Raw genomic sequence first — 72089 nt, forward strand, 5'->3', positions numbered from 1 at the left:
GGTTGGTGGAGCATTCAGAACACATGCAACATTTATCAATTAATTTTGCCATCTTGTATGGGTGCGGCTCTTGATGTCCCAAACCAATTACAATAGTAACATCAAAAATCACTGATCATGGATCATTATAACAAATATAATGATAAGAAGAAAGTTTAAAGTCTACAGCCATGCCACCCTGAATAAACCCAATTCTGTCTGATATCTGAAGCTGAGCAGGGTCAAGCCTGGTTAGTGCTTACATGGAAGACCATCTAGGAAGACCAAGTGCTGTAGGTGTGAAAAATAAAAAATAAGAGATTGTAAGCTGACATGGTCTTTGCAGTCTATGAGGTTGACCAAAGGTTGCCTTATCTGAAAAAAAAAGAAAAAGAAAAAAGAAAAAAGAAAAGAAAAGAAAAAGAAAAAAGTTTGAAATACTGCGAGAATTACCAAAATGTGAGAGACACGAATGAGCACATCTGTTGGCAAAATCACCCTGATAGATTCACTTAATACAGTGTTGCCACTGACCTCCAGTTTGTAAAAAATGCAATATCTGTAAAGCTCAATAAAATGAGATATGCTTGTATTATTAAGATGATTCTCTTAGCAAGAAGTCTTATTGTGGAAACCCAGAATCAAGAAGGATATTATTTTACTTTTCACAATTGCAAGCACTCCCAAGTGAATTATTGTATTCCAGTGCAAGCTTTGGGCATTTTTGCCATATCTCTTCCTCATGTCATCATCCTCATTTACCAACAAGTTGCTGAACAGGATGACACTATTGTCAGTGTCTGTTGATAGCTAGACCTGCTTGTGTCAGTACTCATAACAGGTAAACTGTGGAAACTGTCTCCACTTTGCTTATCTGATCTTGTGCACTAGTGAGAATTCCAACCTTTCTCTCCATCGAATGTATAAACCACTGCTGAAACCAGTGAAATTACCCTTAGGCATTATGAAATATCCAAGGGCATGGGGAAGATCTGTGTGCATATTGGACAGGATTAAACTCAAGGTTTGGCTCAAAGCCAGTGGTCAAACTGTTATTACTTTTTCTTTTATAGGATTCTTTATGTGAAGGTGGTGTTTTCCTTTAAGATAATCTTTGTGGCAAATGATAGAGAAGAGAAATCCTGCCCAAGGGAATTTAGACTATGAGAGATTCACAAGAGAGTATGTAGCCTTGCATATGGTAATTATATAGGTTGTGCAGAGTGTAGGCAGATCATTTCATGAGAATATTGCCTTGTTTGTGAAGGGAGGAGCGGATGTTCACTGTGGTAACCTGGCAACCAATGAGATAAAGTGGGGGTAAAACATGGGCTAGTTATGGTAGCAGAGGGTGTTGTATTCTTAGCCACACTTGGAAGTTTTTCCAGGCTCTGTCACCTTCTTTGGAGGTGCCCCAAAGTCACTGCTAGAAGGATAGTTCTAGGTGGACATGTTCATATCAGATGACCCTTCTCCCCTGGCTAACATTAATTGGCCCAAAAAGGGCCTATGATCCAAGCTGAGCCACTAATTGTTATAATCAGAGAATACCAATAAAATGTGTATTATCAGGCCAGTTACCACTAGGGGTTAACTAGAACTTAATCTTGCTGGGAAACTCTGGGAATTAGTGTAAAATATGCACCACAGAGTTGTCCCAGCCAAGAAACAAAGAAGTTGGGGTATTTATATAGCAGCTCTTATAAGTCACTGGTCAAAGGCATTTTGTGGGGGCGTCAATTGTCTGGTGCTTCAATCACAGTGCTCTACAGTGGTAAGTTCCATAGTCTTGGAAGGCACATGACACCATCTAATATTCACTACTTTTAGTTATTGTGTACTTTAGTTCAAATTTGAGTGAGAATATGATTGGGTCAGCTTGGATCACTAATTGGTATTCTTAGAGCCTAGGTCAAAAGTGAACTAAAGATGCAAATGAAAACCCTCATGCCATGTGGAACTTTATATTGGGTATCTTTCCAAGCCCTGCTTTTCAGTTTCTGTAAGGGATGGGATTGTGCAGGTTTCTGAGTTTTATGTTTTTATTTTTGTTGTAAATAGGTGCTCATACTCTCAGCCTAATGAGAGGGGCACATTAAGAAGATGGAGATAGAGGATAGATTTGAGAAGGGCCAGCCACTGATTGTTTAGCTAGCCTGACACTGGAGAAATTGTGAGGGCTAAGTGGAAATCATCAATTCTATGAGTTCCCATGATTGTAAAGAAATAATTAGAGCCTCTAGATTATGGCTTTTTCAAGTTGAGTAGGGACACACTTGTCACAAGGGGATTCCCCTGAAGCTAAACAATACTTAAATTAAGAATCAAAAAACATTTGGGAAAGGAAAGAAAAAGGACAGGGATATGAAAATAGTAGAGAAAATTCAAAGATAGAGAACCTCCTTGGTAAAGTTCTCTGATAGAACGTTCCAAAACCCAGCTGATCATGACAGAGTTTTCTTTTCATCAACCCTTTACCTTATGCTTTTGCCTTATCCATCCCCCCTCCCTAACATCCCCATCATATTGGAATTAACTTCTTTTTTCAAAATTTTTCCAAGGACAACATTTTATAGTTTTTGTTTTGTTTTGTTTTGTTTTTTAGAATGCACAAATAAATTTAAAAACTTTTCAAAAGAAACTCAATTAAAGGGTCCTGGTAAATAGTCCAATCGATCTACTACTAAAGAAGAGAAGAGAGAAGAGAAGAAAAGAAAAGAGAGAACAAGGGTACTTTTTGGTATCTGACATCAGTTCACTAATGCCACAGCTAACCTTAAAATGTTTTAAGAGGAAGAGGGGAAAATAATACTCCTTTTTTTTATGTTTTAATTTTTAAATAAGTATACAGTTGACCCTTGAAAAACATGGATTTGAATTGTGCAGTTCCACTTATATGTGGATTTTTTTTTCAGTAAATACAGTACTATAAGTGTATTTTCTCATGATTATCTTAACGTTTTCTGTCTAGATAATTTTATTGTAAGAATACAATATATAACATATATAATGTATAAAATATGTTTTAATTGGCTGTTTATGTTGTCAGTAAGGCTTCTGGTCAACAGTAAGCCATTAGTTGTTGAGTTTTTGGAAGTAAAAGTTTATGCACAGGTTTTCAACTGTGCAGGGGATCGGCACCCCTGACCCCTTCATTGTTTAAGTGTCAATTACGTAGTCACAGGAAGTTGCAAGGAAGTTGCAAGAAATTTGACAGGAGGGGTCCTGTGCACTTTTGTCCAGCCTTTCCCAGTGTTAACATCTTGCATATATAATAAATATCAAAACCAGAAAACTGACATTTACCAGTTATACACACACTCATTTCTGTGTGTGTTCGCATGTAGTTCTATGCAGTTTTATCACTTGTATATCTTCTTGTGACCACCACCACAATCAAGATACACAAGTCTCCCTTGTTCTACCCTCATACCAAACCCCTGGCAAACACTAATCTGTTCTTTATTTCTATAATTTTGTTATTTCAAGAATGTTATATAAATGGAACTATATAGTAATTAATTTTTTTGCGATTGCTTTTTTCCACTCAGTTTAATTTCCTGAAATCCGTCCAAGCTGTCAATTGTATCAGTAATATGTGTTCCTTTTTTATTGCTAAGGAGTATTCAATGGGTCCACCACCATTTGTTTAACCATTCACCCATTGAAAGATAGCTAGGTGGTTTTCAGTTTTTAGCTGTTACGAATAAAATTTCTGCATGAACATAATTTTTCATTTTTTATAGAATAAATGCCCAAGATTTCAATTGTTTTGGTATATAGTGAGACCATTTTTAGTTTCATAAGAAACTGCCAAACCATTTAATATTCTTGTAAGGGAATATAAGTGATAGATCAATTGATTAAAATAATTAAAAATAATTTCCCCCATTTAGTGGTATTGCTATTTTTTATTTTAGCCATTATAATAGGTATTTATGGATATTCTAGTTTTAATTTGCATTTATCCAATGGCTAATGATGTTGAACATTGTTTTTATGTGCATATTTGCTATCTGTATATCTTTTTATATAAAGTATCTGTTCATGTCTTCTGTGTATTTTCCTATTTGATTGTTTGGTTTTGAATATTTTACATTTCAAAAGTATTTGTTATGATTTCACCATTCTTTGTGTCCATTTTCCCCCTTTATTCTAAGTCCAACTGCCTTGTTAAATGAGTAAGTATTTCTGTCCTCATTTTAAAAATAGAGAGATTGAGCTCCAGTTAACCTTTTTTATGTATCTGAGAATTGTGATACAATAAAAAGTTAAAAAGGAACTTGTGCTGCATATTAAATTCATTTGAATTCTAGTGTTTCACTAAATGGGGAGAGTCTGGAACTAACCAGATGTGCCAAATTGAAAAGTAAATAACTAAGAATAGCAGTAAGGTTGATGAAAATAGGCACTGCCTTTTGGCCTATCTCTTGTAAACACTTCATTGTAAAAAAAATATATTAGAAATATGTGTCATTTGATAGGGACATATAATTCAATTTTAATTTTATTGATTGTTGTTATATTTGGATTAACTTTATCAACTGATATTATATTTTCTCTTTACAATGAATATTTTTGTTATTTCTTGTTTTCTATCAGAATAACTGAGATTTTTTTTCATTTATTTTTAATCAGTTTCTTCATTTTATTTTCTTTAGTTGGATGTTATATATTATTTTTAAAATTTTGCTATGGTTACTCTTCTATTTTAAACATGTTTTATACATATGACAAATCTAGAGTTAATCAATATTTCAAACTCCTCCAAAACAATACAAGGACTAAAAATAATGCTGGTCAACTCATCACCATCCTTCATGACTTTGTCGATTAGTTTCTTCTTGATTTCAAGTGCCCTTAAGTTAGTAAGTATATAATTATAATTTTTTTGCATTAATGTATGTTTACCAATTGGTATCTTACTTTTTTAAAATAATTTTTTTAAAATTTTAATTAGTTTCAAGAATACATCCAGGACATTGGTTAGACATTTATGTAGTTTATAAAATGATCCCCCTAATTGCTTCTTCTCTCCTCTGGTTTTCCACCTAGCCAACATATAAATGCTAACTACATTCCCTATGCTGTGCCCCCATCTCTGTGACCATCTATCAACTACTGATTTGTAGTTCTTTAACCCTTCACCCCATTCGCCCAACTCCTCAATCCCCCTCTCTGTCCATCACCAAATTGTCCACTATATTTGTAAGTTTGTTTTGATTAGTTTCTTCTTTTTGTTCCTTAGATTCTGCGTATAAGTGAAATCATATGGTTTCACTCTGTCTGACTTATTTCACTCAGCATAATAACCCTCTAGGTCCATTCATGTTGTTGCAAATGGTAGGATTTCATTTTTTTAAATGGCTGAGTAATATTCCATTGTATATATGAACCATAACTGCTTTATCCAATCATCTATTGATGGGCATTTAGGTTGTTTCCATATCTTGATTATTGCAAATTATGCTGCCATGAACATAGGGATACATAGGCCTCTTACTTTTTATCTGAGTTTATCTTCCTTTTTATTTCTAGAATTTCCATTTAGTGCTTCTTAATGTATGTGTGTTCTTTATTCACAGATTCTCTTTTTTAAAATGTATTTTTTATTTCTACTTTTTGCTCTTTAAACATTTTAAACACACTTATTTTGTAGGCTTTTAGATTGTTTTATAATTTCTCATTTTTAGGATGCTAATCGCCTTGTTTATTAATTTCAAGGACTCTTCCAAATAATGGTGAATTTCCTTTTATGATTTGTAATTTTTGATAGTGAGCTCGTCTTTGAGAGAAACCATGAGATGTAAATGTGTTCTTATATTAATTTTTGATAGTGAGCTCATCTTTGAGAGAAACCATGAGATGTAAATGTGTTCTTATATTAGTCAGGGGTCCCCAACGTCTTGGTTTGGACCAATACCATGGACTGAGATTCTCTCAATTTGTCTGGAATATGAATTCAAATCTCACACTTACACATATCCTAAATGTGTGGTTCTAATATCCCTTTGAGACTTGATTTCCACCAAGAGCCCAGGATAGACCTAAACTTTTGTTATTATTTTTTCTAAGCCAGCATACAGATTTTTTCTACTGTTCTCTCTGTTTAAAAAGATGATTAATGAATGTTACTCATCATGGTGTGCTTTAGAGGACAGACATGAAAATAAGTGAAAGACCATTTCATTAATACTTTGTATTTATATAACATTTATTTTAGTAGGCTGTAAGCTCTCCAAGGTCAGAGACAAAAATCTTAAATTCTTTATGTAGAAATAATTAGTGCCAATTGAGGACCTATTTTGTTTCAGATATTATTCTGGGCACATTAAGCATACTGATGTTCACTTTTTTATCATGTACTCAAAATGACTATTATTCTCTCCATTTAACAGATAAAACTTTAAAACTCATAAGCATATAAACCATGCCTGTGTTCACGTATTTTGCTCACTTCTCACAGAAAAGGGACTGAGCAAGTTAATTAATAGAAATAATATATTACAGTATTTTAAGTAACAATCTCTCATATATTATTTTAGTTGGCATTATCAAACTAAATTTCTATAGCATAGGAATTCTGCAAAATGCTGCATAAAAAAAAAAAAGGATTCTGTTTTGCAAAAAAGTGCGGAAGGCCAAACTCCTATTATTTGTTTGATCTTCTGAACTCTGATCCCTCCTTTATAGATTTCAAATCTACTCCAGAATATAAAATGCACCAAACCAAAATTTCCCTTTTTTTTTTTTATGTAACATAACATTCTTGAAACTAGCACTCATTTTTGGAAATGCTATGTTTTCCCCGTTTTTTCCATTCTCAGAATTATCCTGTGATATTGATAGGGCAAGCTGGTTATTTGGTAGAAAATTATAAAAATAAGGGTGAGAGATGCAAGATTATACAGTGATAGTCCTTGAGTTAATATCCAGGACTCCAGATAGCTAACTCGATAGTTAACCTCAATAATTATAATAGTTAACTTCTACAACCTAATGCTCATCAACAATATTGATTGAGTATATAGCACAAAAATATTAGCTTATTTTTAAGTGTTCAACTGTGTTTTCTTTACATGTTGTGAGAATTTAGGTTAATAGTGGGGAATTAAAAATTAAAGTTTAAAGAGATTGTGATTGATTGTATTTCCAATATGATCACCATCATATCTCCCATCTCATGTGTTATTCTTATAATGCGATTTTGACATTCTTCCCATAGAGCAGTGCAGTCTGTTTCTTCCACTTGAATCTGAGCATGTGACTATGATCTGTGACTTCTCAGGCTAAAACATAAAAGGCGATAGTACTTAACCCTGGTTCCATTGATAAGCTGACACTTGGATCCCAATTGCCATGCTGTGAAGATGCCTGAAACACATGGAGAGACTTTGTGTAGATTTCTGGCCAATAATTCCCAGATGACAACTAGCATCAACTGCCAGACATATAAATTAGGGCTTTTCGTAGATAACCCCAGCCCTAGCTACCACCTGACTGCAACAGCATGAGAAACCCTGAGCAAGCACTGCCTACTGAGAACAGTGTACTCCCAGAAATGTGATAGAATAATAAAATTATTTTTGTTGTTTTCTGCTACTGTGTTTGGGATAGTTTCTTACACAGCAGTAGTTAACTGGTAGATAAAATTAACTGATAGCTATTTAACTGAAGATCAAAATCTTCAATATAGAAGGTCATACTGCAAAGCTACTCTAATATGACCATCGCATTATTTAGGACCTTGAGAAATAGGGAATAAATTATAGAATTAAGTAAAAAAAAAACATTTTGAAACTCTTCCCTCTTGATTCTAAACATGGTAACATATTCAGCATGGAAGACACAAAAACCTAAGGAATGTACGCAGGAAATATTTTAAAATTTAAATTTAGACAGTGTAGATATCGATTTATATAGTGATTTCCTCACTTATTATTTCTCTGGCCTTTAATAATCTACAGTATCATTTTTAATGACTATGTTTACTTAGGTCCTATAATTGCAATATCAAGCTTAATATTCTTGTTTTATGGATTTATTTTTTCAACATTTTCTGAACCCTTTCTATGGGGTAGGTGAAAGTATAGACATAAGGCACATTGTAGTGGATAAGGTCCTGGCCATTATGGAGATGTTAGCTTTTGGGAGGAACAGGGCAACAAACACTCAAACAAACCCATAAATATGCAATTACAATGGGCCAAATATTGTAAAGAAGTGCACTGCACTCCGAATTAGATAATTACTGGGGAAAGCAGAAGATGACATAAAGCCGAAACCTGAAGGATGAGAAGGATTAGGTATATGAAGTGATGAAGCAGAGCATTATGAGGAAGAGGTATTTGGAATTGTGAAGAGTCTATAATTGGCCAGTTTAGTGGATAGAAGTTAGAGAGAGCAAAGAATAACTATCTAAGATGAGGAAGGAGGAAGAGTCAGTAGGAACTTGTATTAATAGTTCAGTTAACAGTTTTTTTTGCTGAGGAGAAGCTTTTTAGTCTGATGTAGTCCCTTTCATTTATTTTTGCTTTTACTTCCTTTGTCTTTGAGGTCAAATTCATAAAATCTTCTTTAAGTCCAAGGTCCTTGAGTTTAGTTCTTATGTTTTCTTCTATGCATTTTATTGTTTCAGATCTTATATCCAGACCTGAATTCATTATAAGTTAATCCATTTTGAGTTAATTTTGGTGTGTAGTGATAAACAGCAGTCTAGATTCATTCTTTTGCAGGTAGCCTTCCAGTTTTCCCAGCACCATTTATTGAAGATGCTTTCCTCTCTCTACTGCATGCTCTACTCAGCAAAAGAAACCATCAAAAAGGTAAAGAGATAACCATTCAAATGGAAAAATATGTTTGGAAGCAATGGCTTCAATAAGGGCCTAATATCCAAAATGCACAAAGAACTCATATGACTCAATAACAACAAAAAAACCCACAAATGATCCAGTCAAAAAAAGGGCAGAGGACCTGAACAGAAACTTCTCCCTAGAGGACATACAAATGGCCAACAAATATTTGAAAAGATGCTCAACATCACTAGCTATTAGAGAAATGCAAATCAAAACCACAATGAGATACCATCTCACAGCTGTTAGAATAGCTATAATCAACAGGACAAGTAATAACAAATGTTGGAGAGGATGCAGAGAAATAGGAATCTTCAAACACTGCTGGTGGGACTGCACATTGTTACAGCCACTATAGAAGACAGTATGGAGGTTCCTCAAAAAACTAAGATTGATCTACCATATGATCCAGCAATCCTTCTATTGGGTTTTCAAAGACTTCAAAAGATATTTACACACTGATGCTCATAGCAGCATTATTCACAGAGGCCAGGACATGGAAGCAACTGAAGTGTCCTATGATAGATGATTGGCTAAAGAAGTGTGGTACATATATACAATAGAATATTACTCAGCCATAAGAAGAGATGAAATACTGCCACTTGCGACAATATCAATGGACCTCGAGATAATCACACTAAGTGAAATAAGCCAGACAGAAAAAGTTGAAAATCACATGATATCACTTATACATGGAATATAAACCTAAAAGCAACTAATGAACAAGACAAACAAACAGACTCAAGGACATGGACAATGAACTAGTGGTTACCAGATGATAGGGGGTAGTTGAGGAGGGGGTAGTTAGATGGGGTAAAGGAGGTCAAATATATGCGGGTAGGAGAAAGTTGAAGTGGGTAAAGGGGATCATATATAGGGTAGCTGAAGGAAACTGCACTTTGGGTAGTAAACACATAATAGAATATACAGATGTCAAATTATAATGTATACCTGAAAATTATATAATTGTATTAACCAATGTTATCCCAATACACTTAATAAAAAAAAACAGTTCAGTTAAGATACACCCTCTCTCTAGCTGGAAGTCTGGGTTGTTTCCAGTTAGTCATTATTATAAACAATTATGCAGGAAACATTGTCCATTTACTATGTATCTATTTTATACATTTTCTTATTTCTATAGAATAAATTACTGGAAATAAAACTAATGAGCCAAAGAGTTTGCCTTTTGTTTGGCTTTGATACGCAGGATTCTCCAGAACTTTTATCCAAATTTAACTTTAGCTCCCTTTTCTCTCTCCCTCTCTCCTGCTCCCCTTCCTTTAATCCTTCCTTTATACCTCTTTCTTCTCTTTTTCCTTCTTCTTCCTCTTCTTCTTCATTGTTTGTTGTTGTTGTTGTTGTTGGGGGTTAGTCTTCATTAATAGAAATAAAAATAAAAATATTACATTTTATAATAACTTTAACAGATAAATTTAATAGGAAGAAATGAGCTTTGATTTTGCCATGACAATATTGACGTCTTTTAACTGTCCTCCTTTAAAATACGAGCCCCATATTTAACAGATATAAAACTTATCTGCTGATGTTCTTGGTCCTTTCTCCTACTGTTTTTGGTCTTTGTCTTCAGTTTTGTTTCTCCTGATTTATTTCCTGTTGACAACGAAGTGTGGGTGCCTTTGAATAGAAGTATCTTGGGCACCTTGGAGGCATGTTCTCACTGCCACACACATGGGCTTGGTTTGTGCTTTTTCGACTGATGCATAGAAGTTAGTGGTTCTGTTGGCCACATACATATTTTTGGAGAAGTGCTGGGAAATCCTGCCTGTGTGCTAGATATATTCATGTATCTTAGACATCCCACAAGAATATTTGCTTAAATCCCCGATAGGAACATTTCAAGGAGGTTGGGAGTAAAGAATAGGAGACTTTGCATCACAATTAATCTAATTAAATGTTTGCAATTTGTCTGCTATCTAGCTAAGCTTCCACTCAAACAAATAATTGCTTCTCCACAATGAGAGGGATAAACATTTCCACTTTGGAAATGTTTGCAGGTGAAACAAACAATCCTTGGAAAGGAATAGACAAACTTAGGGACTGTTTGCCAAATATTTGGGAATCATTTGCCATTGTAGGCAAATGCTGTCTCTGACCTGTAGTGTTGATTCTTGTGAGCAAATAAGGGAGGAGCAGAGGTCACATAGTCTAAGAAACAAAAAGGGTAGATTTGTAGCCTATCGAGCATTGAACACATATAATAAATTCCTTCAAAATTAATTTTTAAATTCTGAACTTTTGTGTGTGTGTGTGTGTGTGTGTGTGTGTGTGTGTGTTTTAAAAATTCAGGAGTTGCATATCAACATGAAAACTTCTGATTTTTTTCCTATGATTTTATAGTGGGGTTTATTAATAGTGTTTTTATTTAACAAAAAAATAGACTTAATTCTTAATATAGGAATGAAAAATCCTAAAGTACATTATAAATTGTTCTTTGTTTAAAATTAAGTCCAGTGAGAAATCAATGGGTCATCACTGCTGCAGGCTAAATGCACTAATTAAATATTGGGGCCCTTTCCTCAAGACACATTTCTGCCATCTACCGGAAAATTTTCCTAGTAAAGGTACAAACCAATGATGACTATGCTATAGATGGCTCCCTCTATGGTTATTCAAAATGTAACTTGCACAACCATACACAGTGTCCCCATAGGGGATATTACTGGGATTAAGTAAATCATCTGGTAGAGGTCAACATTTAAGAAATAATCAGTGATGGTAATACTGTCTGTTGATATGGATTTCGAATTGAGAGGGTTAGATTTCTCCCCTGTTTCAAGCTGTAGGCCACTTCATTGCATTTTCTAGGGGGTGGTAATGAATTGAGATAAATTGCTTACAGTTTTTCCATATTTAAATATTGACATATAAAAATTACTGTGGGAAAGAAAAAAGGATTATTGGGGGTCAGGGAGGGGTCATCTTTGTCAACACCCCCGAAGAAGCCTTGGGTGTGCTGGCCGACATCTTTACTAATAGCATATAAACTATAGTGCTGGCAGCAGGATGGGAAGTTTCAAGGATGACAGCCTCTGCTAACCAGTTTTGCTTTTTTTTTTTTTTTTTTTTACCAAATGTGGGGCTGTAGGTAAATGTGTAGATCTGAAAATGGAGCCCGGTTTAATTGTGCAGAACTCTCAGGAAGCCACATAACAAATGACAACTTAATTAAATATAATTAAAACATTTTAGACTTTCTTGAGGCCTCTTTCAACAGGGCTATGGTTGCAGCATGGGGAAAGGCCAAAAGGAAAAGAGAGGCAAGGTGCTTTCATTTTCTTTTTTCTTACTTTTTGGTCTCAGCTATTTTTTCTCTTCACTATTAGAAATGCAGCTGGATCCTATTTATAATCCATTTTCACATTTGTTTGAATTAAAATCCCAGATTGTTGTGCTTTCAAGGTTGAATGTGCACGGCAGCCAACGTTTATCCAGCCATTTCAGGAGTTACTGGGTAACTGGGCTCCAGGAAGGGAAACTACGCCACGCGTTTGGTTTGAGCCACAGAGAGGAGAGAGAGAAAACAGACCCAAACCAAAAACCTCTGACATCACTGTCGTTTGGAGAGAGATTGTTCTGCTCAGAACATGTGCTGCCTACTTAAGACTCTAATTATTCTAAATTACTTAAATTGGCTCTAATACCTGCGTTTTATTATTTGATATTAAGGAACGAACCATTTTAAAAAAAGAAATTCATAACGCAATCAAAATATTGGCAACAAATTCTCTCAGCAGAAAGCTTGGGTTTGGAAATACCTATGCTCACTACTCTGCCACCTGAATTCTAATCTGAGGGCTGCCGTGTGCTCTCCCCAAGTCTTTTCCAGTATCCTGTTTATGTCTAAATCCAATAGGCCAGCCATGCCAGCTTGTTACCACATGGAAAACTCCATTGCTCAGAGAAAGTTATGAATCCTTATATTCTTTATGCTTTAAGATCCACCATGACATCGCAAAGTAATTGCCAGGTAAACCTACCAGATGGTTTTGAGGGATGAGGAATAGACAAATAATTTCCATTAGCATAATATTGTTATTATAAAGATTTAACGACATCACGATGTGGTGTCCTGTCATGGTGGAAAGTTTATGAGCCAGAAATAAAATAATACTTATGGGTACCCACGAAGCCATTTGAGAGAAGTACTAAAAAGGTTAATGAGATCTTAGGTCTCTTCAGCTCCTAATAGAAATGTTCTTATTTGAGCTGAGCTAAGTGATTTGGGAAGGGACATAGTAGAAGGGACAAAGAGGTGATTAGGTTTCACAAATGCCTACTGAATATGGAAAGGGAGTTCATTTCTAGTCCCAGCTCTGCTGCTACATTTTAAGTTAGAATCAGGTCTTTAATCTTGTTTCAGACTGCCTAGGCTTCAGTTTTGGCTCCATTCTTTGCCGTGTGGAGGACCCTTGGCCTGCTACCCAAGCTCTCTGGGCTCCAGTTTTTTCATTTGCAAAATGGATATAATAACAGTAACTCAAATCAGTGGTTGTCATGAGGGATGAGATAATTGTCATAAAAGTGCTTGGAACGATGTCACAGACAGAGTAAACACTCAGCAAATATTAATGATTTTTATTTTTATTATTAGGATTTGGGGGTTTTAACCAAGTCTTCTGATCTGTTGGACCTCAGTGTCCTTAACAGTCACATGAAAGAGGTTAGCCTAACTCTGGAATCCTGTGATTCTCTTAGCTAGGACCCTAATATAAAAAAAACAAAAACCAAAAAAAACCCCCAAAACCAAAACACACACAAGCACGCGCGCGCGCGCATACACACACACACACTTTATTTTGAAATTTGAGTGTGAATTTTGTTCTTCGAGACCTATCGCCCGACTTTGGGGACCGAGCGTAGTGTACAACAGGTGTTAACTATTAGAACAAGAGTCCAGAAGAAGGGTCATTGAGTAGAAGAGGTTTCTACATAGGGGGCAGAAAAGTGATGGGTTTCTTTACCTTGTACTGACCTTCTTGGGAGGTTGTTAGGGCTCTGTGACCTCTCTGAGGGTCATAGAAAGGAGAAGAGGTGATTAGGTTTCACAAAGGCTTAAAAATGGATTGTCTAGGTTGGTCATGTTTCTTTAAACATTTTTTTTTGTTATTTTTCAATTACAGTTGATATACAGTAGTCCATTAATTTTAGATGCACAACAGATTGATCAGACATTTACATAACTTACAAATTGATTACCCCAATAAGTCTAGTACTCATCTGACACCATATATAGGTATTACAGTATTATCAATTACATTCCTTATGGTATGCTTTACATCTCCATGACTATTTTTATAACTGGCAATTCGTATTTATTAATCCGTTCATCTTTTTCACCCATCCCCACAACCTGGCTCCCAGCTGGCATAAGTTGGTCATCTTTAGTCATTAGATGCAAGAACACATCCTTCCCATCTGACATGGAAGCAGCATCATCCATTTTGCTCTTTGTCTACAGACAAAAGCCTTTTGGAAATGAATCAGATGGCTCTACTCCTGGGCTGGATAACTCTTGTCTTGTAGTACAAGTAACATATGCCCCTTGTTTTTACAAGGATTATTTTGATTTCTAATTTTTTGGCCATAATCAATCAAGGTGGTTGATTATACTCTGGGGATACAATTGAGCAACCCATTAGGCCGTTGACTTCTCTGCCTTGTATCCACAGGGCAATTGTTCTTTTTACCCTTAAGGAAGAAAAAGTGCCCTTTTGCCTCCCATATGACGTCAATACACAGGTTCTTTGCCCTGTTATCTGTAGTTAACCCTGGTGAAGAATACAAATTATCTTGTGCTTTGTAGTAGCACATCCATTTAAGGAAAACTGTGAGCTTTGAACATTTATGCTGGTGAGATGGTTGGAGCCAAAGTCCCTTCACAAAACAGTCCCTTATTTTTGGGCAAAAACACAGTTGATATCACTGCTCTTTATCAAAAATACCCTCTTGCCTTATGGCCTGAGTTTGCAGAGGCATGGTATGTCCACAGCCAACAAAGAAAGAATTTTCATCTAAAACCCAAATTTCTAAGAAAGCAACACATTAATAAATGAAAGCTAGGGCCATTACAGTTTCTTTAAGTATATTGTCTGATTTCCTTAAAGGGTAATGTTGATTTTTTTTCTTATTTTATTTATAAACCATGTGTAGTTCACGTGGATAACTTACATATCTTTAAACCAGCTGACTTGGTATAAATAGCATATCTGTCTTTAGCTACAAGTGTAGGACTCAAGAATCTCCTGTTTTAGTATTTACAGTTAGTCCATGTGATTCTGTTCTGGTTAAACACTCAGCCCCATGAAATTGAAGCAATCCATTTCCTATTCAAACAAGCTAAATGAAAGAGACAAAATGAAGATAAATTCCTCAATGGACCAAGATAAGCTGGTTGGGTAAGGGGAAAGATAATTAGTCTTAAGCCAGTTCTGATTCTTTGAGGTTTATCTTTGTAGGTCTCAGCGCTGGACCCTCTGTCTCTGAAGCTGAGAGATTCTATCTTTTTCTCACATCTGGGGCATTTCAGTAACAAGGTGAATCTAGCTCTAAGTGCCCACCTAGTAATCTTTTTGTGCATGTGCCTAGGTATTGACAGGCAGGGCAAGATGTGTACAAACAATGGCTTTCAGAGAAGCAGGATGGCCGTTCTCTTTGTGAGAAAACACTAACAACATGGAGGGGTTCTTACTGAAATGTTTATTGGGAAGCAGACTTAAAACTGATACTCTCCAGTATGTTCCATATGAGGGGATTGTTAAGCAGACTTTGGATGCTAATAGTAGATCAGGTGTTTTCAAATGTGTAAATGTAAATCCGAAACCACTATGAAGTTTCTATATTTACTTATGTTCTTTCTAAGTATCCCACTCTATTAATCTCCTAGGTTTTTTCAATTCCATTTTCTCTTCTCAGCCCAAATACTCTTCTCATCCTGCATCCTGTTGCATAATGACCAGCAACATACTACTTACTCTTTTGGTCTACAGACATCCCTCAAAAGTCATCTCACTTCTTGTTAATCAAACTGTCTCTGTGGACTGGGAGCATCAGCATCATCTCCTGGGAGCTTGTTAGAAATGCATGATCTCAGGCTCCACCCCAGACCTCCTGAATCAGAATCCATATTTTACCAGATCTCCACATGATCTGTCTGCACATTAAAGTTTCATTTTTCTTGAATCATCATTGGCCAATGGTTGCAATATTTGACATTTGATAATGCTCAGACCCTTGGCGTAAAATTCCGACATTTGAAGAAACAGCAAACTATAATAAATAGCTGAGTATAATAAAAATACACTGATTATAGATTTGGGAAAGGCAATTTCTATTTCCTTCTTTGTCTCCAAACAGCTGGTGGCATTGGGGCAGTCACTTCACCTCTCTAGGTCTTAGGGTATTGGTGGTGATTACTTCTGATGATTCTAATCATAAATAAAATTTGATGGTGTGTGAACATAAGACTTGGTATTTATGGAGCAAGAAAAGTTCACTTAAGAATCTGTTGCATATTATGCACTTAGATCAATGATAAACCTGTAGGGCAAGGACTCTTCTTGTCAATAAATTTCAATTTCATGGCTTATTCATGTCGCACAAGCAAATCCTCAGGTGTGGAGAGGCCACACAGTTGACTTGCAGGGATGGTCCAAATGAGTGCAGAAATAGAAACTGCAGCCACGGAGTGTAGTTTTCTCAAAAAATGACTCAAAACCAGGAAATTAAAATGTTTTTGTTTCCAGAAGGGCTGTTGAAATGTGCAAGTAAACACAATAAAAACATGACCAGAATTTGAAATACTTAGGGCTCGATAATTGAGTGCTTTCCAGAACTGCAGGCCTGAGACTTCTAGCTGAATCTCTCATATATTTTGTATAATATAAGTTGTGATAAGGCATAAAGTCCTTTGTTTCCAGATATGGAAAGATAAACGAATTTTATATATTTATAGAGTTTTAGTTTTAAGTATGTATGTAAAATTACATTTTTCAAATTTTGAAACACTTTTATCATTTATTTGGATGATCTTCAGAAATATCCTTCTTTGCTTCTTAAAATGTGTGCTATTTTACAACCAAACAGAATGATATCTTGTCTATGAAAACTTTCCCAAACTGTTGAGAAGCGGTCTCTGTTTTGCCCCTAACAAAACATTCCTCATAATCTGATTACCATTATATTGAGTTACATTTCTCAGGTATCTTGTTCATTGAGTTGTAAATTCTTTAAGTGCAGGAAATCTCTTTTTCATCTTTCTATTACTAGTATCTGGTATAGTCCCTGATATATTGGGAATATATAGAGCCAAAAATTATATAGTCTCTGGTTCTTATTGTTGTTTTAATTTTTAATTGTTCCCATATTTTTATAGATGAAACTAAGACTAAACTACATTGTAGAATAATAGAAATGGGATAGGCACTAGAAGATTTGAGAGTAGTGCAAACCTCTGAAATTGATCTCCTGGATGCACAGAAAAAAATTTCAGGATATTTACATCCTCTATAGTATCTAAGAAGACATGCTTTCCATGAAACACAACTGTTATAAGAAAAGGGAGGTATGAAAAAGTAAGATTATACATCAAAACAAACAAAAATCCTTCAACATCAGAAGCAAATTTTAACGTGTACAATACAAGTGGTGCAAACAATATCTCTACATTAGTGAATAATAAATTTGAGAAATTCCTTCAGAAGTTAGGGGGAAAAGGCACGAAATGAAAATGATGAGAAAACAAATGATCAGGAGAATAGTGAATTGAGAGATGACTTCTGGAAAATATGAGCTCCCGAATGAGCCACTGTGGGAAATAAATCAGAAGCAATAATCAAATGGGTATGAGTTGAGGATGGGACTTGGCAAAATTATAGAAATTGCTATTTTCCTTCTCATTAGCAGCTGTCATGTTCTGGGCAAAATCAGACAAAGAGAGTCCATACCTAGTCTTATCCTGGCAAATGTGAGACGATAAGAATTATGCAGCCATCCTGACAGTGAAAATGTATAAAAGGAAACTAAAAAAAAAAAAAAAAAAAACCTCCACATGGTCTCAGGCATCTTAGTGATACACTAAAAGCCAGAAAATAATTGTGGGAAATGGATAGCTTATAAAAGAAGAAAGTCTAATTTTGAAAATAGAGCTATCATTACTTTATAATAATCTAAGAGCATAAAAATAAAATAAGCAGGTTCCCTATAACAGCAGTAAAAAAAGGAACACACTATATATATATATTGGATAATTCTCAAACACATTATGTTGAGCAAAATAAGCCAGACACAAAAAAGTATATACTGTTGGATTCCTTTTATAGAAACTCTAGAAAAGAGAAACTTAATCTAAGGTAATATAAAGCAAGACAGTGATAGCCTAGAGTAAGAGGAGGAGATTGATTGCAAAAGGCCAGTGGGGAACTGGATAGAAATGTTACATATCTTGATGGTGGTGGTAATATCAGTATATATATTCAGTGAAACTCATTAAACTGTACACTTAAAATAGGTGCATTTTATCATGTTATACCTCAATAAAATTAATTAAAACATTTAAAAATTAAAATAAGTAAATTATGGTACAGTCATATGAAAACTATCATATAGCATGAAAGAGAGGAAAATAATCTTCAGACTTTTTAAAAGCTTATTGCAGCATTAAAGCCATTTTTGTAAAAATTGAAAACATAAAATAATGCAAATATGGTTTTGAATTCATAAATGTGTGGTAAAAATAGAAAAACATGCATAAAATATACACTAATTTACAATGCTTGTTACCTGGAAAGGAAGGAGGGAGAAGAATGAGGAGGAAAATATAGAGAACTTCATTTTTGACTGCAATGTTTTATTTTAAAAATATCTAAAGCTCATATGATGCAATTTTGTTCATTTCAAATGCAGATAAATGGCATTTATAACCTTTTGTAATTTTCTATGCTTCTTAATTTTAAAAGGAAAAGCAATTATGACAAAATTGAGATATCAGTTACCACATTATAAGCTAACAGTATATATGTGTGTGTAAACATGTATAATGTGTATATGTACACACATACTATATATATGATGCTATATGTTACTGTTTATATTGTGTGTGTGTATATATATATATATATATACACACACACACAGCTGTATCCACATACACATACACACAAAGATGACATGACATCCATTATAAATAAGAGTTAGCTTAGGGAAGCTGTGGTCTCCTAAACTGGGAGAATCTATCTTGGCAGGGGAAATATTAAAAGTCTCAATTACTGTACCTTTAGGACTTTATCCTAAGGAAATAATAAATATTTAGTAGAAACAAAATTTATCATTATATTTATTTAATACTTCTTTTATCCATTTAGCAAATATTTATTGAGTATCCTGGAACTGTCCCACTACACAGAGTAGAAGGTATTATGTTTATAACAAGGAAAAATTTAAATAAATTATGAAACTACAGAACAATGGTTGGTTTATTACTTGTGTACTATATATAGAAAACAATTTCACCATTTAAAATAAAGTTATAAATATAAATTTTAAAGGATATTTATAATGACCTTTCTAGTCATTATAATAGATTCCATATTGTGGCCATTCTGATAAAATTAACATGTCTACTAACATGTTTACTAGTGTATTTGCTAAATATATGTTGTAAAATTTCTGGGCTTTATATTTTTCAATTTTATCAATAGTAAACATAAAAGTTATAATAATAAATACAATATTTTCAAAATTATATACAAAAATATTATAGCACATGACATTTAGATAGGAAAATATTTATAATTAATAATAGCCAAATTTCATATTTAAATAATAACTTTAAGCTTTTAGAATCAATTTCCAGAAGAATCCTCAATTTAATAGTTTCCATACAAATGATATATTTAATCCATTTATTTTATACTTGGGCACTAAGTGTAAAATTTTTGAATTGCACATATCCTTTGACCCAGCAATTACATCTTTAAGGACTGACCCAGCAGATGCACTTGCATAATCTTTATTTCAGCTTTTTTTCCAAGTTAGGCATTATTTTTATTGATATTAATTGTATAATGTTAAATAGGAGTTTTCTATTTCTAGATTTTTTAAGGGTAGACATGTAACTTTATTTTTAATTTTATTTTCTTTCATAAAAATTGTATATATTTAATTTCTACACCACAGTGATTTGATATAGATATAGATATATATAAGCAAGGTATATATCATATGTGGATAAGAGATGTAGATGTATATCAATCACAGTTTCTTTATCCATTCATCCAATGACTGACATTTAGATTGTTTCTATACTTAGCTATTGTGGCTAACATTGGTGACTAGCATTATTTGAAACAGTAAAAAAATAAGAATAATATAAATATCAATTGAATAAGGGATTAATTAAATACGGTTTACATACTGGAATATTTTGCAGCAGTAAATGAATAAAGCAGTTTAATATAAATAGGTTAAAAAAGCAAGATACAGAATATTTTCATGATGATATATTTTATTAATTCATTTGTGCTTATGTATATGTGCATGGAACAGTCATAAGAATCTATGGTGAGGGTGAGGTAAAGAGATTTTTATACTTTTCATTTTATTTAGTATGGTATTGTTAAATTTAGTGTTCATTTTTACAATTGATTATTAAAAGCTTTTAAAATAATCTGAAAAATATCTGAAATAAAAAGCACTGTTAGTCTTTCTCTTCCCATGTATCGATAACTTAAGATACAGATACATTTCATTTTTAATTATAAATAGTACTAAAACTCTCTTCAAAGTTTTTTTGCAATTAACCACTTTCATTTTGTATAATCAGTATTTTGAGACAGCAATGGGAGAAAAATCATAAAGGTAACTTATTTGTTTTCTTTCTGAAATACGAGGATAAGAACTATACACATAATCTGTAGACATCTTTATTCAATTTGCTCATCATACATATACATACCTTTTGCAAAAACAATTTCTTCAACAATTTACGGCAAAATTTATGAGAAAATTCTGTTAACATCACTCTTTAGCAAATTCTTGTGTATAGCACTGTGTAAAAACTAGACATCTTTGGGTCATATTTAGCTTACATATGGCTCGGGACAGTGCTTAAATTAAAACTAAAAAACAGTAATCAATTACCAATGAATTAACACTTTAACATTGGAAGATGTCTTATAAAAATCTGGTATTTTATCTCATCTTGAAAAATTAGAAGATCATATAATATTGGACTTACATTCCTACTGAAAAATAGTTGGCTGGAGCTGAAGAGCAGCTGTTTTCTTTAGTTTGGACATGAAGAAAATTCTCCTATTTTCCATAGTCTCCACCATTCTCTATTATTTAAACCCTGTCACCATCACTCATTTGTGCTGCCCTCTTGACCCTATATGTACCCCAAGTTTATAGTCCTTTGAGCAAAAGAAGAATCTGGACACAAAGACAAAGTAGCCCTACCAGGAGTTAAAAACCTTATAAAGCTTATAAAATTAAAATGACAGGGTACTGAAGCATGGGTAGACAAATAAAACAGTGAAATAGAATATTATGCATGAAATAGACCTAAGAACATATGGAAATTTAGTACATAATAAAAGTGGTATTTCAAACTACTGGTGTAAAAATTAACTTTTTGATATATGGTGCAAGGACATTGGTCAGTTGTTTGAAAAAAGATGTTATATTCAAACCTCATACCATACAGAAGAATAAACTCCTAATGAGTTAGATATCTAAACACAAAATAAAGAGACCACACATGTACTAGAAGAAAGTATGGATGGATTTCTTCTTACCTGAACCTAGGGAAAGATTTTCTAATCTAGACTCAAAATCCAGATATAATAATAATAATAATAAGAAGAAGAAGAATGAGACTGATAAATTTGACTACACAAAATGTACATTAAAAATTATGAACTAGTCAAAAGACAAGTGAAAAACTGGAACAAAACACTTGTGATACATACCACAAAGAGTTAACATCCCTAGTATATAAGGAACTCAAAAAGAGGACTAAAAACCTGATAGAAAAACAGACAATTCACAAAAAAAGTGAAAATAAATGGCCCATAAACATATGAAAAAATGTTCATATTCACTCATAATTATAAAAGTACAAATTAAAACAATATCTTTCTCATCTATTGGACTGATGAAAATTTAAAATTAAGACAATACATTGTGTTGGGAAGGCTGTGGGGAAAAAGGCATTCCCTTACATTGCTGGGGGGAATGCAAAATGGAGGAACCTTCTGGAGGGAATCTTGGCTGCATCTAATAAAACTCTTGACCCAGAAATTCTATCCCAAGGCATCTACCCTAGAGACATACTTTCAATAATACAAAAATAATTGTAAACAAAGTTACTCATTCTTACATCGTTTGTAATTTTAACAGTAGAAATAACCAAAATGCCTGTTTATAATAATCGAATAAACCATGGTATAGCCACGCAGCGAAGTACTGTCCAGCTGTAAAGAAGAATGAATAAGATCTCTAAAAATTTATATAGGGTGATTTCCAGGACATACTGTTAAGTGAAGAAGGCAAAGCACAAAGGGTACCTGTAAAATGCTGTTCTTCACATAAGAAAGAATAGGATATTAGAAAATATGCATCTATCTACTTGCTCATTTGTGTCAAAAAGAGATACAGGAAGGATAAATCGGAAGAGACTGGTTACCTATGGGTGTGTGTGTGTGTGTGTGTGTGTGTGTGTGTGTGTGTGTGTGTGTGTGTGAGAGAGAGAGAGAGAGAGAGAGAGAGAGAGAGAGAGAGAGAGAAGGGAGTGGAGAAAATGGGATAGTACAAGTGATAAGTGAGTGACACTTTTCTCGGTTTGTTTTATTGTATATCTCTGACTCCTTGAACCGTGATAATGATTGCATGACCAAATAAATAAATGAACAATTTAATTTGGGAATGTTGTACTGGACTACAAATGATAACAAATGAACCTATCTGTATTACAGTGAATACCATAATCATGCAGAACGGGTGGAGAAGAAAAGAGCTAAGTAACTTTAAAAGGCAGTATTTTGTCTCTACACTTAAGGTAAAAGATGAAAAGAACTATACATAAATGTTGTGCACTAGTTAGTACATTTGTTCCTTACACATGTATAGAATAGCAGCTCTCTCTGGACCTACTTTATGTATATAAGGAGTAAACAAATAAATAAGTAAGTTGTGCTTATCGAGAGCCAGATTTCTTACTAGCAGGGAAAGAAGCTACAAAAAGGAAAAAGGAAAAGAAAGCTAGAATGAATACTGTGGTGGTGTGTTGTTAGAGGTATTGGTATAAATTCATGGTTTCACATATACATATGGATCAGCGCAGAAATATACATGTTTGTGTATATGTGGATTAGTATACATATATTTTTTTTCTTAAGCAGCAATAAGCATACCTTCCATCAAGGCTTTAGTTTCTAAATATCATTCCCCAATAAAGGTAGATGAGCTTCTTTCCTGATTTCAGGTTTCAGGAGAAGAAAATCCAAGATGGACATGGAATTATCTCTGATGCTAGAAAGCTAGGAAGTGCTGAAAAATATGATGGCAGTATGCCAAAAAGACACAAGATCTACCTGTGGGAGCTCTTGGTCAAAACTGGAACTAATCTGAGGCAAAAACACAATAGTATGGAATTATAATCCATAGAATAAAATAAATATCCATGCATCTGGTGTAAATAATTGAGTAATAAAACTGATACGGGGCAGTTTTTTTGTTTGTTTGTTCGTTTATAGTAGAATTGCAAACAACAAATATGGAAGGAATGAGGGAAATAGAAAATTACCATTAAGCAACCACAATAATAATTATTGCAGAGAAGAATCGTTGATGAATACTAAAACTAGGGGGCAAAGTATGATGAGAAACCAGATATTTGCATACTCAAAGCATCTCCCCAAAAGATATTTATTAATTACAAAAGGAAAAGTTGTAGATTTACAATGGAGAAATCTGACAGACACCATGGAAACCAAATGATCAAGGTTTATATCACCAGTTATAAGTCATATCACCCTTCTGATATGTAACACCGAGAAGATACAATATGACTTCTGTGATATTCATGCCAAAAATGTACAACTGCGACCTAATCGTGAGAAGACAGTACATAAATCCATAATGAGAGATATTCCATGAAATAACTGACTTTAAAAGAGTCAAGGTCATGTTGGGTGGAGGAACTGAGATGACAAATACATGCAGCGCGGGATCCTGGATGGATCCTGAACAGAAGAAGTGGCAAAACTGGAGAAATTTGAACAAAGTTTGCAGATTAGTTAACATTATTAACAATATCAAGTTCCTCATTTTGATAATTATACTACTATGAGGTGAGTTGTAAAGATTTGGGAAAGCTGTGTGAAGTGTATGTAAGAATTAGCTATACTGTTTTTGCAACATTGACAAAACCTAAAGTTATTTCCAAACCAAAAAAAAAAAAAAATTAAAAGCTACTCTTAAGTTAATCAGACTCTCAAACATTGGATTCTGAGAATAGGTTTTGAAAATTCAGGAAAAGAATTATCGAAGGGAACTAATAATAATGTAAAATCAAAGAATGCATTGTTGATCTTTTAAAAAATAGATAAATAGAAATTATCTTGCAAATCACAAGAGAAAATAACATATATTTAAATGAAAAGAGGCGGAGGATGAGAGAGCAAGAGAAAAGACAAGAATATGAAGTTCTCAAGTTGAAATGGGATAAAGAATAGGTATAAATATGAAGGATTCGTTTTGAAAGATAAAATTCAGCTGGGCTGAAGAAATTAGTGTCCGTATTTTCTAAAATGCTGTCTCAGCATTTCTTATTAAAGGGATATGAAACTAAATAAAAATAAAAACCAATGTTAGTTTGATAAAATTCAAAAACAGCTGCTGGATCCCAGAAACCACATGGTATTTTAAAGATGTCAGAGTTCGACCTGCAGGCATGCCAGCTCGCCGTGTTTCACCTTTAACTCTAAGGCTGTAATTAGATCACAAAGTTCATTTTTATTGTTTAAATTTCTTTCATTCTTCTGTTGCTGTCCAATTGTGTGGGTAAAGTAGGTTTTTATCACACTTTGCAAGTTCATCACTTTTAATTCTGTTCCTACCACGCTAGATTAAATTTAAGGGTCACTAAAGTCAGGAGCTACTGACCTTTGCCCTCTTAATGGTTCTCACCATTAATACTTGACCCTAAAAGCTATGTATACAATAAACCATATTTATAGGTGAGGAAGGAAGGGAAAAGCAGAAACAAAGTGGGTCGAGTGATTATTTATTTTGCCATGCTCTTCAGAGATCAGGAATGTTCACACAGTCCACCCTTTAGCTGATGAACTTGGACTGGCCGCCTTTTGTGGTGTCAGAACAGAATGTTAGGATGGAATTATTTTTGAGGGTAATATTCAGAATAACACCCTAGCTTGTCTTAATCACTCAGGGGTTGCTGATACTTTACCTTCATTATGCCTATAAATTGAGATCTCTCTTTCTGGTTTTCTTTGCATATGAATGAAGGAAAATAAAGGACATATTTTGTATTTAAGATTTTCCTTCTCAGAAAGTACAAAATATTCAGGTATTTTATTTTCAAAGATTAGAAAAATATGAGAAAATTATTTAGGAATTGTGTGAGTTGTCTGTCATTCATCCCTCTGATGGAAAAGAACAAAAAGGAAAGTCTTTATGAATTGAAATTGTCTGCATTCTGTTCTCATTAACTGGATGTTTTTCTCCACTCAGTAGTTTCTAGAGTTAGTCGGTTTTTTTTTCCTTTACAATTTGGGCAAATGCAGTGATTTTGTTTTACTGTTTTGCTTTCTTTACCTTTTAACATATCTAGTTTCCAGGACATTTTGTTATTTTGCATAATCTATTAAAAATTGTTCACTTTTTATTGGTGAGCACAGCATCTGGGTTGGGCAAGGGGATTCATTTCCTGCAACAGCTCTTTCAGGGCATCCAGGATACCCATCTATTATTAGATTTATGGAAAAGTTGGCTTTAAATGGCCCCTGTGTGTATGCATGCATGTGCACACATGTACATGTGAAACAGTGCATTATTAAGGGTTGCTAAAAAATATACATTGCAAAAGAGGACAAAGTTCATTATTAATTTATGCACTGGAGTGTTCTACTTCTCAACCATTATAACTTTTGGGGGAGTGACTAGACAAAATCTTTTCTTAAGCCTGGGATAATTATTTTGGCAATATACGAGCTATCCGAAAGAATGTATGGTGATTAAGGCAAAGAATTTCTCTTGGTCACAGATTGAAGGAGAGTTCTGGGCTTATAAAATACTCTATTTCCTCCATTAATTGTGTCCGCGTGGAGTTGTAACCAAGTAGCTGAAACAAATAAAACTTAAGTAATATTGTTTCCTTTTAAAATATTTCACTTAATTTGTGGAAGAGGTTTGAACTCATTAAACATGCACAGTCCCCCTTACATCTCCAGAGAGTTTCTCCACCCAGTCCCCGACCCTGTCCTCTTTCTGAAACATTCCAGCAATGCCTGTAGCAACACCATCCAGTCTTCCCAGTGAGAGAGGCTCCCTTAGCCACGTTCTAATTTGGGAGTGTAGATGGAAAGGAAATCAGAGTGCAAAATTAGCCTGGGGCCCTGCAAACCTCTTCTGTTTTACCTAGAACTGAAGCAGATGATTCTGTCTTATTGTAGTCTCTGTGATAATTCCCATTTTTATATGCCTCTGAATACTTTGTTGAAAATTCCTAAAGCTTTGAGGAGGATTCTTTGTATGAAAGGTGGTTTTATGAGAGGGTATATTTTCCTACACGCTAAAGCAAGCAGAAAGAGGAAAAACTGATGAGAAGGGAGAGAGAGAAGGGGGAGAGAGAGAATATGAATGTGCTTGTGTGTGATTGGAGGGCTTGGACATTGCCTTGTGCCGTTTATTGCCTCTGTCCATGCTCGAGAGTGGAAAGCACGCCAGTTAACATAGAGACAACTTCTCTGAAGTGAATCCCCTCAAATGCATATACATAGAACAAAACTTTCTACTTCCCTTTTTCTTTCCCATTTTGTGAGAGAAGCCACAGAAATAATTACTGTTGCCCTTATTATGTACACAAAATTATACTGGGAGATGAATCGCCACTTACACTAGTTTTAGTAAATTATTTGCTCCCATAGTCTAAGTTGTGCAACCAAACTAAGTCAGGTGATGTGCAGTGATTTAGGGCCTTTGTGTGGTGTTATTTAGACATATGAGTGGAATCACCTCTGGGTATTATAAATTCTAGCTGAATATTAAGAATATATTTTTAAAATATCAATATGCATATTTTCATCGCCTCAAAATATTAACATAGTGATGGATTCATTCATCTTTTCCTTTCATTGCATGGTAGGTATGTGAGATTCTTTCCCATTTAATGTTCTCTTCTAGAGATCACCATCTCAAGACTTTGCCCCCAAATACCTTCTGCAAGATTTAGTTAGGGCTTTGAGTCAGGCTTTTCCTATTAGGCTGAGTCCAATTTTATTTTGTCTGTCACCACTAGAAAGTATGGAGCTGTGATACAGTCCTTTGGGTTTAGCTTTTCAAATTTAAGGACACATGGAAAATAAGAAAGGCTATTAACTTTCAATGTGATTCACTTCTATTTTTTTTTCAATCTCTTCCTCTACCCCCAATATATTATGAGGGAAGAACACAGCTATAAATGTATTATACACAGTGCATACTGATGAACCTATTTTTAGGGTACAATTTTCCATCTTCTCACTGCCATTACAATTTAAATGTACAGAGAACAACACGTAGACTGTGCGAGGTAAATCAAGATATCATTATTCAGTGAAGAGTTGAACTTCTCAACTGGATATATCTTGGCCATCTATATGGCCAGGATTTAAGAAAATAACAAGATTATGAATTAATTGTTTTGATTATTTCAAAAAGAATTTTGGAAAAAATATTCACAATGATTTTTTAAAATTTATTGTGATAAGATATACATAAAATAAAATTTACCATTTTAATCATTTTTAAGTATATATTTGATAGCCTTAAAGTATATTCATAGTGTTGTACAATCATCACTGCTATCTATTTCCAGAACTTCTTCATCATTTTCAAATGGAGATTCTATATCCATTAATTGACAATAACTTCTTATACACCTATCCCTCTGTCCCCTGACAACCAATGTTCTACTTGCTCTCTCTATGAATTTGACCAGGATAGATACTTCTATAAATGAAATCATATAATATTTGTCCTTTTATGTTTTACTTGTTCACTTGTAATTTTTCAAGGCTCATCCATTTGTACCATGTATCAGAACTTCATTCCTTTTTATGGCTAAATAATATTCCATTGCATTGATTTATAATATATTTTAATCCCTTTACTTATTTATGGACATTTGGGTTGTTTTTACCTTTATTGTGGATAATGTTAATATTAATACTGATGTGCAAGTATCTGTTTGAGCCCCTGTTTTTTTTTTTTTTTTTTTTTTTGCATTATTTCATTTATTCTTTAAAGAAATCGTTTTTTACTTTTTGGTTACAGTTGACATATTATATTAATTCCAGGTGTACAACAGTGATTAGATAGGTATTTATATAACTTACAAAGTGATAACCCCAATAAATCTAGTACCCATCTGACACCATACGTAGTTATTACAATATTATTGACTATATTCCCTATGCTATACTTTACATCCCCATGATTATTTTGCAATTACCAATTTGTACTTTTTAATCTCTTCCCCTTTTTCATCCAGCCCCCCAACCACCCTCCCATCTGGCAATTATCAAAATGTTCTCTATATCTATGGGTTTGTTTCTATTTTGTTTGTTCATTTATTCTGTTCTTGAGATTCCACATGTAAGTGAAATCACATGGCATTTATCTTCCTCTGTCCACCTTATTCCACTCAGCACAATACCCCGTAGACTACCCATGTTGTTGCAGATGACAAGATTTTATTCTTTTTTTATGGCTGATAATATTCCATTGTATATATGTACCATCTTTTCTTTATCCATTCATTCATTGATGGGCATCCAGGTTGCCTCCATATCTTGGCTATTGTAAATAATGCTGCAATGAACATGTGGGTTCACATGTCCCTTCCAAATAGTGTTTTGAATTTTTTGGATAAATACTCAGAAGTGGAATTACTGGGTCCTTCTATGTCTCCTTATTTTAGTCTTTGTTTTAAAGTTTATTTTGTCTAGTATAAGTATTGGTACTCCAGCTTTTATTTTCAATTTCTGTTTTCATGAACTATCTTTTTCCATCCCTCTACTTTCAGTCTCTATGTGTCTTTCAATATGAAGTCAGTCTCTTGTAGGCAACATATGTAAAGGTCTTATTTTCTTATCCATTCAGCCACCCTATCTTTTGTTTGGAGCATTTAATCCATTTACATTGAAAGTAATTGTTGATAGATATGCAGTTATTGCCATTTTATTATTCATATTTTTGATATTTCTCCTCCTTCTACTCTTCCTCCTCCTCCTTTGTTCTTGTCCTTCTAACTTCTCTCTTAATACTGGTTTGGTGGCGATGAACTCTTTTAGCTTTTTCTTGCCTGGAAAGTTCTTTATCTATCCTTTGATTCTAAATGATAGCTTTTTTGCTGGGTAGAATAATCTTGGGTGTAGATCCTTACTTTTCATTACTTTGAATATTTCATGCCAATCTCTTCTGGCCTGCAAAGTTTCTGTTGATAAATTAGCTGACAATCTTATGGGAGCTCCCTCGTAGGTAACTAATTGCTATTCTCTCAGTGCTTTTAAGATTCTCTCTTTGTCTAGGGAAGTTTTCTGTCATTATTTATTCAAATAGATTTTCAATATCTTGCCTCTTTCTTCTCCTTCTGGTATCCCTATGATGTGAATATTGTTATGGTTCATGCTGTCCCACAGGTCCCTTAAACTATCCTCATTTTTTAAAAATTCTTTTTTCTTTTTGCTGTTCCGATTGGGTGTTTTCCTCTACCTTGTCTTCCAGTTCACTAATTTGATTCTCTGCCCCATTTAATCTGCTGTTGATTCCATCTTATGTATTATTTATTTCAATTATTATATTCTTCATTTATGACTGGTTCTTTTTTAATAATTTCTATATCTTTATGTAAGTTATCACGGAATTAATCTATTCTTTCCCTAAGTTCATTGAGCATCCTTATAACAAGTGTTTAGAATTCTGTATCTAGTAGGTTGCTTGTTTCCATTTGGTTTAGGTTTTTTTTTTTTTTTTTTTTTTCTGTAGTTTTGTTCTGTTCTTTCATTTGGAACATGTTTCTTTTCACTCTCACATGTTGCAACCCTGTATTTGTTTCTATGTTAGGTAGATCTGCTACATCTCCCAGTCTTGGCAGAGTGGCTTTATGTAGTAGGTATTCTTTAGGGCCCAGTGGCACAATCTCCCTGGTTATCTGAGCTGTGTGCTCTAGGTGTTTCCTTTGTATGGGTTGTGTATGCCCTCCTGGTGCACTTGAACCTTAGTTGCTATTTGCACATCAATGGGAGAGATTGACCCTCGGGGCTGATTGGTATGAGGACTGACCAGAGACTACGGTGGAGGAGTTGTTGTGCAGGGGCTGACCTTATGGAGTAGGATTTGCTTTAGCAGGGCTCTGGTGCCTTCCCAGTCTTCCCTTTGGGTGTTTTGTCCTTGGATGTGGCTCTATGTGATGCTCCAGCTTAGCCAGTGAGTGTGACCAGCCCCAGGGCCTTATGGGAGGAGCCCCACCATAGGCCAAATTCAGCTGCAGCTTGTTCCCTGCCCAGAGTCACCTGGCGTGAACAACCAAGTAATCCAAGGTAGGCTGCCACCCACACTGGGCTTAGAGGTGCCTTGAGAGGCCAAGCTGAGAACCAAGGCTGGCTACTGCTAGTGCCAGGCTTTAAGCTGCTTAGCAAGAGGTGCAGGGCATACTGAGGCCAGATGCCAGTCGTTTGGGTTTTGTGAACCTTTGAGAGATTTTAGGAAAGTCTTCAGCATGAGCCAAGACAGGTTATTTGTATGGAAAAGTCGCTGGTAGTGGCTTGGGTTAATCCAAAAGTTGGGTGGGGTGGGGCCTCAGGGAATCACCAGGGTGAGGTAACCAGAGTTAGCCAGTTTGATAGAGATTCATATATGGTGATTGCCTGCCTCTGCATACTGAGAGAAGGAAGGGCTCAATAAAGAAACAAACAGTATTAGCCAGCACTTTTGTCTGTGAGAAAGCTGTCCCTTCAACCCTAGCCCTGAATCCAGACAATTGAGTTTCTCCCCGAACGTCCCTGGTGTCTTTCAAGCTTCTGTCCCAGTGCTGGAACTCAGAGCAAGTAAGTCTGTCAGTAAGTCTGCGCATGGGCCCCTTAAGAGGAATGTCTGCGACTCCAGCAGCCTTCCATCTCACTCAGCCACAATCTCTGCTGGTTTTTATAGCCAGAAGTTGTGGGGACTTCTCTTCCTGACACTGGAACCCTGGGCTGGTGAGACTAGTGTGGGTGCTAGCCCTCACACCTCTGGGGTCCTGCACAGCTGAGATAACTCCTGCAATTTTTAACCACCACGCATGCGTGTGGGACCAATCTATTCCACGGAGCTGCCCCTCCTACCAGGCTCAGGGTGGCTTCTTCTGTGTGTCCTTAATTGTAAGGCCTCTCCCAAGCTAGACTTCAGGTGCTTCTCAGTGATGATTTTTCTGTAGTTTAGTTTTAATTTTGTTGTGGTCATGAGAGGACGCAAGCATAGCGCTTAACCACTCAGTCATCTTGACCAGAAATCTTAAGTTCCTACTTTCAATTCTTTTGGCTATATACCTAAAATGAAATTACTGTATCATATGATAATTCTATGTTTAACTTTTAAATAACCACCAAACTGGTTTCCACAGCAGCTACACCAATTTACATTCCCCTAACAGTGCACAAGTGTTCTAATTTCTCTACATCTTTGCCAATACTTACTGTTTTCTGTTGTTTTTATAATAGCTATCCTAATGTCTACAAAATGGTATCTTATTATAGTTTTGAGTTGTATTTCCCTAATGACTAGAGATGTTGAGCATCTTTTCATGGGCTTATTGACCATTTGTGTGTCATCTTTGGAGAAATGTCTATTCATTGTTGAATTGAGTTATTTGTTTGTTTTTTGAAGTGTAGGAGTTCTTTACATATTCTGACTACTGTTTGTTTTTTCATTTTTAGTCAGAAGTTTCCATGCTACATCTAAATGAGTTTCCTTAAAAAAATTTGCTATGTTGCTAGATTATTTTATATACATATATATTTTGCATATATGTATATATACATAAAATATACACATGTACACAAACATACACACATATATCTAATTTCAAAAAGTAATGCAGTTTTAAGCTTGAATAATTGTAAGCTTAACCAAAAACATCATCTGTATGTTATTTAATTTTTTAATACTTGTTTATTTTCATGAATTTTACTATGCTCAATTAGAGGGGCTAAAACATAAGTATATAAACAACAAAAGAAAATCGTCCTTTTCTTGGGTTATTTAATTCTTGTTCATTTATAAGATGTTCCCAAGTGAAAAGAGGAACAATATGTATTAACATTAGTGCAAATAGAACTTGTAGTTAATCTCTTGATCTCTGGAAATGGCCTGTCTGCACTGGAATGATACTGCCACTTACCGACTCTATGTGATTTTAACCTTCTTTAACCTTCTTGTTTAATCTTCTAAACCTAAACTTCCTTATCTGAAAATTGGGATAATAAGAGATAATAATAGGCTATTGTAAGAATTAAATTAATTATCCTAGTGAAGTGATCTGTACAGTTCCTAGCTCCTAAGAAGAACCTGGTTGGTATTGGAGAATGATCTGATTAGCTAAAGAAGTTCACAATGTACAAAGATAATTTCCTAAACTTGAACATGGAAGGCAAAGCTTGGATTTTATCAGTGTATTGCTGGATGATCATTAGAATCTCTTGGAGGTCAAGAAAAGGGTAAGCAATTTCCATGGTTTGAAACTCCTGGTACATTTAAAAACGAGGCAATGCCAATTCAGGGTCACAGAAATTATAAATGTTTAAATATTTGTGTTTAATAAATTATCATTTAACACACATACTCATGAGCACACACAAACAAAATAGTTAAAATGGCTATATGTGATTTCACTTGCTGATAATGTCAAGGTCTAAATTTACAGGCTTTAATGAAGGGGAGGCCTAGCCAATTGCCCCCCTGAAAGCTCCTCTTGCCTACTACCACTAACCCATGGAAATCACTAGTAATCATACAGAAATAATCATGGGAGTTTAAGACTCAAATAAATATGATTATTATTTAGTTTAATGAATTTTACACTCTGGTACTCAAATTAGAAAATAGATGAAAGTGGGTTTCCATGGTTAAGGTAAGTGGGAGGTGCTGAAACTGCCTGGTCCACCAGCTTCATCTCCGGGTGGCTTCGAATGTCCGAGAATAACGCATGGTTTCATAGAACAGGTTTAGAAGCCATTGCTTTATTCTTATATTATTTTATAGATGTTTTCCTTCATCCTGCATTTAAAGAAATTAAGATTGGCAATGAATGGTAGAAAAATGTAGAAGTATGAATAAATGACACTATACAACATGTGTCCCTAGAGAATAAATTGAAATTAATGTTAAAACCCTAATCACAGAGAGTGACTAGTTCTATTGCCTTATGTAAATTAATTGTAAAGCATGCCTAAGGTCAAACATGTATGAAAGAATTAACACATATATACACAAATAGGTCTGTATTATACAATTATTTTAAATAGCTTTAAATTGTTCTTTTCCATTTTCTTTTTCTTATCCTCCTTGTCCTCCTTTCCCCCTCTTCTTTCTTCTTTTCTTTTTCCTCTTTCTTTATTCTTTTACAAACTATTCAAGTTGGGTCAGATTTTATTACCTTTAGCTAAAGGTAGTTGTAAGAACAAAGAGCAAAGAGCAAATACACATATCTTCATGCTGTGTAACAGCATATGTAAATATACAGCACATCATAATAATTCTACAGATAGAGTTATCATAGTAGTGAAAAACTGCACAGGTTATGCTCTCCTTAGGCATTTATTCATTTTCATATGATGAATGGATGTGAGAAGTCATCATTAGAGAACATAATGGTCTCTGATGATGTATTTATGACATGGAAGGATGTCATGTGATGAAGTGTTTACAACATGCAATGAGGTTGTGTAACAATCTTTTTACAGCCGGCAATTACATTAACTAATTCCTTATAAAAATACTCAACAATGTGTTCTCCCTTGTGCACGTGCTTGCTATCACAGCAGTTTAGTAACTGATGCCTCTGCACTGCAAAATCAAACAGCTTGAATGACTCAATACTCTGTTTCTTATGCAAGGCATATAAAAGGTCCTGGATGTTTTGTTAGTACACTCCACAATTTGTCTCTTATTGGAAGTGACTGAGATAACTAATATAATGCATGCGTGTCAAATATCCCTATGGGTTGGAGAACTTGAGAGGCAGCTTTACACCTGAAATGACTATTTTTAACACACACACACACACACACACACACACACACACACACACACCCCTTTTGTTTAGTAAAGGGAGAAGTATGAATACCTGTTGTCTGATATTCAGGGCAATGTTTACACCTGACCCTCCACTTCAGTCCTTTAATTATCTAGAATTGATCCCTTGTTTTATTTCACTAAGTGAAGAATATGACTCAAATTGAAGTCCACCAAATGTTAAATATGAGACATGAGACATAAAGCATCTTGTATATTCATGAGGTAATGAATAATCTGTATTACATGTGAATATAAAGATGAATTAGGCAGCTGGGGAGCAGGAGCTGTTAAGAGGCTAAGAGGTTGACATGCAGAACTTGAAATAAGACCCTAAACCTCTTGCCAGGAAATGAGTTTCAAGATGTAGGTGAGAAAATGCTGAATTCGTCCCGCAAATGTGAGAATATGGAGGAAAATGGGGAAGAAGGATGACAAATAAATAAAAAGAAATATGATGTAGAAATGTCATCTACTGAAATTTCATCAGAATATGAATGAGCAGTTGAAAGAGTTCTAATCCAAGGCAAATGAATGGCTTCTTAAACTAAGAGAAATATTAGTCTAGGTGCATTGAACAGAAAGGTACAACAGCATTGAAATATTTAGTTTGTAAATATTCAAAAAAGTGTGTTGTAGAGACTGGTTTAAGAGTGAGTAAACTATACATAATAGTTGAAATTTTAACATATCAGAAAGGGCTTGCTTCTTTCATATAGTGAAGTCTACTAGGATTTAAGCATCACGTGGAATATGGCTAATCCCTTATGATAAGACTAATATAATATTGACAGGAAGTAAATATGACTAGGTTATATATCTGTATCTTACATTTACATAAATCTTTATAATTTCCAAAACACTTTATATTAATCAAACTTAGAATAGTCCAGTACTTGGGCTGTAGGAAATGTGTTTGCTTTCTATTTTTCCAAGTTAGAAAGTAAGAACCTGAGAAGTTAAATGATCATTGTTTCAAGATTTTGGAATTAATGAATGGGGAGGTTATAGACTCTTTTTTATCATCCAAAGCTATTCCTGAGAAAAATCACCATTGCCTCAGGTATGGTGGATATACCAAATGGACTATGGCCAACCTAACCTATCAACTGGAGGCAGTTAACTGCACATACACATATATGCTACTATATGGAGTGTGATGGCTCTTGCTCTTCTCTTCTCAGCTTGCTTTATGGCTAAAAGAGTTAGTGTTGAAGCAAAACAACAGAACTGAAAGAGAAAACCTGCCACCAAAATGGTGTTGAAGCTGAGTGCCAAGATTCTGCTAGCTATGTACGGTTTCATGGAACAGAAACATCTTATTAGCATCATCACTTGACACGGGGGGTTTTTGTCTTCACCAGGAAATAATTTATTTCAACAATGCCAGAGATATTGTTTATTAAGAGAGTATTTATGCTACTCCTTTGTGTCCTGCTGCTTTCCTCTTGTCTCAGCCCTACAAAGAACTTCAAAAAGAACTCTATAAAGAGGAGCAACTGGATTTGAACAGATAAGTTAGATTTGAAGACTTAACAAAGTTCTGTCATTGATACATTAAGGCAATTTAATTGAAATGCTCTGGCTTTTTTTTTTGTCCGTGGTTGCTATGAAGGTTTTATTAAGTCATTTTACTTTGGTTAGTTTCAAGCAATAATCAATAGGATTCACACAGAAGGGACCACAGAGTTATTTCTGGTGGCTCCATAACCCAGTTGCCATGATATATTTTACTCTGGGTTTGCATGCTATTCATTTCTGGGTTACATACTTTATAATAATGAGTGGACAGATTTTGATTGCATCTTATTATAAAGTGGGACAATATCTGAGGTAGGGAAGGAAGGGATGCTGGTTCTCCACACTTAGATTTGCATTCCTGGTATTGTGGTCACAAGAACAGCATCAACCATTGGTTTGCTGAGGGGGAAGAGGAATTATTTATATTAGTTTCTTCTGCCAACAAGCAATGAGGAGCAATATATTTGTTGAAGTGACCAGGTATTCAAGTAGTAAAACATCATAAGAGAAAGAGAAATATAAAATTCAAATAGCATTAACATTATCTACAATAATGAAGGCAATTGAGGGAAGAGGTAGGTCCAGTGACAAAGCTACATTCTAGAAGAGAATTTCTTTCTACCAAAGACTCAAGCAGGTTTTTCCTGATTTTAAATGTCATCTCAAACTTGTATTTTATTCCATATGAATCTCAAAAGAAATTAATGAAACTTCTTTTTCCATTTGTATTGGAATGTAAGGAATTAAAATAATACATTTGACATTATTTTATACTCATATGTGTTATTATCCCTTACTCATGAATGAGTAAACTCATGTTTAAAAAAGCTAAATAACTTTTTAAAAGTTTTACTATTTATGCTTTTGGACTCTGCTACACCTAATTGCATGCATTTAAAACAAATGTATTCCACATCTTATACGCTGCTCTCACTTGCTTTTTATTATTCACCTTATTGAAAAATGCATAGTTTAGAAACAGGTAAACAGAACATTATTTTGGTAGAAAGTTTGGGAGACTGAAGAAGTAATACTGAATTCAGTTATCTTAACAATATCTTGAATTCATGACCTATTATAAAGATATTTTCTTGGAAGAGGTGTTAAAATTTAAGAGCTTAAATCTTTTTTGACCTTTCACGTATAGTTATCTAGAGTAGTTTAGAGGGTTTTCTTTCTTGCTTTTATTTGTCATAGGGCCAATAAAATTGGCTTCTAATGTATTTTCTTTTATTCCCTAAATAAAATCTAAGGGCAAAAAGTAAAATTTTATATTTCAAAGATAAAGAAGAACTTGGATCTTAGAGCGGATTAAACCTTCAACGCTGGTGAAGGAAAGGGTCTCCTCACCTCTGGTAGACCTTATTTGTCAGCCTCATTTCCCAGCCTCGGGGCATGGCTTCTGATTGACCTGCTAAAAATGACCTGTCTTGGGAGAGAGACAGGCCAGAGGGCAGAGAAATCACACACCAGCAGGTCCCAGGACATGAAGGAAAATGAAGCCTTCTAAGTCCAAGGGTCTGACTTTTTACAGGTCACTGAGCCCAGAGCAATTACCTCAAAGAAAATAAGGTATACATCAGGTATAATTTAAATATTTTTAATTAAAGAAGACAAAAGGAAAAGGAAAAAGAGGCCAGAATCCAGAGTTCCAAATAGCAGCGAGTGTTTAATTTGATTCTGATTTTTAGTTTAAAATGTCTATGTACTTTAAGTTTAATGCTTATTTGAAGGAGTTCTTAATTGTGTTATCATATTTAGCTATTATAAGTAGTTAAAATGTCATCAAGAGAATTGAGGCAAACTTAATTTGGAATGACTCCCTGATTTATTTATTTTGAGGTACTAGATTCTAATTGGACAAGTATCACTCTAATAGAAAGAAATACATATCACTATAACATGAAAAAAGTAAATTTCTTTTGTTTTTCCCAGGCTTTATTGCAATAATTATATTTACCATAATCAATAAAATATGTGAACCGAGTTTATTGAAGTGCTAATTTCCCATTGCATAATTTCTTCTGGGAAGTTAATTTTTAATTCAAAAAGAAAAGTGGAAGATTTTTCATACAGACATCAGTGACTGTGTGATGTTAAGGAAAGCACAAGACTCCTTACAGAAGTCAAAGTGGGGCTTGGAACAATTCCCTTACCACTCTTTCTCTTTCTCATGTCCCTTGGCTCACCACTAGTTTTACAGGAAAAGAAGATCTTGAAATGGCAAAGATAGAGATCTCTTTGCCTAGATTTCAGAAAGATGTATTGGACAGTAAGATTCGATGACTTTTACTTTATCTTCTCCAACAGTCATGAGCATTCAGAGGTCGGATGTTATGGTTGACTTACAAAGTTTGAACCATAAAAGGAAGTGAGTCTTTGAGTTTGGCCGTGGACATATTTTACAACTATACATACCAGTATTTAGAATGGAATGTGAGTCTTCATGGACTTAGAAAATGAGGCTAGAAGCTCCACTAATGAAGATGAAGATGTTTATTTGCAGAATGCAGATTTTTTTGCTAATGGTTATGTGATGTATCAGTTAGATTGACTGCAAAAATATCCCTGTTTCTCCACCCTGTCCTATGTCCAAGCTCTTTGCAATATACACTTGTAGTTCCACCGATCAAGAGAGAAGTCTGTTTTACCACCCCTTGATTTTAGATTGACGTTATGACTTGATTTTGGCCAAAAGAATGAAGTGGAAGTGATGTGTTACAATTCTAAGCCTAGGCCTTGAAAGACTTTGGACACTTTGACAAAATGAAGTATTAGAATATAGTATTCACTTTGTTTAAGGGCCAAGGAGTCTCTAGAGATGTCAAAATAGGACCATGGTAACATTTCTTCAAAGTTCATGGAGTCCTATCTTTAAGAACTACATGCACCTTTCCCGACATGCTTGCTTCCTGTTCTGAGGTCACTTGATATATCATTAGAGCTGGAAGAGATCATAAAGGTGATCTAATCTAATCCAACACCCTCCTTTTACAGATGAGGAAATAGATGCAGAACATTTATGAAGTTTACTTAAGTTCACGTGGAAAGTGTTGTTGTTTTATTTTGGCTGTTTTGGTGCACGTGCACATTGCACGTGTGTGTGTGTATATGAGCGATAGAAGTATGAGATGTTGCTAGATTAAAAAAATACAAACAAAACCCTAATCCTCTGAGAGTTTCAGATCTAATCTACCCTGAATTTTGTCGAACATGAGGTAGTATCTATTTAGAATGCCAAGTCTTGGGTATTGAGTCTAACTTCTTTCTTTGACAAAAAAGAAAATGAAGAGTTATTCCCAAGGGTATTCTGGTTGCTGATGCCACAGCCTCATCATACTACCAAGGAGAGTCCTGCCTTAGATTGCTCGTTCACAGAAGATCCCAGAGTCCAGTAGCTCTAATTGCTATCCACTTCTACTGTGATAAATTATTTTTGTTTCTCCTCTTGTTTCCTATTTCCTCTTCCATGAAAAACAAGATCAACTGCTTGCTGATCACTGTGGGGACAGTCCTTCAGACAATCACACTTTTTCTATTTCCTTTCAATATTCCCTTCTGCAGATTGGTCATTATTCTTTCTTCTTTAAAGTTACATTCTTGGTAGAATCTATTGTTGATCTGGGTGGAACTCAGCAAGAATTAGATAGGAATCTGACTTACACCAAGTACAGTCGAAGGACTGTTTCATAATTCCCATATGCACATTCTAACATGTTGACTCTTTTCAAAGAATAGAAACGTTTTTAATTTTGTATCTAAAAGAGAGATTCATCAATTTAAGATGTCAGCGAGGTTTTTGTGTAGAAATAATTTCTTCCTCTGTTCTTTTTAACTAGTTCTTCCCCTACCACTATACATTTTATTTATTGTTAAAATTAAAAGTTACAAGCCTTTTATGCTGCCATCAATTCAGACTCAATTTAAAAGTCATTTTAAATTTATTTGTGTAGATAATATTTTAACCACAGCACAGAATTATAAACCAAGTGCTTACCAGTATAATAAATAAATTGATTTACTTTTTTTCAAGTTTTGAGCTAAAGGCATGAATAATTTTTGCCTTGCTATAATCATGCATTCATTTAAAAGCCTTGCAGAGGAAGGGGTATTTTCCCATAATGGTGGTTAGGAAATGGGGATTTAAAGCTAGTTTAACTGTGTGCCCAATCTTCTCAAGTCAAGGCAGAGTGAAGCTTTTCCTTCGACACTCTTTCTCTCACTCTAGAGGCTCATGATTGTAACATTCAGTATAGGCCAGATGGAATGCTGGCCTCTGTCAAAGGGAGGTCCTCATTTGGCATTCATGAAGAGTTCAGAAGGACTAGGTGCTGGTGAAAGGCACACTTAGAATTTCACTGGAGCACAGAGCATAGGTCTGTAGACAGATTGAACTCTCCTATAGATCCTGGAGCATGAACCATTGATGTTTTATTTTATAATATATGAAATATTTTTACACAATATACACACATGAGACAGAATCAGAATGTAAATTAGCAATAGTTGAGAAAGCAAAAAAATAATAAATTAGTAGAAAATCAATGGTAGATATATAACATAGATTCAGGAATGAGTCTGATTTAATAAAGTTGAACTATTTTCCCAAATGCAAAGCAATTGATCAAGAAAAGAATAGTTCTTCCTGTTAAATATCCAAAAATAATTATCTCAAGGGTCCTCAAAAAATTAAATACCCAGTTTTAAGAATAACATCATCTCATATAGACTCTTGTTACCCAAAATGTACTTCTTGTACCAACAATACTATACTCACCTTGTTGCTTTTCAAACTTGCAGAATCTCAGGCTTCACTCCAGCTCCTCTGAACCAGAATCAGCACTTTGACTGGATTCCTTAGGGATTCATGCACATTAAAGTGTGAGATGTCCTCCTGAACCAGAGCATCCCTAGGTTAAACATACTTCTTCTTGAGGCTTGACATTCTTAGCATCTTTTGGAAGGATATACTGATGGATCCTTGGTGAAAATCATTTTATGAATTTTGGTAGGGTGGCTTAATCCAGAAGTAGATTTCAAACATTGTCCATTCACATGAATTGTCTGACTATCATTCAGTCTCCACAAATACAACTTCTTAAAGGCAAGATTTGAGATATTGAATGACAACGATTTCACTTGTATTTTCTGTCAATAACTTGGATTGTACTTATATTTTGGGGGGTCCTGAAGATAATTCAGAGTCTGATGGGGGCCTGAGTATAAACAGAAGGTCTTTTCACCTTGAAAATAGAGGTAGGCAGGGCCAAGATTCTTGTTAGAGAAATGTTTTTCAAACTCTGCATAGGGAACCATGGATAGTTTATAAAATTTATAAAGTGGGTCATAATCAGCATGGAAAAATAAAATAAAGTGGCTGAGAACAAAATATAAATGGACTGGAACAGAAAATATAAGAGCAGCACTTGTGGTAAGGGGAAGTTCTGGTTTTGTTAAACTTATGTTCCAATTATACATATACATATATATGTGTACCACGGCTCAAAGTAAAATACAGCACTTTGTTTGTTTGTTTGTTTGTTTTGCATTGGCCACCAGTCAAAAGTTTGAAATTCATTGCCTAAGAATATACTTTTGAATACACACTTATGGAGAGACATATAAGAGGGGATCACTCCTTGTGAATGTCAAGAGGAGAAATATCTTAATTTTCAATAATCATTGGCTATATTTCATATTAAAATTTTGAGATGACAATTTATAATATTATGTGTTAATAGTCATAATTTATACAAAGATCATAAAAGGAAATCCACCATTTGTACAATGTTTCCTCAGGCACATGGGTGCCTGGTTTAGTTTTTGAAACATGGGATTTTGAGTATGAAATAGATTTTGGAAATGTTGGTACTCATGATTCTTGAATTACAGTAGCTATGCATTATTTGGGCATTCTTTTGATAAAAGTATTATGTCACATGTACAGGAAGAAAGTCAGATTTAAGAATCACCTTATAAAAGTTCTTGGGCATAAAATCTCTCCTACAAATTAACATTTTATTAATTGAGTATAAAAGAATTGGGAACATACTTATTTAATTTACTATCAAATTCACATGGGCTTATCACATTTAAGGGCAAGAACAATCCAGGGAATTCTCTTTTACCACAGTGACATTCTCCCTCATAAAAATAAGGTGGAATCATTTATGCCTCCTGCTTTGAATTAATATACCAAAATGTCCTGAGATATGCAGTTCATTCAGATTTTTATTCTATTCTTTTTAAAAGATCAATTTTATGGAAATATTTATGCCTGAGAACCAATATGCCATGTTTTTAATTAGGAGCTTGTGCATAAAAAGTTGTTTTTAAAAATAAAGTAATGATGTTATTATCAAAATCAGTCATTATGCTCTGGCTTACATGAATTAAGATTCATTGGCTGTTCCCTAAGCCATATTTCTAGTAGTTATTTTCTTCCCTCTTCTAAAAGCTCAGTACTTTCTTTTTGGTGAACATTCTATATCAATATGTTTGAATGCATTTTACATATGTCCTTATACATAACTGAAATCACTACTAAAATAATTTGTACCTGCTTTTGTCAAAATCAGTAAAGATGTTGTATACACATGTGTTTTTTTTTTTTTTTTAACGGTAATGTAGAACAATTTTAAGAGGACGGATAGATAATATAGTCAAGATTTTTGTTTTATATGTGTGTGTGTGTGTGTGTGTGTGTGTGTGTGTGTATGATTAAAATGGTTTCATTCATATTACCTGGTTAAACTACATGCTACCAGAAGGAACTTTCCTTATGGTACAAGGAAGGGAGCACTTTGGCTGGACTACAATAATATATAAACACAACTAGTTAAGAAGAGGATCATTAAAACAATCTGATTTGGGGTTTACATGCTAGAAAAACTAAGAAAGCAAAAGTATAATTGCACACTCTAAAATAGATATCATCTGATTATCTGGTCTCTACTTAAAATAATTTATGCTACTTAATAAAACATGCTTCTAGGCAAAGAATATACAAACACGTCTGTCCCTGGGCAGGGCAAAAACAAAAAGTTATGGTACTCCACAACTCTGTGAAGTCAGACGCCTAAAATAGCCAGCTGTAATCCTTTCTGGTAGATTTGCAAATAAATTGTATTTACCATATTAGAAGAAAGATTGCCTTTCTGATTAGAAGTGAAAGGAGTATTGTGCAATAAGTATGAAGAGTTGACTCTTGAAGATAAATGCCAGTTTTTAAATGTAGGGTTTGTGCATGTGCATGCGTGTGTGTGTGTGTGTGTGTGTGTGTGTGTGTGTGTGTGTGTGTCAAGGGATCACATGCTTTTATGGGTCCCGCCTAAAGAAAAGTTTAAGTCTCTAAGTTAAATTGGGGCGCCTGTACTTCATGGAGCTATGGAGACATAATTGTGCCTGGGCCACGATGGATAATGTTCAGGTTTAAGTCTTCTTTGAGTTTTTGGATGCATTGGTGATTATAATTGCTGCTCACAGCTGAAAGGTTGAAAAGTTCCAATGAACAATTCATTCATTGTCTTGTTCACATCTGGGTTAATGTTTCCTTCTTGGAGAACTCTGTACCACTCTGTTCTTTGCTTCTTGCCACAAGATAGCGATGCCAATTTCCCTCTGTTTACTTGGAAGCTCTTGAGGCTGATGTATCGGTGCTAGCCACAAATTAATGGAATTCTTTCCAGCTGCAATGCTTTTAGATATTCAAACAATAAGCCAAAAACACTGAACTGCCTTGGCTGTTTTTCTCTGAACAATATACCATCCTCAGAGATGATGTAAACACAACTACTAGTTGAAATGACCATAGAATTTAAAATAGTTCAAAGAAGTAGATAAAACTTATAGAAAACAGGGGTTAAGGGGGGAAAAAAAGTTTTTCTGTAATCTGAAGCCAGAAGTTATATTGTCTCAGAAGAGGGAAGATTTGAGAAGGAAAAATACAAGTGTTCACACTAAACAAAATGATATAGAGGTCAATATCTGAAGTTGGGAACCTGATTTCTTTCTTAGATTTCTTGCCTGTGTTGTTTGTTAGCAGCACATTTCAGCTCTGCTAGGAGGTTACCCTTTGGAAAAGGGCTCTGGCTTGAGGAGATGCTTTGGCAGGTTACCAATGTCCATCTTAAAATAGAGGCTGAATCTGATGCCTCATCACCTGGTTAATCTGAGAGCAGAACATCTGGTGAATGCAGCCATTTTGTTCCAAAGTAAAGGAGCCAGAAAATACATCGGACAGCCGAGGAAGTCTGGATGTTATGGCCTTAAATTGAAAGAATAGTGGATTGAAATGGCTGAACTGATAGCCCCTTTGGAATGATAATTTTTGACTCTTGGGTCTTACAAAGTTCCCGTTGATTCACTCTATATCTTGTGCCTAACTGGCAATCTTAACATATTTATTAGATTGAGTTGATCTTAAAGTTAATGTGACTGACTATCTGTTCAGTTTCTTTGAATAAATTAAATCCTTTTATTTTTTTCATTTTTGGAGAAGTCTAATTCAGTAAGTACAACTTGACCCTAGAATTGCCCTTTAGAATTGCCTGTGGGGATGCTGGGGTCCCATTCCCATATATTCAGATTCATATTCAGCTGCTTTAGGGTGAGGCTTGGGTAATGAGTGGTTTTTAATAACTTCTCAGATGATTCTAATGTCCAGCAAAGATTAGAAACTACTGCTCTGTGGAGAATCAGAAACAACTGAAATACAGATGTAATTAAAAGCCCTTTAAAAAAAGAGCTTTAACTGACTTTCTTGTGTGCATGCTTTATTTTAGCTTCTTTTTACATCCTTCCCCCAAAAGTCACCTTTCTGTTATAAGATTTAGGTGCACAGTACCTTAATGATTTTTCCTGTAGGAAATGAAGTTGAAAACTTTATTAAGATATGTAAATATAAACCTTGTAGAAGAGCAGGAAGAACAGTGTAGACATGACTCTCTAAATTCACAAACTTCACCAAATTACGTAGCATAGTGCTATATATGTCTATTAGTGATGGTAAGGAACAAGACAAAAGGACAAAATAAATATGTGCTCCAGATACTTCATTGAAATTAATGATTAATTTTTTGCAGGGAGAAGATAAAATACATGCTTGAAATAATTAGACAGAAATCAAATATAAATTTTCTCAAACAGAAATAAACTTGTGCCCAAATTTACAGCACCATTTTAAGTTTGCCCTTAAGTTCATATTCTCCCCATATTTTTCTCTCAATTCTCTCATAGTCTCTCAATTAATGTTATTGATTGAGGAGAGAAGCAAAATGTGCTTGACTCTGAAAAACTAGAAGTCTGAGAAGTTCAAGTTTATTTGTTACCAGAAGAAAATAATTACCTCTAAAAGCTCTAGGAGAAGAACCAAAAACAAAAACAAAAACAAAAAAAACAACAACAAAAACCCCCCAAAACCCCACAGTGGGTATATGCAAAGCATGGATGAATAGGATAGTTACTGGAAAATGTAACAATCCTGGAATTTGATGATGTTCGTTAATCTGGTCCTGTCTAAAATATCTGCCTGGCAGAAATTCTCTCAAGCCTGAATCTGATGAAATAAGATGGTTATAAATCAAATCCAGAACTGGAAATCAGTAAATGGACCACATCCTCCTAAAGATTTTGCAAAACTCTATACTGCCTTTCCCAAGAAGGACCATCTTGATGATGAGGAGTGATCTGTCATTTAAAAATCAAAAACATTATTCAAATCAATAGTATTTTTAGTAGCTACCTCAGCTTTTTAATCTTGAGTCAAATATTAATTAAGAACCATAAGAAAGAGGACACTTGATTTACAACTATTCTTCAGTAGCACAAATCTAAGATCCTTTACTTCCACTTAAAACATGTCATCCTTTATTTCATTGGTACCTTTATTAAGGAAATGTATTGATGTAATGATTTTGGTAGTGAGAATTTCATAAATGTATTCGAGGCTTCCTTGGTCCCTCAATCTCATTAAATAATGATGGAAATGTGAGCTGTCCTCCTTTTCACATTCTTAACTATTCATTATCTCTACAAAATAGTCCCCTCTGCCAGGAACACATATTCTCACTGCCCTTTTTCTTCCCACACATCCTTCTGGATTTAGATCTAATAGAATTTCCTCTGTAAAATTTCCAGGGGACCTACCCACCCTGGACAAAGTTAGGTTATTTGTACTTGATATATAGCAAACTATTATGAGCCAAATTATATTGTATTTTAACTATTTGTTCATGTGGTATTGTCAAGATTCTTTTTTTTTTTTTGTTATCGTGGTAATTAAACTATGCTTTCAAGTTCTACTTCTTTAGTCACATTTTTAATTTAATTTACGTTTATATAAGTAATCTGTGTTCACTTTAGACAAAATAGAAAGTAGGCAGAAACAAGAAGAAAAGTATTACCCGTAATCCTACAAGAGATAGCCACTTACAATACTTGGTTTGTTTTCTTCCAGAAATCCATCTGACACTATTGAATTTAGGCTGTTTTCATGTATTTGCTCTTTTAAACAATATTTGATCGATATCTTTGTACATATACCTGGATATAATTATTCAATTATTTTCTTAAGCTAAATGTTGAGATGAAGAATTGTATTAAATGATATGACCTTTTTTTTTTTTAACATTCCAATTTATATTTTGAACTAACATCCTGAAAAGTTGTTCCAATTTACTTTCCCTTTTGTGTATGAAAATTCCCATATACTATGAAGATATTGTCCATGTTTCTATCTTACCTGAAGGGCAGAGAACATTTTTAAAATTAATTTGCATTTCCAGTGCTTGTAGCGCTGTTTGGCCCAGTTCACACTCAGGTTTATCAGAAGAAGAATGGATGATTGGAAGAATAGATGGGAAAAAGAAAGGTAAATGTATTTTCACCATCAAAGCAACGTGCCTGATCTCAGATTTTTAAATCAGATGCTACTTTGAAAGTAACCTCTTAGAAATCAGAACAAATTGCTGGCTTTATTTCTTTACCTCTTCAGTATTTTCACCTTGTGATTCCTCATTGAGGACATAGTAATACACTTCTTCTCCCTGTGATTTGGGTCTCAGCCCTGGCTTTGTCCAGTGTCACGCAGGTGGAAGTGACAATGTACCATTTCTAGCCTAGGCTTTCAGGCTCATGAGTTTTTACTTGCCTTTTTACCATCATCATGAGAAGCACATCTCCGAAGTCACAGATGACCCTTTATCCTGAGCTGGAGAAAACAAGGGGAAAAGATCTGAGCAGGCCGAACTTTTACCCTGCAGTTGAATCACCTCATCTGACCCACTCCATGAAGCAGTATCTCCCTAGATACCACAGACTAAAAGCATTTCTGCCTCAGCTGAGCCCAGCCTAGATTAGTGAAGCCCCTGCTGATCAATGGTCATGTGTGAATTGTAGTAAATTATTGTCACTTTAAACTCCTGAGATTTGAGGTCATTTGTTACAGAGTATTGTTGTAGTTTACCTGATGCAATGTCCCCATGATAGACATCTCTCAAATATTTTTTTTTTTTTCTGAGTTACCCAACTATGAAAATATGAAGCAGACATTAGTGGTGACATTTTCTGCTCCATCATCTGGACTCTTGGACTCATGACATCATTTAGGTCCAAGGCTCATGAACTACACAATGGAAATAGCAGTGGGCTTCTTGAAAGATATTGGTTCAGATCATACCTCTACTCACTGTAGTCGAGTGACATATTTTCTGAATTTAGATCTAAAAGAATCTTCTCTGTAAAATTTCCTGGAGAAATTTTAATTTCTTCTTCTCTAAAATGAAGGCAATGAGAGACCTGTCTCATAGTGCTGTAATGAAAATCAAAATATATATATATATCATTCACAGAAAAAGAATACGAATCAATCAATTCACATAAATACACTTTCCTTGAATTTAGTAGCTTATACTTAATGTATTTACACATTTGCATAATAGATTAAATCATTTCTCACTCACTCTGTTTCTTTTTTTGGTACTGTTCCCATGACTCTTATATCTAAAAGTGTTTCCTTGGTTTCATCCTAAAATATTCATTAACTAAAATATTGGTCAAATATTGGCTATCTGACTTTAGTGGCAAAGCCTAAAAATACAAAAGACAATAAGTTATTGTGATTCTTGTCTCGTATACTGCTGAGAAGTCTGAGTTGCTAGTTTAAAAAGTCCTTTAAATGTTGACTGTTCTAAAGTAAATACAGCCACAACAATAAGAGACATCTTTAAAAATCTCATATTACATAGAATTCTGCAATTAAAAATATAGAGATGCATAAATAATTCCCTTGAATTCCAAGACAAGCGGGGAGAAAAATCTTAAAGTATCAAATATATGGCTTAATAACAATAGGGTGTTTCTTTAAAAAAAATGTCTAAAAGTTATTAACTTGTAGATGGATTTGTATTAGGGAAAGTGGTTTTTAGAAAAACCAGCTTAGAGCCACAGTGAGGGATGTGGTTTAGGCTAAGTTCTCTACGGCTTCTGGTAATTCCAGAGGCCACAAAGCAGGAGGGACCTGTGTTCAGGGATGTGAAAATAGCCAAACAGGAGTTTAGCATAGAGATCAGACTGGGAGGAATACAGGAGGTGAAATTAAAGAAGGGGTAAAGGTGTTGGAATTCATCCTGAGAGAAATGATGAATGCTCTTAGGAATTTTAGGCAGATGAGTAGCTAAGACCATTCCGGCTGTGGTGTGAAGAGTAGACTAGGTAAACAAGTACAGAGGTGGGAGCTGTGTGCAAGCTTTTGTAGTTGATCATGTGACAGGTGATGGTGCTTTGATGAAGGGAGTGATCCAAAGGAATCCATTCAGGCTGAAAGGAAACCTCTGTTGGCTGCCTAAGAAATCCATCAAGAAAGAAAACTCAGCTAGTGTAGGGATCAGGGTTCCACCTCCAAAGAAATGGGGCTAAAAAGAGCTAGATAAAAGGATAATCAGTACTGTTGTTAAATTCCAGAGGGGAATCTAGAGCTGGGGAAGAGACCACTCCACCCCAGTCCCCATGTGAGTCCAGGGAAAAGTTACCCCAGGGACAGATTCCAGGTTGTGCCCACTGATGGGGAAAGGGACTTTTGATATACCATGAGGACCATGGATTCTTCTTGGCTTGAGACCAAGGGCTGGGTAAAGCATGTTGCAGTCTTCAGTTTCCAGGCCTGGACAGGCAGGCATGAGAGTAATGTGATTGGTCTTCCCCATCTTCTGTCTAAGTGTCTTTCTGAGGCAGCATAATTGTTCCATGTTTCTGGCAGCATGCTGAGGTAGGCATTACTGTGTGGCCATTACGTTTAGAGAAAGACGGTTTTTGGTACAATCAAGAACTACATATACTTAAGGAATAATCATTTCCATTGTAACACAACTCCTTTATAATTTTAAAATATAATTCTTTCTCTCTTCTTCACATTGATTTTAGCTCCTCTTTGTTTTTCTTTACTAAATTTTAGTTCAGAGCTTTAATAGTAGACCACATTTCCAAAAATCTGATCCAAATTCTGGCTCGTGCAGGCAATTGAATGATTTTGAATCCAGTGATTTTTATCCAGCTATGAAGTTCATGGTATAGTCTTACATTCAACAAATTATTCTTTGGATTTGAATCCTTTTACTTATAAGTGTTCTTTAAAATAGGCATGCATGTAAAGAAAAGTAAGTACATGACCAGGCCACTGTTTTACTTTGTAACCAAATTTAATTACATTTATCCCAGCAATGATTAATAAATTCAAAGAGGTATAAACATATAACATTTAAACTATCAGGAATAGTTTGCAATTAAATTTGTTTTAATTAAAATATATTTGATGTTTTTGAGTGGGAGTTATAGATACCAAGAAATTGATTTTTTTTTTAATTTTTAAGTATCTGGTTTAATATGAAAAAATCTTACAGTTTTAATTTCAACAATGCCATGAAGAATACATTATATGGAAGTTTACATGACTGCTAAACGAAAGGTTAAGCTAAGCCTGAATTAGCCCCTTAATTCTCCGGGTTCTTTCTAAAAACAGTTTTGTTTTGTTTTTAAAAAAAAAAAAAAGAACTTTTTTATCTTGTGCTTAAGTTTTTCCATCCAAAATATGGTATTCTGAGGACTAATTATAACTCCACAAAGTAATGAAAGGAACTATCAGAACTCTTTAGTAACATGAAATATGTTTTAATTGATTTTATGTTATTACTGACACTCTGGGACTTATAATTTGCCTTGTACTGTTTCTAAAGCAATGGATAAATACATAATTGTGATAGATGGAAATGAAGTTTATTTTTATTTTCAAAATGTTCCCAGCAATTTGTATTCAGATAATAGAGTTCTGCTTGGTTTGCTAGAATTCATTGAGTATCCATACCGTGATATTCCATTAGGCATTTCTATGAGTTTAAAATAGGGGAATCAGTTTAATGTTTAGTGAGTGGCTGGTAGGTGTGGATGTACAGTAATTTCTTCTTTTCTTTTACTCCTTTGAGTAATTTGTTGTTAGTAGTGTTTTGCTAATTTCCTATTTTGAATTCTATATTAAAAATTATTTATCATCAAAGTAAAAGAATAGACATAATTTTAAAGTAAGGGGAAGGAAATGAGGCAATTTAGAGCAGATGTTGAAATGCAACTTAATCCTCTTTGAGGAAATAAGAAACTGAATATTATTTCAATATGAGAAATACAAGTCAAAGAGGGAATTTTGAGTAAGAAACCCAGCCTCTAAAAGTTTGGGGATGGTGGTACAAAAGACTATTTTTTTTAGAAGAAATAAAATAAGGAGTATAGTTTGAAAGATCAGAGACAAAGGGTGTGCTCCTCAATAGAAGATGAGAGTTCTTTTTTTTTTTTTTCTCCTCCAAATGATGGGATAAATAAAGCATTCCCTGGCTTTTTATTTTCTAGAAATTCTCAAAAAGAAAAAAAAAAGTTAAACCTCAATCTTTGAATAAGCTGGGAGACTTCTGGAACCCTAAATATGTAGTAGGCAGAGAAACTGAAAAATATTTATAGGTAGTAGATAATAAGTGTATGGAGTAGGTGGAGATAACTTAGAAAGGAAGCAAGTTAACTACGATGACCCTGGGGCCAGGGGTGGGAGGCAGTGGTATGGAAATTGATGCCGCTCAATCCAGAAAATGGCTAAGGAATTGGCAGGAATGAAGAGGGTAGTGGTGAATTGTGGAGCTGAAAAGAATAGATTTGTTTGTAAAATCAGTTAAATGAACAGACAACTTCTTAGTTCTCACTCCCACCATTTGCAATAAAAAGATAAAATTCTCCCAATGCCCCATGCTTACAGGGGCCTGGGAGTTTATTCTCTAGAAAAATTGAACCAGAAAAATCTCAGAGATTAGGGATAAGTTGCCTAGAGGAGGATGAGTTTAGGGTGTTTTATTGATCACAACAGAATTAAGTAAAAGTCTGCCAACCAAAAGCTAAGAAACAACCTTCCCGACTCTAATCCTGGCCTTAGATATACCCCATCCCAGACAGAACACTGAAGATTCTCTATGTGAAGAGAGAAGGCCAGTGGATACATATATTTGGCCTGCCACATGATCTGGCCATCTTTTCATCTGATCACCTCAGAGTCAACCTTACCAGTGTACAAACCCCATAAATACATGTAAAGCTTCTATTCAACTATGTAGTGTTTTGCTGTAAAATGTAAATGATAATAAAATGACAGCCATGTGCATAAATCATATTACAGAAAAGATAGATAACCAAAAGGAATCAGAGGGAGAAGAGGCAATATAGATAAAAGTAAAAAATTTAAAAATTATTATTAATCATCTCAAAAAGATATATCGAGATATTGTACTGTCTTAAAATGTTACTAAAAATGGAACATGCTATGAATAAGAAAGAGCTAATGGAGATTAAAAATAGAATAACTAAAATTGTGAAATTCAGGAGAAATTTCAGAAGATAAAACTGAGGAAAATACTCAGTTTAGAAATAAAAGGACAAGGCGATGAGTGACAGGGCAGAAGTTATAGGGATAATAGCCGATTATTTTAGATGATCTAACACCCAACTAATAAGTGTTTGAGACAATGAGAACAGAAAAAAATAGGACATTATTAACCAAATAGTATAAGAACATTTCTCAGAACTAGGGACATTGAAGTATCCCGTCAGTTATTGAGCATAATGAATAGAAAGGCACACCAAGGCAACATTATCAAATATTTTAAGAAATTAGAGATAAAGAAAAAAATAGTAAAAGCTTCAAGAGGTGGAAAAATGAGAACATGTAAAATAATTAGACATAGGAATGGTGTCAGCAATAATGGAACCTAGAATGTAACAGAAAAGGCCTTTAAAATTGTGAGTGAAAATGATTTTCATACCCTACTACTGTTCCTAACATTCAAGTGCTAGGACAGAATAAAGTCATTATTAGATATGCACTGTGAAGACAGAGCAAAGAGAGATGCAGTCACAAGCCAAGGAATGCTGGCAATCACCAGAAGCTGGAAGAGGCAAGGAATGGATTCTTCACTACAACTTCTGCGGGGAGCGTGGCCCTGCCAACACCTTGATTTTGTATTTCTGGCCTCCAGAACAGTGAATGTCTTTCTGCTGTTTTAAGGTTGTGGTAATTCATTATTGCAGCCCTAGGAAACTGGTACACATGATACACAAAATATTTTCTATCAAATACCAAATAAAGATTGATTAATTCTCCCTGGGCCAGATATGGGGACTCAGGAAATATTTCACAAAGATAGTGATGTTCAAATTGACTTTTGAAGGACTTTGTCAGTTAGAAATAAATAAGGACATTGAAGAAGAGGAAACAGCACAAGTACAGGCGCTGGAGAATAGAATGTAGTGACTTCAGGGAGCAGAAGGTACTTTAGTATCCCTGGATTAGCAACATGGAAAGGAATCCTGATTGATGGGCCTGAAAAGTGAGAAGATGTGAAGAGGCCTTGAATGCCATGCTATAACACCTTAATGTGTTCTGATGGACAGTGTTCATTAACCAAAGCTCTCTGGGCTGGGGATGACTGAATGGATATGTGGGGCCATGTAGGGATAGAACTGGAAACTAGGAGGTCAGTTAAAAAAATTTCAAGTAGTCTGGCAAGAAAGAAGAGGCAACAAGTAGTGGCCTTGGTTGTAAAAGAAGATTCATCCTAAGAGATTTTGGTTAGATGTTGGTAGTGAAGGAGAAAAAAAGTCCAGAATTACTTGGAAGACTTTCAGTCTTGAGCCTGGGTGGAGAGAGAGTGACGTTTCAAAGACAGATTGTAAATGTAGAAGAGAGAACCATTTTTTGAAGACATGTGAAGACCTCTCTATCATACAGTGAGATGGATAAGGAACTGGGATGCTGAACAGTAAGAGTCTTTGCAATTTATCAACTCAGTGATCTGGTGCACTTCAACTTATGAGTCTCAGCCTGCTTAAATGCAAACTTGAGGTTGGAGAGGAGGAAGCAGTATTTTTTATCTCCCAGAGATGTTGTGAATATTTAAATAATGTCTGCAAGAGCACTTTCTAAAGAATATTTTGAAAACTATATGAAGGTCAGCTATTTTTATAATGGGCTCCATTTGGAGAATGATAATCTTCTGGTGACTAGTGCGACACAGGTTCAGAACCGGGAGAGACTTCAGGTCCAAATTTGGGAGTCCTTAGCAGCCAGGCAGGGGCAAAGAAGTCCTCTGAAATCCTTCAGGGAAGAGAAGGAAAGAATCTAATTCGGAGCCCCAGGGGACACAGGCTCCTTAGATATACTCAGAAAATGAAAGGAAATGAAGAAAAGTAATATAATGTGGGGAGCCAATCAGAGATTTTCAAGAAGAGAGAGGAATGACCATTGAGTCTACATGGTTCTGTTAACAGAGACAGATGCTAGAGGTCTAAATAGAAGTATGCAATTTCAATTACATAACAAAGTGTAAGAAATTATTGGAAGCCCTGTGTTTCTTTCAGAAGATAGGCTCTGGGGGTTCATTTTTTCAGGGCAGCTCAGTACTACTGGTAGATTTACCCTGAATGGGGTTTGCAAGCCATGTGTTCAGCAAGCTCTTGACGAAGATCCAGTTTTTACTCTTTTTCACTGAAGTGAAATACATATACATAAAACTAACCTTTTTAAAATGCATAACTTCGTGGCATTTATTTAACACATTCACAATGTTGTACAACCATCACTTTTTTCTAGTTTCAAAACATTTTCATCACCCCAAAAGGAAACCTCAAACCCATTAAACAGTCACTCTCACTCTTCCCAGCCCCCAGCACCTGACAACCACCAATCTGTTTTCTATCTGTAAGGATTTATCTAGATTACGTATCCAAAATAATTGAAAACAGGTATTCAAACAAATACTTCGACTTGAATGAAGATCCAGTTTTGAACGAGGTCAGGCTCTAGGCAAGTTACCTTAGAAGGTGAGTCTTGTAAAGAAAGACAAAGGCAGAGTGGCCACAATGCTAACTGAATTTATTAAGACTAGTTTTTATTGTGTACCTTAGTTCAAACTGCTCTCTGTGCCCAAAGCAGAATCAGAGGACGACAAAGTTTTCTGTAAACTAGCAGAATTAATGTGAAAGGTGAGTTCTGGGTTAGCCATATGATAACTTCAAATAGGAGGAGCACAGATGTAAACTTCATTGTTTTCAGGTGTTGTTTTTTCCTCCAACTGTTTTATAATTGGGGAAATTTTGCCCTTAAATGAATACTATTTGTAAATAATCCTTTCTAATTGTAGGCTTAAAATGTCTGGGTAAAACCAAAAATGACTCCCTACTAAAGGTTTAGTAACATTTCAGGTATTTAAACAAGAGAGGCCTGAAGACTCTTCCTCAGGTTTAATCTTAGTAAACCTGCAATTACTCATCTCCCCAACTAGATCCCTGAGCAAAGTGAAGGGCAACCAAAGTGCGTTAATCGCACTCTGATGAGTCAAGCAAAACAAAAATCTTTGTTTCAAATAGTGTGTGTTGTAGACAGAAGGGAATAAAAAGTGCCCTTCTGTGGTGGTGAATAACAGTTTATCCATCAGATCTTCTCCAAGTCCAGGTTCTACTGCCTATGTCAAGCTTTTGAAAACTGCATATAAAACAAATGAAGCTTTACGAACTTAGTGGAATATTATGAAATACTAATTTTACAGGTGCACAAGAGCGAACTGCAGTTCCAAATACCAGAATGCCATTAAACATAATGCGCTCCGTATGCAGGGGTAGTTAATTTAATATTAAACCAATAAAACATTTACCAGTGCCAACGAAGGTTTTGGTTGTTGACAGCAGGCTAGGTGTCCCACAGCCATGCCTTCTTTCTGTTTGCAGGCCAATTTTACACAGCTGCTTTCTTCTGGAAATCATGCCTCATTTGAAGCCTTTGCAAGTATGACAAATAGCCTCTCTAAGCCTTAGCGACGGTGGGGAAGCTTGCAAATATTTAGGAGCATTTAATAGCTAGAATATGAAACAAGATGTAGTTCAGCTCCAGCCTTCAACTGTGTGGAGGCCTCATTATTAGAGGAAATGCTACCTGCTCTGGTGTGTGTATCTTTTGCATGGCACTGTATAAAATTATCACCCTGAGGGCAATGCTAAGTTCGAATTGCATAGAAATTCTAATGTCGATCCATAAAATGGACAGTTACAATAAAATCTTCACTTTTAAACCTAGCTGTCTGATGACATTGCTGATTCTAGTCATAACAGATATAAGGTAGCACTTTTTTTAAACAGGGAGCTTTGAATCTATGCAGGAATTTAGGTTTATAGGAAAAGGTAAATATTGATGCAAGAAAAGCTAAGTGCTAACCATGTTGTACAAACAAAACTTCAAGTATACAAAAATAGTCAGAAAGTATACCCAGAAGCTGGAGTTTGGGATGGATAACTGAGGAGAGTCGGGCACAGGAAACCAGCAGTGTGTTAGGGTGGAGTGGGTAGCTCTGTACACACGTGGATGATATGCTCTGAGAAAAAGTGGACCAACATGGCTGAAGTGGAGAGTTCATGGAGTTGAGTGGAAGGAGGTGAATGTGGCGAGATTGCATGGTTCTGATTACAGTCTCTGGAACATGATTGTAGATTTTTTTCTATAGGAAATGGAGGTATGATGAGGCCTTTGGGAACATGCAGGTGACATAAGAAGGAAAGGTTTTGAAAAATTCTGTTATGGTAGCCTCTTGGATTAATTGACATGGAGAGAACTGAAAAATTCACAGTATGATTAGAAGATTAAGTAATGAGAGATCTGCTCTGGATTGGCAGTGATAAATGGGAATGGAATGTTTAGAGAAACATTTTGAAGAAATATTTATAGGACCTGAGAACTTCCTGGGTATAGAGAGTGACATGTGGGTAGGTCCAGGCCAATCGGGGACTTTGAGCCTAGGTAACTTGAAGAGCAAAATTTAAAAAAACAAACAAACAAACAAAAAAACCAGAGAGGGAACTGACTGAGACAAGGAAAAGATGAGATCTGTTTTAGACATGTTTAGGAAATCCATGTGGAGATTCCTGGCGGGCCTTTGGAAAAGCAGGATCGAAGCTTAAGAGAAAAATAGATTTGGACGTCATTACCAACAGGAGAGGGGTTTGCTAAATCTATGAAACTCGATGATATTTCTGAGACAGCCTAGAGAGAGAAAGCTTTGGGACCTAGGGACAGAACTCCTTTTTGGTTTCTAGTGGTGGAAGAAGTGAAGCTGGGGATGAAAACGAGAAGTGGGCCAGGATCCAGTAGAAAGTCAAACCTTTATTTCAAAGTATCTAATCAATAGCAATTGCTACATTGAAAATTGAGAAAAACTCATTGAATTTCCTAAGTAAATGCCTAAGAGACCCTATAGCTAGAGTGGTAGAGAAACGAACCAGTTTCTGGAGGTTAATGAACGAGTAGCTGCTTTGAGCATGGAAGCCATGAATACAGACTTCACTTTTGAGGAGTGAAAGTCAAAGCAAAGACAGGCACCTTGATATAATAACATCAATGGTAATTGTTTTTGACTTGGGACATGAACTTATTTTAGGATCTCATATAAATAAAGCAGAATACGGTTTCTACCAAGACAGAAGGGAAATAATTGGAGATGATGGTTGAAGACTACAGGAAGAAATAGATATATCAAAATTATCAAGGTTATTTAGAAGAAGGAACTGAGTAGATATGTGAACTAAGTATTCTCAAGTATATAGAAAGTATTAGTATCTATTGGCACTAAAAGGCAGGAAAATTTAATCCCTGGTGAAATTTAGTGTAACCATTTCGGCAAATTTATTTGAACAAGGGGAGACAACCAGTTTTCTCTCACTATACTGGTATTTATTTATATCTGCCTGGTGCACACTGTTTTTGAGAAAGGTTTTGAGGCTGTAATCAAGAAAGCATTCAAGATTGCCACTGATGAATCAACGATGTTTGCCTTGAGCATGATGCAACTGGAGGATGGCAACTCCAGTTCCTTGGCAGATTCCAAGAAACTTTTGTTTCTCAGAATGGCACAGTGTTGAAAATGGTGGAGGGGGAAGTTAAGGTGAGGAAGTCTAGTGTGTTGTCACTCAAAGCATGGACCAGCAGCATGGGTATCATCTGGGATGCTTATTAGAAATGCATATTCTCAGGCTCCACTCCAGTCTCCCTGATTCCAGCTCTTCATTTGAACAACATCTCAACTGATTCATATGCACACAAAATTGTATAAAGGGCAATGCTAGGTTTATGCCGAAATGACCAACCGTGGGGTTCAGGTAGGTGGGCAGGGAGCCAAGAAGAGGTCTTAAAGTCTAGATTAGTGGTTTTCAAAGTGTGGTCCCCAGACAAGCTGCATCCTTAGCACCTGGGAACTTGTCAGAAATGTGAATCCTCTTGCCCTAGCTCGGATCCACCGAATCAGAAATTTTGGGGTTAGGATCCAGGAACCAATGTTTAACAAGCCTTCCAGGTGATTCCAATGTGCCTTAAAATTTGAGAACCATCATACTAGGTAATCTGGTGAAGTTGTACTGATATGGGTTAAGAACAGGTATAAGAAGTAAAGAAAGTTAGTTTAGAAGATTAGAATCAAGGAAGTTGCTACAAGTTTAGGAAGCAAAAAAGAAATGAAAAAAAAATGTTACCAACAATACTATATACCACAAAGAGCTTAGCCAAACCAACCAAGAAAAGTACCATGACTCTTTGGTGTTGTAGACAAAGCAAACAGTTACCCAGGTGACTTTTTGGCAACTGTTAGGCAAAGCCTTCACCTGAAAAGTGCATAGTATAAGAGAAATTGGATTATGAGAAGATAAAATTACTATAAAACACCATTTATATTAACAATGAAACTGCAAAGTAAGCAAGGCTGGTCCAGTTTGGGGTGTTTAAAAGGCTAATTGCAGATAATAATACTCCCATTATTAAAACAGGACTGAACCTTTAGCAAACTGGCTATGTTTGTGTCAGTTATCATACTTACATCTGAAATTACTATGATTACATTGGTTTAGGGGGAAAAAACATCACAATTCCATCTTCTCTCTCATCCACTACTGGAGAGCCACCATACCAACCCAAAGGTGTTTCAAATGGGGCTGATGAGCACAGGTGTCTTTGGAGTTGCTGCCAGTAAGGAAAGCCAACTTATATTCTCCATGCTGCTGCACTGTCCCATGTAGTAGCTCCTAGCCACATGTGGCTATTTAAGTTTCAGTTTAAAAAATTAAATGACATTAAGAATTTTTCAGACAGACCAGCCACATTCCACAGGCTCAATAGTTGCTGGTGGAAAGTAGTTACCATATTGGCAACATAGTTTAGAAGACATATCCATTATTACAGAAAGTTCTATTGGACAGAACTTCATCTTTTGATTCGAGATTCATAGCAGGCTTTGTCAGAATCCGGCTTACTAATGAGGTGCTTTTAAGCTGGACTAAAAGCACAACACATCTGTGAAAAGGCTGGGATTGAGGTCGAAACCCTAGCGGTCTCCATCTGCTCAGAATAAATAAATGTATTCTGGCTTCTATCTCAGCAACTAAGGTGTGGAGACCTTCTGAGGGGATGGAGATGACAGCATTTTATTCATTTTCTTCTTTATTTTTGAGATGGCAGAGGGGGCAAAAAAAATCACCCAAGACAATTTTGGCTAACATCCCAGCAGTCTCTTCATTATTTTATTTGCACAGTTATGTTCTGTTTTGTTTTTTTTCCAATGTCTGTCATAAGAAAGTAGCTATACATAATTTTGTTTTGTCTATCATCTATCTATCTATCTATCTATCTATCTATCTATCTATCTATCTATATCTAATCTACATTTTTTGCTTGAGCCTTAACAAGACAAATGAATTATAAACAGTGACCCTGGTGAGCAGCCCACAGAAACTGATGACTGTCTGAGGTTGGTTTTTCAGGTTTGGTTTGAGGTCCTTGAAAACTTTCAGTTATTTTTAATCTACCTTTTATGAAACCAAGTTAGAGACTAGTATTTCATCCAGTCTTGCTTTTCTTTTGACTTAACAAAATATTCCAGAAAAGGTGAGGGACAACAAATTATTAATTTGAAGCTCAAAACAGTGTCATCACCTTAACCCAGGGAGTCAGACCTAAGGTGAGAGAACTTGAACTAACAGGAAGACCTCTGGAAGCATGCTTTCTGGTCAGATGAAGATACAGCCTTTAAGCCTGAAATCTATAACTCTGATGTTTTGATTTCATAATAAGAACTCATTTGATACTTATAGAAAATTTCTCAGCCAGAATGATGCCACATTTATTGTACTTGGGTATAAATCTGAGTAATCTCAATTTAGATAAGTAAGTGACTTTTATTTCTATAATAATCTTGATTAGGTAAGTGAGTTTTGTTATCTCTCTCTCTCTCTCTCTCTCCCCCAAAAGAGGAACTGTAGCCCAGAGAGGAACTGCCTCACTGGCAGGTCCTGCCAAGGCACTTTCCAAACCTTTATGGAAAATGGAAAGCTAGTGTTCTTCTTTTCTTCTTAATTCTTATCATTATTCTTCTTTAAAAATATAAAATATGAAATTGACATGGAACAACGATTTTTTATGACATCCTCTCCAGTTCCATACCTTTACTAGCAGAGGCTGGCTTTAAGTCAGAGAGAGAGAGAGAGAGAGAGAGAGAGAGAGAGAGAGAGAGAGAGAGAGAGAGAGAGAGAGCTTAGGGAAGTCTAAGATTAGAAAAAGAAGATTGCCTTGGGAGACCTGTGAGCTGTTCATGCAGTTTATGTTAGGGGTTTATCTCTTGTTAATTCTTTGGTATTGCTCCTCTTGGGCAAATAGAAATACTTCTGTGCCCCTTCTTTCATATGTCCCCCAGAATAATTTTTTCCCACCCTTGTTTTGGGAAGATAAATGTTCTAAGCCTTCCTGATGAGGCTTCCAGTATCTTCCATATGAATCTTTATGAAAAACTAAGAGGTCTTTTCCGGGCAATTAGCCACATATAATTTTCCAAATTACATATTTAGCTCTGACGTGTGTCTCTCCAAAGTTGGTGTGCTATTTGTTTATTTGGTTCTGAACCCAGGGTAGACGGGAGTCTCTCCTGCTGCAGGTGACCCCCTCTGAGTCACGTCGTGAGCAAATGTAGCCCAGAGAGGAACTGCCTCACTGGCAGGTCCTGCCAAGGCACTTTCCAAACCTTTATGGAAAATGGAAAGCTAGTATTCTCCTTTTCTTCTTAATTCTTATCATTATTCTTTTTTAAAAATATAAAATATGAAATTGACATGGAACAACGATTTTTTATGACATCCTCTCCAATTCCATACCTTTACTAGCATAGGCTGGCTTTAAGTCAAAGCCAGTGAAGGCCGGGCAGAGGACATCTGAAGCATGTTACTGCTCAGAACTCTAGCTTCCATCTGGCGAACACTGGGATCAGACTTTATCCTGCCACCCAGCAAATTCTGGTCAGAATCCGGGAAGCCCATAAAAAGTCTTTCTGTTTCCTCAAGTTAAACATTTATTTAGCTTTTATTTTCCAGTGTCCTGATTCTCCTGGTGACAGTGGGTTCATCAAAGAGTAATTAGGTAAATGTATCCATGCTGATGTGGTAGCCAGCTAATCGATTACTTCTGCCCTACAAGTCTTAACTCAGTTCACACTCCATGCTTCTAAGAACCCTTAGGTCAACTAGCAAGAGGGGGCGTTCCACCTAGCAGAATTGGAGAGCGGGTAAGTGTGATGACACAGGCCATTCAACATTCTTGCCAGGGAAATCTGGCCACATTCCCTAGTGCAGGATAACCAAGGACATCAGGAAGTGTTCACACCTTCTTGAGTGACTAACTGAAGATAGGGAAGAGTAAAATATTGAGAACTTGATGTTTCGCCAATTAAAGATAATTTTGATTATTTATACAAAACTCACATTTGTCCCAAACTTGCTCTTTACCGCATTAAAATCATCCCGCCTTCTCGTCATTCAGACTCAAAACCTCCCAGTCATTTTTAGTTTTACCATCTTTATCAACACTGTGAGGTTAAGGTTTCTAAACTACACATCTGACGATTCTCATCATATACTTGTAAAGACCAAATTCCTTGGCATGATAGATAAGCCTGCTTCCTGCCATATCTCAAATACACTTTTCAGTCTTTCTTCTCTTTGTGACTATTGCATACGCCCCTTACACACATCCACTTACAAGAAGGGTTTTCTGGACTTGTCCTTACAATTGCTGGCTCTATGCACTTTTTCCTCTTTCAGGAATACCTTCACCTTCTCTGTCCTCTAGAGTCTTATCTGTCATTTAAAGTCCAATTCAAATTTCGTTTTCTCCATGAAGATTTTTCCTGATCCCTTTGGCTAGAGCTCACCCTCTGTCATCTGCTCATTTCACATCATTCAGTTATGTCTTTCACTGCACTGTTAGTGAGCTAGCAGCCTACCTACTCCATTATGTATTAGGAAAGAAACTAAGTTTGGTTTGTTCTTGTTACTACATGGTGTATCAATCACACATGTCAACTTTAAAAAACTATTTCTTGAATTCAAGTCCCACTAAAATTTTTGAACACGTATAGCACATATTTTTCTGTGTGACATGGCATGAATTGCATACATTGCATCAAAGAAGAACAAGATGAAATAAACAAGGAGTGGAGTTAGAAGTCCACAGTTGTAAGAGTGCTAAGGGAAAATAAGTCTGGTAAAGTGTGCATCGGGCTACCAATGATGTGGTCTGTTCAGAGGTGCCCCTACTAGAAAGCTATGGAACCCTTAGCCATGCTGTCTTCTGCCATTACAGAGCTTCATTTCTCTATGTGTTACTCTACATAGTCCTCCTATGAACTCAGCCAGACATTTCCCTAGCTTAACTAAATGCAAAAGCAGAGTCATCTCTGGCCTTTTAGTCTCATGTTGTTACTCGTATCCAGGACTAAAGATGGCAACAGAGTTCTTTTCCTTTTTTAAGAGCTGGAAGTTTGTATCTTTTGACCACTTCACCCATTTTGACGACCACACCTGCCTGCCCCTCGGCAACCACTAATATGTTCTCTGTGTGTTTGTTTTTAAATTCCACATGTAAGTGAGATCATACAGTATTTGTCCTTCTCTTTCTGACTTATTTAATTTAGCATAATACTCTCAAGGTCCATCCATGTTGTCACAATGGCAAGATTTCCATCTGAATAATATTCCATTTTATATATATATATATGTGTGTGTGTGTGTGTGTGTGTGTATGTGTGTGTTAATACACACACATACACACACATATATGTATACACACACACACACACATATATATATATGTGTGTGTATATATATTACATTTTCTTTCCATTTGTTCATTGATGGACACTTAGGTTGTTTCCATGTCTTGGCTATTGTGAATAATGACACAGTGAACATGGGGGTACACATATCTGTTGAAGATAGTGATTTCATTTCCTTCAGATATATACCTAGAAGTGGGGTTATGGGATCCTATGGTAGTTCTATTTTTAAGTTTTTGAGGAACCTCCACACCGTTTTGCATATAGTGGCTACACCAATTTACATTCCCACCAGCAGTGCAGAAGGATTCCTTTTTCTCCACATTCTCACCAATGCACTTGTCATTATTCGTCTCTTTGATGATAATCATTGTAACAGGTATGAGGTCATATTTCATTATGGTTTCAATATGCGTTTTCTTGGTGATTAGTGATATTTAGCATCTTTTCATGTACCTGTTGCCCATTTGTATGTCTTCTCTGGGAAAATGTCTATTCATGTCCTCTGACCATTTTAAAATCAGATTTTATTATTATTATTATTGAGTTCTATGAGTTCCTTATGGATTTGTAAAACTATAAGACAACATCACTGTCAGGGTATTGACATTGATACAATCGACTGAATTTATTCAGACTTCCTAGGTTTACTTGTAATAATGTGTAATAAGGCGTGTGCGATTATCCCATGTGCACGTGTGTGCCTATCAAGAGCTATCCAATTTTATTAGATGTAAAGGTTTTTATATTTTTGATACAGATCAGTTCCATTACTACAGAATCTCTCATGTTGTGCATGTTCTTAGGTGACTGCTTTTTACTGTTAAGTTTTGAGAGTTCTGTATATATTCCAGGCACTGGCCCTTTGTTGAACATGTAGTTTGAAAATATTCTCTCCCAGTCTGCAGTTTGTTCCCATGTTCACAAATGGATCTTTTGCAGAGCAAAAGTTTTTCATTTTGATGAAATCAAATCTATAATATTTTTCTTTTATGGATTATTTTTTTTTTTGGTGTTGTCTAAACATTCTTTGCCTAATCCTAGGTCCAGAAGATTCTTTTCTGATGTCCTTTTCTAAAAGATTTTATAGTTTTAAGTTTTACATTTAAGTTCATCATTCACTTTGAATTAACTTTTGTATAAGCTATGAAGTTTAGGTAGAGGTTCATTTGTTGCCAACAGATGTCTAGATATTCCATCACTATTTGTTGTAAATACACACTATCCTACAAATTGTATTTATACTTTGCAAAAGTTAGTTGACTTAGTTGTGTGAATCTATTTCTAGATTCCCTATTTTGTTTTATTGATCTATGTGTCTGTCCCTTTGCCAATACCACAATATCTTGATTACTGTGGTGATAAAGTAAGCCTAAACATTAGGTCCAGTGATTCATTTCACTTCACACTCTTTTGTCAAGGTTGTTTTAGCTATTCTAGGATCTGTACTATTTCATATACATTTTTGACTAACCTTGCCACTGTTTACAAAAGAATCTTACTGGGATATTGATAAGAATTGCATTAAACCTATAAATCAATGAGGGAGAATTGACATCTTTATGAGATTGAGTCATCAAATCCACAAACATTTATTTAAATTGTGTTTGATTTCTTTTATTACCATGTAATTTTCAGTATATTGGTCCTGTATATGTTTTGTGAACTTTATACTTTATGCTTAAGCACTTAATTTTGTTTGGAGTGATTCCAAATGGTATTATGTTTTTAATCCCACATATTCATTAGTACTCTAAAAAAAATTTGTGAATTGATCTGTATCCAGTGATCTTGCTGAAGTCACATACATAGTTCAAAAAGGTTTTTGTAGGTTCTTTCTGATTTTGTATGTAGTTAATTATGTCATTTGCAAGAATGAGCAGTTTTCTTTCTTTCTTTCTAATCTATATCAATATACATTTACTTTGTTGCCTTATTTTACTGGCTAGAACTTTCAGTGCTGTGTTGAGCATGAGGCTGAGCACTGACATCTTGCCTTGTTCCTGATTTTAGGAAGAAAACATTCAGTCTTTCACCATTAACATATTAACTGTAGTTTGTTTTGTAGATGCTCTTTTTCATATTGAAGTTTTTCTACTCTATTCCTAACTTTCTAAGTACTTTTATTGTGAATGGGTGTTAGATTTTATAAAATGTACTTTCTGTGTCAATCAATATGATCTCATTTGATTTTCTTCTTTAGCCTGTTCATATTGTGGACTGTACTGGCTTTTAAATGAATGTTGAAACAGCCTTACAGTCCTATAATAAATTCCACTTGGTGAAGGTGCATACTTCTTTTTATACATTGTTGGGTTTAAATTTCCATAATTTTGTTGAGGATTTTTGCACCCATATTTATGAGGGACAATGTATATAAGTTTGGGGGGCTTTTTTTTTTTTGCTTTTGTTTTCACTATCGTTTTTGTCCAGTTTCTTTTTTTATTATTATTAACTTAGTTTATAATGGCCTCATAAAATAATTTGGAATATTTTCTTCTTTTACTTTCTGGAAGAGATTTTATAAAATTAATGTTAATTCTTTAAATAAAAGAATTCTCCAGTAAAACTACCTAAGTCTGAAGATTTTCTTCAGGAGCTTTTAAATAACAAATTCAATTTCTTTAGTGGTTATAATACTATTGAGATGATCTATTTTGTTTTGGTTAAGTTTTGTTACTTTGTATTTTTTGAGGTATTGATCAATTTCTTCTAGGGTGTCAAATTTATGAGAGTAAAGTTGCTGGTAGTATTCTCTTATTACCCTTTTAATAACTATAGGATCATTATAAGATCTGTAATGATATACTATTTTATCCCTGATATTGGTGGTTTGCGTCCTCTTATTTTTCACAATCTTGCAGAAGGTTTATTAATTAATTTTTTTTGAAGAACCATTTTTTGTTTCATCTTTTTATTGTGATTTTTATTTTCAGTTGTATTGATTTCTGCTTTTTATTATTTTATATGCTTGCTTTGAGTATATTTTTTCATCTTTCTCTGGTTTCTTGATGTAGAAAATTAGATTAATGATTCGAGATCTTTTCTCTTTGCTTATGTGAGCATTTAGTGCTTCAAATTTGCCTCTGACACTGTATTAACAGTATTCCACATTTTTATGTTTTATTTTCATGCTAATTCAGTGCTATGTATTCTTAATTTTCTTTGAGACTTCCTCCTTGGCCCATAGATTATTTAGAAGTATGCCATTTGATATCTAAGTGTTTAGATTTTTCTCTTATCTTTCTTTTATCTCTAGTTTGATTCCATTATTGTCTGACAATGTACTCTGAATGATTTCAACTTCTTTTAAATTTATTGAGGAGGAATTTATGGCCTTTGATGTGAACTATCTTGGTGAATATTTTATCTGTACCTGAAGAAAATGTATAGTCTGCTATCGTTGACTGGATTGTTCTCTATGTTTCAATTAGATCTTTGTAGTGGATCGTGTTATTCATTTCTTCTGTATCCTTCCTGATTTTTTGTCTAAGTTGATCTACTACTTGCTAAAAGTAAGTTGTTGAAGTCCCCAACTGTAATTATGGGTCTGTCTATTTCTTTTCCAGGTACATCAGTTTTTGCTTTATGTATTTTGAAATGTTGGTTGATTCACATTTAGGACTGATTTTTTTCCCTGGTTGATTGATTCTTTTATCATTATGCAATGAACATTTTTATAATTGGGTGTTGGTAATTTTCTTTCCTCTACAATATAACTTATCTGATATTAATATAGCTACTCCTACTTAAAAATATTTGATTGGTATTTGCATAGTATACCTTTTTCCATCCTTTATGTTTAAACCCACTTATGTCGTCATTTCTGACATGAGTTTCTTTTAGACAGTATATGAGTGGATCATGATTTTTTTAAATCTACTATGCCATTCTCTGCATTTTAACTGATTTTTAGAGACAATTTTCCTTTAAGGTAATTTTTGATGCGTTAAAGCTTAAGTCTGTCATTTTATTTTATTTTATGTTTGTTTTTTCTATTTCTCATTCCTCTGCCTCAAAATTCTTGCCTTCCTATCTGTTACTTAAACTTTTTTCACTATTCCATTTTGAATTATTTATGGTATTTTTGAGTTTGAGTGTTTTTTCTTTGAGTAGTTTTCTTAGTGGTTGCTTTGAGAATTACAAGATACTTACATTAGTTACTATAATCTATTGGTATCAACATTTTGCCACTTTGAGTGAAGTATGGAAAATTTTCTTACATTTAATTCCCTTTAGTTTTTCTAATTTAAATATTGTTCTCTTAAATATCAAATGGCATTACAATTTTTGATTCAATCAACTATAATTTGTAAAACTCATAAGCACTGCATGTACTTATGCTCCTACTCTTTCTGTTATATTTTTTTCCTTCTTTATCTCCAGGATTTCTCCTTTCATTGCCTTTCTTCTTGAGGAATATCTGTTATACAGTCTTTAAGGATATGGCTGCTAATGACAAATTTTTTTATTTCTCCCTCACCTAAGAATGTTTTTACTTTCTCTTCATATCTGAAAAAAAAAAAATGTTTTTTCACTGAGTATAGAATTTGTGGTTAATAATTCTTTTTTTTTTTTGACCCTTGAAAAATCTTACACTATTTCCTTCTAGACTCCATGATTTTATACGAGAAATACACTATAGATACACTATAGATAATGTATTGTACATTTGTGTCTTTTCACCACATTTGGAAGTTTTCAACCATTATTTATTCAAATATCTTTTTAGCCTCACTTTCTTTTTTCATACTGTGGCTCTGATGTATTAATATTGGCTCTTTTATTGTTGTCCCAGAGGTCCTGATACTGTTTTTTAATTTCTCCCTGTTTTTGGATTGGGTGTATTCTATCGATTTGTCAAATTTACTGATTCTATCTTATTTTAGCTTCACTCTCTTATTGAAGCTACTCAGCAAGTTTTTTGTTTTTAATTTCAGTATTGTTTTTCAGTTTTATAAGTTTCTTTTGTTTTTTTAAACATTTTTCTTTGCCGACATTTTCTATTTTTTTCAGTCGTTATAAGAGAATTTTTAAGTGCTTGTTGAAGCATTTTAAGAATGGTTTGTCAGATAATCCCAACATGATTCATTTCGGTATTGGCATCAATTAATAATCTTTCTCATTTAAATTGTGATTTTCCTGTTTCTTGATATGACGGATGAAATTTTCAATGGGATCTGGACATTTCGGCTGTTATGTTTGGAAAATCTGGGCCCTATATACATCTGTTATTGTAGTAAGCAGTCATCTTGTTAAGTTTAGCATATAGGTCCTGACCTACTTTCGTTGGCTGTGGTCGCAATGACAATTTAATTTTCAGAGCTTTTGCTATGCTGTTTTGTTCTTCTTATGGCTCCCACTGATCGTCGTGGTGCCACCTAAGGCAGTGGAAGTGTTATCCCAGGCCAGGACACCTGGTGCCTCTAGGTAGGGGAGGGGAGTTAAACCTGAGGGACAGAGAGCTTTCCTGGTCAGGCACTTATGAGATCTTCCTTGCTGGTGATATGTAGTTATTTCATTGTCTCTCTTTGGGGCATGGAAGTCTTAGGCTCATGGGACAAAAATGCTCCCCAACAAGACCACTTCTTGTGGTTGGATTCCCTTTGCTGATACATCTGACCTCCCAATGTCTCTGGGTAGATGAGGGACTTCTCAGGTGCCAAATAGGCTTCTCAAGTCCAAGTGCTTATTGTGGTGGGATACCCTTGCTGGCCTCATTTATTCACCTAGCATCTCTCTGTAGAGGAGGGCTCTCCAGCACAGTAAGAAAGGAGCATGCTTCCTAGACCAGGCCACTTGTTTTTAGCAGGGCTCCCAATCTACTTGTATCGGTGGTGCTGGGCTCACATCATTTTATTGTAGAGATGACTATTCAGTCTAGTATAGGGTTAAACCTACATGGATGACCTTTTGTTGCTAGGTAGGAGTCAGGAAACACTGAGACTTGGTTACCTTCTCCTGTTGGGTGAGTGAGTGGGGCATGTGCACCTAAGAGTCACCTTGCTGCTATACTGTTTATTCAGTGATTGGTTCCTTCAGCAGTCTTCCTGGCTTCTTTCGCCTTTCCAGGTTCTCCATAGTTTGCCTTTCAGGGTTTATATCTGTATTTAGCAAGGAGGAACAAGTAGAAATATCTCGTTCAGATCAGAGCAATCAGAACAATCTCAGTATTTCCTGTAACATTTTAAGTGGAATACAAAAGTACAACCTTGCCTAAATAATCTTTATGGTTTCTGAGTGCCTTATATTAGAAGTTTCTTTCTAAATAGTATCACTAACTTTTCTTACAATAGAGTCACTTCTAAATGAAAAGACATGGCAAAGAATATTGAGACTCTTTTGAATATTTATCACATGTATATATCTAATACATATCCAGGCTATAATACTTCTCTCCCAATTTACACAACAATTATAATATCACTTTTAAAAAGAGAACAATGGAAGAGAAACAAAATTCCCGGTAATAGTCTTCTACTTTCTTCCTCTCCCAGTTGTAAATGCATAGGTGACGTTCCTCACAGTCTATAATGGCTGAAAGTCAAACCTCCAACCACACTGATAAAGCCCGCAGCCAGCAACAAACAGTGGTCCCATTGTGATCTCGTTTTCATTACAGTGTCTCTCATCTCCATTTCCTGATCTTCCTAATCTTGGTACAACAGTTTCTTATTAGGAAGAGCTCCGGAAGTCAGCTTGATTCATGAGAGAGGATGCAGACTCAGCTTTGGTAGGTGAGAACTGACTCAAGCTAGCTCCGTGGGTGTCAGCCTGCTGCAAGACAGAAGTCCCTGCAGGTGAGGAAATGCAATGGGCTCAGCAAACTTGGGAACATAGGACAACGCTGAGTTTTCCTTCTTTCTACAGCATGTGATCAAAGGCCTGAATTTTTTTTTTAAGTACCAGAACTTAACTGAGAATTTAGATCATTGTTTCTATGCCTTTGTGCTGTAGTCAGAATGGCTCTTTTCCCTCCCAGCCATCTTTAAATAACTAAAGTTTATTGAGTGCTTATCATATGTTAGCCAATATTCTAACCACTACCCTAGTATGCAGTGTGGGTCTGCTAATAATAGCAATGATGGCGGTAGTAATAATAATAATATTGTACTAATAATAGCCAGTGTTTATTGAACACTTATGCTATTCTAATTGTTTTCTGTGGATTAATTCATTCCATCTGCCCATCAATGCTATGAGGTGATGACTAATATCATGCCTATTTTACAAATTAGGAAACTGAGGCTATGATATTCATTAAGTCGATCAAGGCCACACAGCTGGTAGGCAAAGAGATTGGGATTCAAACTTAGGCAATGTGACATCAGAACAGATGCTTTTGGTCATTAAGCTAGAGCTACTTGATGCTTTTAAGACTACTTTTCTGTAGAATAAAGAATTTTGACACACAATGACAATAACAATAGTAATACAATAACAACACCAACAGCACAATGATAAGTATACCAGCAATAGCAAGTAAAATTGACTAAGGGCTTATTATGGTTCCGTATTTATTCCATACATTTGGCATGTATTTTTTTATATAACCCTTATCATAGCCTATATAGGAAGAACTATTCTTAGCCTCATTTTATAGTTTTGTAGAGATATCAGGAGACTTACAGAATATCACACAACTAATAAGTGGTAAAACCAAGATGGAAATCAGGCATTCTGTTTTTTCATGAGTTGGCAACACACACACACATACACAACAACAACAACAATAGCAACAACAATAACAACAACAATACCAAAACCCTCTACTATTTGTGAAATTTTTGCTACAATTGAGGTATGTCTATTTAATCCTCCAGTTAGGAATATATTTCTAAAAATTGAACTTCCTGGAGTCATTTCTCTAAAATTAGGACCATGGAAACACACAGCAGCTACCGTGTGAGGTAATCAGAGATAGAGGATGGTAAACTGTACTGAGCCTGTTTTTCCCCACATGCAAGATGATTCATTAGGTGGACAACTTAAAAGAAGTTTGACACTTAAGTTAACCTGCCCCCGAATCTCAATCAAGCCTTCAGAAAACCTTAGACAGCAATTTTACTTTTAGGGTACATTTTTCCTTATAAGTGATTCAAACTGGCTTGCTCTTTCACTCTGGGTTTAAAAATAAAAAGGAAAGTGGCATAAATTACAGCACTATACAAACAAATATATATTTTCAAATCTTTTTGTTCTAATTTCCAAAAAAGAACAGAAGCCTCAAAGTAATTAACTGGAAACGTGCTCTGTCATTCCAAAGGCAAGCACAGTTCATAAAGATCTGCCGAAGTAATTCACCTTTTATTTGAACTCAAAAAAGAACATCTTTAAAATGAACTTTTCTATAATTGTGTTTTGAAAACCTGTCTGTAAGTTTATATTTTACAAAAATAGTGTTAAACAACTAACTCAGCACTATTTCTTTGTTAAATATGACTCATTTAACAAGGAATTTTTAGGTATTCAGACATAATTATATGCACCAACCTAAACATGAAATTTTTTTTTTTCCTTTTAGAGATTCAGTTTAAAGTTGTGAGAAAAATGAGCTAATTTTTTACTTTGGTGGATTTTAATCATATAGTGAATTTTGATTATGTATCACACTTTTAAAAGTTGCTTTTAAACACATGTACCAAATTCATTCCAAAAAAATTAATGTTTAATTTAAGTTTCAAAAGAACAATAATAACCCAGGATGGGTGAGACACTTTAACATGTGATTCTTTAAAAATCTCAAATATAGGGAGTCAAACTTTTGGTGACTTGTCCGGAATGGAAAATTTATAAAACTCTAGGCTTTCCATGGAGCTGCTTGCTCTTTGCCCAACAAATATTTACCGTGTTTCTACTATGTGTAAAACACTGTGGGGGACTTTCAAGGTGAATGAATCAGACAGGATCTAATCTCACAACCTGGTTAAAGAGAAAGAGTGATAAAGTGCCTTCACAGACAAACATAATATAGGGAGGTATAAGTCTCATAGGAAAGGTACAGATAAAATACTAAGAGGACCTTGAAAAGGGTGACCAGCCTAGGTGACCAGAGCAGAATTCCATGGAGTAAGGGTTACTAGAATTGGAGCTTTAAAAATGGGCAGGATTTTACAAAGTAGAGACCATGATAGATGTCTTTTAGGCAAAGGTAGTTGTAGCTGAAGCCACAGGACTGGGAAAGGAAAATGCAGATTGTACTTGGGAAGAAAAGTGTCAGCAGTCAAAACTAGAGAGCAGGGTAAAAAGAAGTGATACTAGAAAATTAGGTGGAAAAGACTGGTTAAAGGCTTTGAAGTTTTCTCCCAAGGCAATGGAGAACAACCAAAGTATCAAATCAGGAACTATGATCTCAACAATGACTTAGGAAGAATGATTTGCTAAGAGACAATCAGAGATAACAGGAGCTGAAGAGATTAGAGACAAGGAGACCAGTTATATGGCTATTAACAAT

The sequence above is a fragment of the Rousettus aegyptiacus genome, unplaced genomic scaffold (assembly GCF_014176215.1).
Source record: "Rousettus aegyptiacus isolate mRouAeg1 unplaced genomic scaffold, mRouAeg1.p scaffold_m13_p_12, whole genome shotgun sequence".
In the NCBI taxonomy this organism is placed as follows: domain Eukaryota; kingdom Metazoa; phylum Chordata; class Mammalia; order Chiroptera; family Pteropodidae; genus Rousettus; species Rousettus aegyptiacus.